Below are 72,089 nucleotides of genomic sequence, written 5' to 3' on the forward strand. Positions count from 1 at the left end.
AGTGGTGATGGACAGGGGCATCCTAACAACTTGCCCAATGGTCAGAACTGTATTCTGGTTTCTTAATGGTGCAGAAGAAAAAAGACTAGTGAGAATAAGGCAAACATCCATCCTAAGTGGGTTTGACTTTAGGATTGTGGTTCCTGGCTGGAACTAGATGCTAGCACAAACTCAGCCTCTCTGAAGGTATGAATTGGTACTATATTCCCAGGTATTTGGCCAGAATTCCTACAATGAAGGTGATATAAGAAAGAAAGTGAATCTATATTCAACTCTAAGTCTTTCAGTTACTAGCTCTGTGACCCAGAAAGTTATATAACCTTGACCTATTTGTGAAAAATCAACATACTATACAAAGTCGTAGGAATACTGTGAAGATCACAGAAGTGAATGTATCTAAAATGCTAAAATGCTTTCATTGCACTTAGAACATCATAGAACCAGACCAGCAACCAAGTTCCTGCACTTCACATGCTGTTCCTTAGCAAACCAACAAAATACCCTGTGTCTATAGGTAATGAACAGATTTAAAAAAAAAAAGGAGAGAGAGAGAATCTTTTTTGTAGATGGACACAACACAACGCCTTTAATTTTTTTTTAATGTGGTGCTGAAAATCGAACCTGCATCCCGCCCGTGCTAGGCGAGCGCTCTACCGCTGAGCCACAATCCCAGCCCAAATGAACAGTTTTAATAATTCATCCTCATCTTGCTCTCAGAAACTCTGGATTCTAGATTCCTCTGTTGAAAAGTCAGCTGCTGGCTTCTAGAATCTGGACTTCCATGGTTTTCTTTCTAGTTCTCTGTTCACAAACGCAACTTCAGATTCTTCTGTTTTCGTTTAGGCTTTATATTTTGTTGTAGAGTTCAATGCTTTTTTTTATTTTCCTCCTTTTCCCACTCTGCATATTCTTCCTAAGCAATCTCATATACTCCTTCTCATTTATCACATTTAGCTTCATTTATCACAGATATCTCCAGTCCCTGTATTTCTTGTCTGTTCTAGAAGCTGCTCAGGTCTGCTATTCCCAAACCAACCACAACACCACCACTTCTCCTGTATTCTCCTTACATCAGGGAATGTGCGGCACCTCTGTTCAAGCAGTTCCTCCATCTATGAATCTAGAAGTCTTCTCCGATCCCTCCTCCCCTTTAATCATCACATTAGTGATATTAAATTATTACAATACTGATTTCTAAATAGCTCATTTATCTTTACTTATACACTATATAAGTTTAAGTATAATTTATATAATTTATAATTTCTTAAATAATTTAAGAAAGCTACACTACAGTGCTTTCTTAAAAACTCTTCTCAATTAGATTATTGCCAATCTCCACCAATATTTCTGCCATCTTTTCCCATTTTCTTCTTATTATATTGATTATTTTAAAATTTTACCTCTACTCACAACATTAAAATGGTCTCATTGCTCTTAGGAAAGGTTCAAACTCCTTAACACCTAATTGCAAGCCCCTGATTCTATTTATAGCTTCATCCCTGGACCTGCAGCCCTTTCATCTGGTCTAAGCAAACAAAGTTTTCTTTTAAGAATTAGGACCTTGGGCAGGGGATGTGGCTCAAGCGGTAGCGCACTCGCCTGGCATACGTGTGGCCCAGGTTCGATCCTCAGCACCACATACAAACAAAGATGTTGTGTCCGCCGAAAACTAAAAAATAAATATTAAAAAAAATTCTCTCTCTCTTGAAAAAAAAAAAAAGAATTAGGACCTTGGGCTGGGGCTATAGCTCAGTGGTAGAGTGCCTGCCTCACATGTGCAAGGCACTGGGTTCGATCCTCAACAGCACATTAAAAAAAAAAAAAGATATTGTGTCGGTTTATAAATTTTTTAAAAAAGGAATTAGGATCGTTCAGTCCTTCCATCTTTCCCAGAGACCACTGTTATGCTGCCTGCATGGAACACTTTACTTCATTCTTCCCTGCCTCCAAAATTTCATAACTCCTTTTCATGAGCCTTTGCTGAAGAGATCCCCTTTCCTGGGTACTCACCATTGTCACTGTGAAGGCTGAGTAAAACATTCACACCTCCTGCTGCACTGAATCACAATTGCTGCTCCCTCATCTACTTCTCAACTCCATGCATTCCTACTCTCCAGGGACAGACATGGTCTGCCTCATTCACTTCTAATGCCATGGCCCAATACACTGCCTAGCACTTAGATAAATGAATAAAATGGTGTCAATTAAACCAAAGAGAGAAAAAAAAACTAGTTAATAAACCTCATCAACAAGAAGGCAAGAGTGTTATTAGTTTATTGCATTATGTGATGCATTTATTGATTATATGATGCCTATAAGCATCAGAAAGTCCTAGGTTGGTTTCAGTTAAAAATCTTTTTTCTCTGCTTCCATTCCTGCCTAACAGTGGGACCTTTAGTCTAAAGCATATGCCCAGGGAATTCTCTAGGAAGCAGGGCTACTGTTATTCATCTGCCTTTCAGATTAATAATTCTAAACATTTCCAAGAGTTGGAAAGATGGATCCTCAACACTCATCCTGATTAGAAAGAAAAACACATGTTCCTAAGTTTTTGGATCTACAATATTGCACTCCTGAATGTCTTGAATGTTTGACCCAGTACCAGGCACAGGACAGTAAACATTTGTTTAAATAGTGATTTTAAGCTCAGATTCAAACTCCTTTTTATCATAAAATTTTAAAAAAGCCATTTCTTATTTTCCTTTTTTCACAAAACTACAAATACAATTTCTCATCAAACTTCATATCTTATTACTAAAGTTCTCAGGCACTTTGATGGCAAATTTTTGGGAAACATTTTAAGGATGTCAATGTGTATGTAAATTTAAGATATTGAAGTTTTAAACTTACTACGTTAGATTTGTGGGGAAATGATGAAAGATTACTATCCATTGTTAGATCTACTTTTTTTCTTCTGAAGTCAGTAAACATATACCCAAATTTGCCACCAGTGAACAGTATTAATCAACATATACATAGAGGACATTCCTGAACCTTTATAATATTGGGAGAATGTGTGTCCCTGTAAAAAAGAAAAGTTATAATGGGGTAATTATGCATAAAAGTTAGTTCTACATTTAAAGCAGCAATTTGATTGCCAATAATTACACTCGTCTATACAAATAGAAAGTAAAATATTAGAGGGGAGGGGAGGGGAGGTCGTGGGCCAGCGGGACAGTCCCCCTCCACGTTGTCGCGTGTGGGGCCTGGGCGCTCACTTGTAGCCCTTGGGCACCTTGGGGACACTGGGCTTGGCTGCCTTCTTCAACTTTTTGCTCCCAGCCGCTGCCTTCTTGGCCTTGCTGCTGCTGCTGCTGCTGCTACCCTTGTCCTCAGCAGCAGCGGCCTTAGGGGGCGAGTACTTGTTGGCTGCTGCACCTTTGGTCAGTCAGGGGTCCTAGTGGCGCTGCGCTGCCGTCTTCTTGGGTTTGTACATGGCAGGCGCTGGCAAGGGGCACACCATTAGCTGGCTGCCAGCTTTTGGCGATGGAGCTTGAAGGAGCCAGTGGCACCGGTGCCCTTGACCTGCAGCAGGAAGTCCTTCTGCACCTTCGTGCACCAAGTACTTGAGGAGGACTTCAGCTTTGATTATCCAACTGTGGTCCTACGTACTGGAGCTTGTTTGAAATGCAGACTGGTGGTGTACCTGAACCTGTGGGAAGAACCAGACAAGATATGTGGCTCTCAGACTTGAGGATATTACCAGGATTGCTGGACTAGTACAAAGTTTCTGATTCAGTAGTCTGGGTGGGAGCCTGAGAATTTTAATTTTAACAAGTTATCTCATGTTGCTGATGCTGCTGGTACAGGGACCATACTTGGAGAACCATTATACTAGAGTGTCCTCACTGTACATTTTTCTCCCCTTTCTAAATTTCTTACTTATTCAAATAGCTTTTTAAAAACAGATTATCATATTCTTTATCTTGATTAAAGGGGGAAAAAGCATTTTTTTTGCAATGACCACACAAAGATTGCTTTTCAGCATCTAATTTCAGAGCAAAAAAATCTCTTTAAACCTTAGTTTTAAGTCTTATCTATGGGTGTCTCTTTCTCTTCTTTCTGTAAGTATTCTTTTTAATGTTTAAAAATTCTTTTAATGTAGATAACATGTTCTTATGGTTCAAAAGTTAAAATGACACAGACATGCTTGGGAAAATCTGATTTCCAACTGCTTTGCCCCTCCCCCCTTCACCCCTCTGTCTTAGATAACCACCTTTAATTTATTTCCCATAGATGTCAATTGTTTCCTTTTATAGTAGTAGAAATGCCACTGTACTCTATTCTTTTTATATAAAATGTGGTATACTATGTAAAAAAAAAGAAAGTAAAATATTAAAAATTTTTGACCTTCAAGAAAGATTTTTAAAAACACTATCATAAGTTATTCATATAGCTTTGTTTTACAAAAGCTCTCACATTCATTACCTCATTTAAAATGGACATAGTTCCTTGTTAACCAAAATTGAACCACTATATTATTTTAAAGTTTTTGTTTTTAAGGAAAAGTCTGTAAGTAGTGTGAGGGGAAAATTAGCTGTGTGAAATATGGAGCTCAAATTTTCAAAGAAATATGTAATTAAAACGGGTAAGATTAAAAACACTTTCCATCACAGTGTTCATATGCCATATGTTAAGAAGTTCCCTCTATGGAAACACTTAGGTTTTAAAATATTTGTGTATCTTTTTAAACCCGTCTTAAAGTTTTATTTAACAAACAAACCAAAAGCTATCTGATGCTTGAATTAAAGGTCAATGAAACAGTGCAGGCCCAAGGGTCAAGCACAAAGAAGTCATAGTGAAGTCGAACGTCACAGGTCTCTGAGTCTAGTTTGCCTGTACATAACCATAGTTAGCATGCTCTTTCTACACAGTTGGTAGCAATCAGATACATATTTAATGCGGTTTCATTATATCCTATAAATGCTGGCAATAGAATAATCTCCCCAGGGTATTTGGTGAATAATAGAAAAGAGAAAATGATGAGCACATTTAGCACATGCACCCACAACCTCATGATAAAAGGCAGCATTTCCCCATACAGCACCTGTTGTCATAGCTGGTTTAATTACTTTTCATTGTAGTCAGCAGCCTGAAATATTTATCATGGAGCCTATAATTTTCCAAATCCAAAACTGACATCTACTCAAGTGACTGCAGGAACCAAAATCTTCCTAACCCCTCCTACTTCTGTGCTTTATTCACAACATCAAAGTGCTAAACAAAATGTCTTTCAGGGAACCTTCATTTGGCTAAGTGACTCGGTGCGTTAGAAGATTATAGGCCGTTCACACACCAGTCAAAGGCACTGCATCCCATTGAATTTCGACTGAAAGAGGGATAGAAATAATTTCACTCTTAAAATATTATAACATTCAATGGGCTAAAATAAAAAACACAAGTGAATTAAAAAGTTTGTAGACAATTGAAAATTAAGAATTTTTCAATCAACATTTCTAGAAATTATTCTCTCGACTTAATATAAAATTCAGTTTGATTTTCACACCTCTTTCTACATGAAGTATTGGTGATAAATCCCACACTTTGGCTGTGATTCCCTTCTTCTTCTTTTAAATATTCTAAATTTATTTATTAACAGATTAATTTGTTATAATTAACAAATAATTTAGATAAGTTCTTCTGATAGTGAATGAAATATGTTGTGCTGTTGGATAAAACTTTGTTGTTTCTTTGAATAAAGTTCCAAGACAACTCTTTTAAATTTATTTACTTAATAAAATATATTTACATATCATTATATTATACTGTTGTAATGCTGTATCAACATTAACTCATTTAATCCTCGAAACAATCCCATGACATTATAACTATAATTTTATCTATCATACAGTTGGAGAAATTGAGATACAGAAAGACTGAGTAATTTGCTCCTGGCCACTAAAGCTAGTTAGTAACAGATCTAGGACCCAAACCCAGGTGTTTCAGTTCCACAATCTGTGTTCTTAAACTATATACACTAAAAGCCAATCTAATATCATAGGAAGGTCCTTTTTAATGGAAAAAATAATTTCATATAAACCTTATTAATTCAGATTATGAGTAGATCATTTTATATTATTATAGAATATTTGATATTACAACCCAGTGAATACTTATACCCACATGCTGACACAAACATAACAATACAAAAAGTTTTGTAAGTTAACACTACCCTTACTACATTATGTACATCCAAGCGTATTCTATTTTGGGCTTTTTTTTTTTTTTCCAAGTTTGTCATTACTTTTTTTTCATGTTTTATTTATTTATTTATTTAAATTAATATATGAGAGCGGAATGCATTACAATTCTTATTTCACATGTAGAGCACAATATTTCATATCTCTGGTTGTATACACAGTATATTCATACCAATTTGTGTCTTCATACATGTACTTTAGATAATAATGACCATTACATTCCACCATCATTCTAACCCCATCACCCCCTCTCTTCCCCTCCCACTCCTCTGTCCTATCTAGAGTTTGTCTATTCTTCCCATGCTCCCCTTCCCTACCCCACTATGAATCAGCCTCCTTATATCAGAGAAAACATTTGGCATTTGTTGTTTTGAGATTGGCTAACTTCACTTGGCATTATCTTCTCTAACTCCATCCATTTACCTGCAAATGCCATGATATTATTCTCTTTTATTGCTGAATAATATTCCATTGCCACTTTTTTAATCCATTCACATATTGAAGGGCATCTAGGTTGGTTCTACAGTTTAGCTATTGTGAATTGTGCTGCTTAAACATTGATGTGACTATGTCCCTATAGTATGCTCTTTTTAAGTCCTTTGGGTATAGACCAAGGAGAGGGATAGCTGGGTCAAATGGTGGTTCCATTCCCAATTTTCCAAGAAATCTCCATACTGCTTTCCATAATTGGGTGCATCAATTTGCAGTCCCATCAGCAATGTATGAATGTACCTTTTCCCCACGTCCTCTCCAACACTTATTGTTGTTTGTCTTCATATTTTGGGCTTTTTTATAACAATTTTTTTAAAGAATTTAACTTTTATTTGTTTTTATGCGGTGCTGAGGATCAAACCCAGGGCTTCAACCATGCTAGGCAAGCACTTTACCTCTGAACTACAACCCTAGACCCTGTATTTTGGGTTGTAAATGCTGTTTATGACCAAGTAATTAGCTTTCTCTAGCACAGTGGTTCTTACACCAGCCAGCCATCAAAATCACCTGAAGATGTTCAAACTAAGAACTATTTAGAGCCTCACTCCAAATAATTAAACTAGAATCTCTGAAGAGCAGCATGTTTCAGTCTCTCCAGGTGACACCAATGTTTCACAGTTGAGAATTTCTGCCCATTTGAGTCAACACACAGTGTGTGTAACACATTCAGTTAGATAAAACAAGAAGATTCACTGTCTTTAGGTGACTTTTGAGGGATTATTTGACATTAGAATATCACTTTTGTATGCTATAAATGCCTTTTAAATTCTGGAAGAGGTGTTAAAACATTTTTTATGAAAGTAGCTCACTCTTTCATATTATTTATACTGTTAATGGGCTTAACATATTCTTTCTCAAACAAAAACTTATTATTACAAACTTATCAAAAATTTGGAGTTTCAGCAATCAACAGCCTTGCAGCTGCCAAATTTCACCTGTAACAAATTGGTTAGAAAATAAGATAAGTGTGATGCGAGGCTTCAAAAAGTAATGTCGCTGAAATGGGTCATTTCACAGGCTTATGTAGAAAGAAATTAAAGACTAAAAAATATGAGTCAGATATTTGACAGAGATGCCAATGAGATTTTTTTTTGAAATTTCCTATCATTGATGCTTTTTATCCCTGTGGCTTTAGGACAATAATTTCCATGGTGAAAATTCATGACACACTTCCGAAAGGCCATCTCACATATATATTCCCCAGATGTGTGTGTGTGTGTGTGTGTGTGTGTGTGTGTGTGTGTGTGTCTGAATTGTCAGTTACAAGGAACACTGCCCCAAACGTGAATATACTTGAAGAAGAAAAAGAAAATGCATGCACACACCACACGCACTCACATACACACGCACACTACGTATGAGGTTTGTGAGAACAGGATGAGGTTCACTAAAGCCACCAGAGTCTGTACTGAGGCAACAAGACAGCACCAGTTGCCCTTTTCTTTCACTGTGCATTTTCATCTCCCACAATTCCATTCTGTCTTCCCAAAGTAGCTATCAGGAAAATTACAGATGTGTGAGACTCCTACGTATCATTTGACACCTCAAAACAGCTGGGAATACTCGACTTCGAGACCTCAAGAGACGTTGGCTTTCTCCCTTCCACAGCCATGTGACTGTGACTGTTCCTGAACTCTGCCCTTCAGATTCTGCTAATGACGGTGTAATTTTTTTTTTCCTTTACTCGAAGCAGGTTTCTACATTCACCTGGCTTTTTTGTTTGTTTAATGTTTTAAAGACATGAAAGCAAGAAACTTCTTTTATTTTCTGTGTCCACAGCATCCATTTGTTTGAAGTTTTGTTTTTGTTTTGTTCTGTTTGCTTGTTTTTTTTTTGGGGGGGGGTGTTTGTTGTTGTTGTTGTTGTTGTCGTTTTGGTTTTTAGAGCTTTATAGTTATACATAGTAGTTGGGTTCATCCCAACAAATTCACAGGTGCAAAGAAATCTATTTCAGCTCATGATTTCATTTTTCCTTTCCCCTTTCCCTGTGGTCCTCCTTTCCCTCTCCCATTCTCCTTTCTCTATTTTACTGGACTTCCTTTCACTCCTCTATTAATGTATATTTGATTGGCTTTTGATCCATCTTTAATCCATTCATGTGGGTTGATTCTATAATTCAGCTATTGTGAATTCTGCTACTATAAACATTGAGGTGGCTGTGTCTGGAGTATGCTAATTTTTGATCTTTTGGAAAAAATACCAGGATTCCATCTCTTGGGTCCCCTTCTTCCTCCGGGAGTAGTCTTTTCTGCTGTTCTTTAATAAAGCCTCTACTTTCCACTCTGAAAAAAAAAGAAAAAATACCAAGGACTATAGCTGAGTCATATGGTGGTTCCATCCCTAGTTTTTTGAGGACTCTCCATACTGCTTCCCAGAGTGGTTGTACTAGTCTGCAGTCCCACCAACAATGTACAAGTGTACCTTTTCCCCCACATACTCACCAGTGTTTATTGTTGTTGGTATCATTGCCATTCTGACTGGAGTCAGAGATATAAAATCTTAGTGTAGTTTTGATTTGCATTTCCCTGATAGCTACAGATATTAAACATTCTTTCATATTTTTGTTGGCCATTTGTGCTTCCTCTTTTGTGAAGTTTCTGGTTAGTTCTTTTGCCCATTTATTGATTGGGTTACTTGGGGATTTTGTTTGTTTGTTTGTTTTGGTGTTTTTTCATTTCTTTGTATATTCTGGATATTAATCCCCTATTGGAGGAGTATCCAGCCAAAATTTTCTTCCATTCTATAGGCTCTCTCTTCACCCCCTTAATTATTTCCTTTGCTGTGCAGAAGCTTTTTAGTTTGATAGCATCCCATTTAATTATTTTGGTTTTATTTCTTTGCTTTGGAGGTCTTGTTAAGGAAGTTGGTGCCAGCATCTATATGATAGAGTGTTGACCCTATGTTTTCTTCTAGTAGTTGTAGAGTTTCTGTATAATTCTTAAATTTTTGATCCATTTTTTGAGAGAGAGAGAGAGAGAGAGAGAGAGAGAGAGAGAGAGAGAGAATTTTTTAATATTTATTTTTCAATTTTCGGTGGACACAACATCTTTATTTTTATGTGGTGCTGAGGATCAAACCCAGTGCCCCATGCATGCCAGGCGAGCACGTTACCACTTGAGCCACATCCCCAGCTCAATCCATTTGGATTTGTTTTATGCAGGGTGAGGTAGGGGTTTGCTTTTCTACATATAGCTATCCCGTTTTTCCAGCTCCATTTGTTAAAAAGTCTATCTTTTCTCCAAGATATATATTTGGCACTTTTATCAAAGATGGTTATAGGTATGTGGATTTGTCTCTGTGTCTTCTATTCTGTTTTATTAGTTATCTTGTCTATTTTGATGCCCATATCATGCTGTTTTTGTTACTACAGTTCTGAGGTATAATTTCAGATCAGACCTTGTGATGCCTCTGGCTTTGCTTTTCTTGTTTAGTATTGCTTTGGCTATTCTGGGTCTCTTATTCTTCCAAATGAATTTAAGAATTCTTTTCTAATTTTGTACAGAACATCATTGGTATTCTGATGGGGATTGCAACAAATCTGTATATTACTTTTGGTTGTATGGCCATTTTGACAATTCACCTGGCTTTTGATGATGGTGTTTATAAGGACATGAAAACCTAGGATACATAGTAACTGATACGCCACTCTGAACAGCAGGACTAGGAACTTACAGAATTACTGAATAACTGCAAAAATGGGGTTGACTTTACTGTTTTGATAGATAGCTAAGAGATAGATATATCTCTTTGGTGGCATTTTGCTACAATAATATCATAATTGTAAAATGTTCATATGTTCAACTTCCCCCTGGTAGCAGTTTCAGTTGTTTTATTTGGGTTTGATTTGGGTTTTAACTACAAAGTAAGCTTGAAACATGGTTCCTCAACACTATTGGTATTTTTGACTGAATAATTCTTTGTGACAGGGCATTTAGCAGTATCTACCCACTAAATGTCAGTCGCATCCTCCAGAGTCTTGATAATCAAAAATGTCTTCAACTGTTGCCCCCTGTCCTCTAGGGACAAAGATGCATCTGTTGAAAACTGCCGACTTAAGAAACAACCCAATCAACAAATGGGCCAAGGACCTGAACAGAAATTTCTCAGAGGAGGACATACAATCAATCAATAAGTATATGAAAAAATGCTCACCATCTCTATCAGTCAGAGAAATGCAAATCAAAACCACCCTAAGATACCATCTCACTCCAGTAAGATTGGCAGCCATTAGGAAGTCAAACAACAACAAGTGCTGGCGAGGATGTGGGGAAAAGGGTACTCTTGTACATTGTTGGTGGGACTGCAAATTGGTGTGGCCAATTTGGAAAGCAGTATGGAGATTTCTTGGAAATCTCGGAATGGAACCACCATTTGATCCAGCTATTCCCCTACTCGGTCTATTCCCTAAAGACCTAAAAAGAGCACACTATAGGGACACTGCTACATCCATGTTCATAGCAGCACAATTCACAATAGCAAGACTGTGGAACCAACCTAGATGCCCTTCAATAGACGAATGGATAAAAAAAATGTGGCATTTATACACAATGGAGTATTACTCTGCATTAAGAAATGACAAAATCATAGAATTTGGAGGGAAATGGATGGCATTAGAGCAGATTATGCTAAGTGAAGCTAGCCAATCCCTTAAAAACAAATGCCAAATGTCTTCTTTGATATAAGGAGAGTAACTAAGAACAGAGTAGAAACGAAGAGCATGAGAAGAAGATTAACATTAAACAGGGATGAGAGGTGGGAGGGAAAGATAGAGAGAAGGGAAATTGCATGTAAATGGAAGGAGACCCTCAGGGGTATACAAAATTACATACAAGAGGAAGTGAGGGGAAAGGAGGAAAAATATAAGGGGGAGAAATAAATTACAGTAGAGAAGGTAGAGAGAGAAGAGGGGAGGGGAGGGGGGAGGGGGGATAGTAGAGGATAGGAAAAGCAGCAGAATACAACAGACACCAGAATGGCAATATGTAAATCAATGGTTGTGCAACTGATGTGATTCTGCAATCTGTATATGGGGTAAAAATGGGAGCTCATATCCTACTTGAATCAAAGTGTGAAATATGATATATCAAGAACTATGTAATGTTTTGAACAACCTACAATAAAAATTAATTAAAAAAAATAAAAAAAAAGAAAACTGCCGACTTAAGGCATAGAAAATCAATAGTATTGGATAATTACAGGAACCTTTTTCCATTTTCCTTCAAGATCAAAGTTGATATTGAAAACTTACTAGGAAAATAAGTTAGTCTGTGCAGTTTATCATTTCTCTTATTTTGCTTTACAAATGAAATTGAATTTTTTCCCTATGTCAATATAGTCTGCATGGATAATATCACACCCAAAGATAGGAAGCATTTCTGACTTCACTGTGCACAGGTCTCAACAAAGTAGTCTAAGATGGGACATGTGAATATGACTGCCATTGTTGATAATGGTAATAATAACCTTGACAATTTCAGAATAGAGTAGTCAAGATGATTAAAACTATTAATACTATTATGCCATTACCAGGTCTACTTTTCTACATTTTTGACATTAGGAATTTGAAATCAGTTGTGAATAATCTGAAACAAAGTATCAACTAAGGTGCACTGTGGCTTAGTTCAAGTAATTATTACTTTCAATTTCTGTACAGATAGGAGTTTAATTTAGAGCCTCAAGAAAGCATTGTGGGGCTGGGGATATGGCTCAAGTGGTAGCGTGCTGGCCTGGCATGCGTGTGGCCCGGGTTCGATCCTCAGCACCACATACAAACAAAGATGTTGTGTCCGCCAAGAACTAAAAAATAAATATTAAAAAAATTCTCTCTCTCACTCTCTCTTAAAAAAATAAAAAGAAAAAAAGAGAAAACATTGTGTTACTAGAGTTACACTAGACAATATAAAAAAATCATACCCAAAATTATAGTGACTAAAATGTATAATGACTATTTTTTCTCAGATAAAATTTGAAATGAATATTTCTAATTGGTGAGTAATGTTCATGTGGTATTTCAGTTACTTTCCTCAGTTTCTAAGGTTGCTATGCCAGATTGTATTAAGGAAGCAGAAGGGCAAGGACTAAACTACGGTGCCAGCTTAAGGAACATACCTTGTGGGGTTTAGACTCTATCCTCCAGCAAATCTTCTTGGTTCTTTATGGCAATCATGTTAATCTAGTCTCTACCTGATGGTTCTCCTATCATGAAGAATCTAAAAAGACCACGGAAAGTAATTTCTTACTTTTTAAATTTTTCATAGCTATCTTCATCCAATGATTTTCTTTTTTACTCAATTGTTTATTTAGATAAATTTTAGAACCCTATCATTAAAGCCCATGAATAAAATATCATTAAATTTTTATTTGAGATTATGTTACTGTTTTCTATTTGTTTAATTTTCTCTATAACTTTATTTTAACTTTATTTTTTTTTCTAAGTTATTGGCTGTGGGTTTCTTTTGTTCTTTTTGTGACTTCTTTGAACAAAAGTACATTAACATTCTTTCATATACATACTATCTTTTTATATTAACTAATTAATTCAACCACATTGATTAAGCTGCAAAAATTTGTTGGGCTCCATTGGAGATGTGGGAAATAGTGAGCCAATAAAATATATCCTGGCTTCATGAAGCTTCTATGCAAGTGAAATGAAATAAAAAGTGAATTTAAAAAGTATCATATTATACAAAGTAATGACACATTGTGTCATTGTATGTCATTTATTTACATATATTCACTCTTTCATTAAATGCTGCAATTAAGATCCTTTAGCAAATTTTCTTGTAGTCTCATGATTATTATGTCAATATAAATTTCTAGAAGTGGAATGGAAATTTAAATAAAATGCATAATCTATGCTTTGACACAATTGCCTAATTTCCTACTATTGATTATTATAATTTATGCATCCAGTAAGAGACTCAGTTCCTTTTCTTGAAAAACCTATGTTTTGTATAATAGCTTAATCTTTCCTGGTCTGTTAGGAAAAAAAATAATGGTATTGCTTCTATTGCACTTTCCTCTCTATTGCCCATGTAAATTTTCTTAGTTATAAAAGAGATATTCATATTGTTTATCCGTATTACTATTAGAATTCTTAGACCAAATGGTTTTAGCTGCTAGCAACAAAATCCACCTCCCTCCCCATCCTAGCTTAAGCACACTAAAGAATTCACAGGAATGATTCTGGTTGGCTCAAGGGAAGGAAGTACTTACCAATCAACTGGACCAAGGAAAAGTGTCTCAATTATATTTGATAGCTTCCTTCTTTTCCCTGAAAAAAAGATGGAAATTTTATGGCAATGCCTGTCATGTCTTTCCTCTACTTTTTCTCAAAGACCATTGGTCATAGTTGTAATCTAAGAAGAAATTTATCCAGTCCTGGATAGTTCACATAGGCACATTTGGAGCATATTGTTGCTTAGTATAATCTTAGCATAACATGACTTTATTCCTCCTGTCCTTTCTTTCTTACTGAAATGCAAATATAAAAGAGGAGGCAAAAAGAATTATAAAATTTGATGGAATGGTAAATATCATGTAGCCCATTTTCCAAATTTCCACAGTGTAGTAATAGCTTAAATGGTGGTTCAATGTTTAATCCCAAGTAAGTCAGCAGACAGACCCACATCCTCAACTCATCTGTATTCTAAGTCCTATGCTCTTTTCCAAACTCATTAATTCAAATTATGTGTCTACAATCCACTCACATTTCTCATTGAACGGATCGTAGTCAATAAAACTGGCATAATTAAACTAGACATGGTAGTACATGTCTATAATTTCAGTGACTTAGGAAGAAGGATCACAAGTTCAAGGCCAGCCTCAGCAACTTAGTGAGACCCTCAGCAACTTATCAAGACCCTGTCTCAAAATAAAAAGAATCAGGGATGCAGCTCAGTAGTAATACAGCAATGAGTTCAATCCCCAAAACCAAAAAATAAAAATAAAATAACTCAGTATAATTATTCAAATACATATAATTCCTTATTACATAGAACTGTATACTTAACATAATTTTCTATTTATATTAATAAGTATCTACCCACTTAACTATAAAAATTAGAGCCTATTCACCAGCCTAAGATCTAACAAACTATTATCTCTGGAAGACCATGGATTTTTATGTTTCTCAAATCTGATTTCAAAATTATAATCATTCAATGAATTTTATAGATGGAATTAAAATTCACCATACAATTATTTAACTGAGATAATGTCATGGAATTCCTTATTTGAGTAGCACACATAAATCAATTGTATGAATTATTCAGTTTCACTTCATCTCACAATTTTTTTGCATGTACTTGTTAACAGTTCTGTTAGACATATGGAATGCCTAAAAAGTTGCTTCAGGGTGTCACAAGGAGAGAGCATCTGTGAGTGGTGGGATAAAACACGCCTAGTGATTTGGGTTCTTAAATTTCCATAGTTAAATATCACATTAGTGAAGATAATTTTTTTCTGGATAATTTTCATACTCTGGTCATACTGAATTTTGTGGCAAGGCAGTTACATAAAATAGCAAGTTAACTTTACACTTGCCATTTTTGTATCTTCAATCTGGGGAAAATTCAACTTCTCTCATTAGTCTAAAATGATATTATTTTGATTAAAAATAATATTAAAATAAAGGCACACATTTTTAGATTAAAATATTTATGTGGATGAAAGTTGAGCATTTAGACTTCCACAGGTCATTCTTTTCCCCAGCAAATCTGCGATTGAAAAACCAACAAAATTGTTCCATTTATCTTAAAATTGAGAGATCCAGAACGAATTCTTACTATAGAGTGTAAATTGCTTTTGAATAATACATTCTAGCATGCAATTGTCCATTGAGGTTTCTAAGTACCTTAATTACATTTTGTGTTAACTACATATTCTATCACCAAAATAAAAGGTTGTATCTAAATAAAACTTCATTTGATGAAAATTTTTGAGATTTTATTGAAAATTCTCTACACTTTGAGCATTTGAATACAGGTTTAAGCCTCTTAAATGCAAACTGCATATACATTTAGGCATAAAAAAAGAATAACTACTTGGAAATTAAACTCCTCCCAAGCTTCTTTCATAGAAATGTTCATGCTTCTTTGAGTGTGTTGATTTTCCAGGTATCCAAAAGTGTAATCATTTATGAAAATTTACTGGGCTTTTATGTAGTGAAGATAGTTTTGGAATACCTGGCATTGGATTAGTTCCCCATGGACTAGGGTCACAGAGCACCCTTGTTTCACAGCACTGGTTATTTAGTTTAAGTCTGCCATTATAAATTTCTCTGATCCACTTCTTGGCAGTAGAGTAATCATTTGTGTAGTCTTTTTTTATGTGTATGTTTTAACAGATGTATCATCCAAGCTTCTGATCCCTGAGGGATAAACTGAGGCACACAGAGGCAAGAAACTGTTCACTTTTTTTAAAATTTATTTTTTTTAGGTATAGATGGACACAACACAATGCCTTTATTTTTATGTGGTGCTGAGTATCAAACCCGGGTCCTGCCCGTGCCAGGCAAGCACTCTACCGCTGAGCCACAATCCCAGCCCCAGTAACTGTTCACTTTTAAAGTGTGATTTATTTATTGGACTGATAAAGAGACTTTGCCCTCCAATTTATGGGATCTAAATTAATTGATGAGGATGTTTGTTTATCATATATATCTCCTGTCTTTCAAAGCACTGCAAACAAATTTAAGATATAAACTAAATTATATTATTTGCCTTTGTCTTTATTGAGCATAAATTTGCAAGCTGATAACTGAAAAGAATCTTGTTACAATAGTGCTAAAAATTTTAATTAAAGAAAAAGATTCATGTATCTGTTTTAAAAGTGAAAAATCAATAGCCAATCACATTTCCTTAGCATTTCTAGTATTTTAAGGACTGGTCATGCAGAAAATGAAGTAGAAGAGATAAAACAGGCTTGGCCAAGAAAGCATTTGAAATTTAGATTTTCAAGATATAATTTTCATGAATCAAAATATATATTTGCTCTTGACTTCAGAAATTTTCTTCCAACTTTGCTTAGCTGCCGTGCATTTTTTAGAGGAAGATTTAAATTTAACCATACTTTTCTTGTTTTCTACACAAATAGATATTTTGGAACAAAGAATATGCAATGCCATGATCAGAAGAGGAAAACAAGTAACCTACATCACTCTTGCAGCTTTTGATGATGATAAGGTATTTTTAAATTTTAATTTGTTATATATGATGATGGAATGCATTACCATTCATATTATTCACATACAGCACAATTTTTCTTATCTCTTGTTGTACACAAAGTAGACTCACATCTTTCGTGTCTTCATACATGTACTTAGGGTAATAATGATCATAGCATTATTTACGGTTCCCAGTTCCCCTTACTTTCTCTCTGTGCAAAATCATGGGGTACCTTGACCACTCCATAACCCAGAATGCTATAAGTTTTTCCCAGCAGGTTTGAGCCCATGCTGGGAACTTCAACCTTTCCAGACACTGGTAAAGGTGTTTAGGTGGTTGCCAAAACACTGAAAACTGAATCTGTGCCTACCCCTGAACTCAAATTCCTTAAACCCTTAAATAAACGCTATATCCTTACTCCTTTACTGTGGACACACCCAGGTAGAACATTCTTTTCCTCTTGCTGTCTTTCTCAAGGATAAGCTATAATACTCTAAAAGTTCCCCTAATGAGTACTTTGGACTGACAGCACTGGCTTTTGGTGCTTCTTACTTTGAATCCCATCCAGTTCCATCTCTAGATGATTCAGGGGACTCTTATAGGAATTCCCTTGCCCCTGCTTTTGGGTCAAATTCAGCCATCTGTTTGGTAGGACAAAACAGGTATTTTAATCATAAAATACTTTTCTAGAGATTTATTGGTTAGGAAACATACTTCAAATTGTTGCAAAAATGTCCAAAAGACAGAGAATGTTATTTAAATATACATGTGAATATTTGGGGCCTGGCCACATCTAAGAAAAGGGAAAGCTTGCCCAGGTTGATAGTAGTTACTGATACACATAATGTCTCATTCATTAGCCAATTGTTAATAATTTATTTATCAAAATTTACCGTCAAAAAAATCTCATGGAATTTTCCACAAGTTTCCCAAAAGTAAGTAAGTGTTATTTCCATATGTTTTTACAAAGTAAAATTGGTGACCTCTAGTGAGAAGAATATTCATCTCTCACAATAACCATCCCAAGGTTCCAAAATTAACTGTTGTGATCTCTTTCCCAGTGTCTAATAACTGGTTTAAAATGACAAAGAAAAGAAGTGTATGAAATATAGGAGCCTTGATATGTCTGTATAAGTTTGTACATTAAAAGGATTCATTCTGGGGATGTAGCTCAGTGTTAGAGTGCTTTGTTAGTAGAATTGGGTAAATATCATTCTAAACTTTTAAACCTAACAGCTGATTTTGTAAAGTATCCAATAACTTAAAATTTCATATAAATAGTTATGTGAACTGAAGTTGTTGTGGGGTTTCCTCTAATGAGAATGACATTATTCACATCCTTCTTACTTGTATTCATGGTTTAAACAAGAGTGAGAAACTTCTGTGTTGCAGTTCATATTTCTCCCAAATTCTCTGCTTTTCAGTATTCTTTTTAAAAAAGAGAGTTTAAAATTAGAAAGTTGGATAACAGTTTTGACAAATTTAATTAGATACCTCAAATATTTATTAATCACTTATTAGGTGTATGTTACACTATATGCTACAGGGGATACAAAGAAGATAGACTGCTTCATAAGATTTAAATTTTAATGAGAGATAAAATTAAAGCAAATGCTTAATAATAATAAAATATAAGTGTATATTAAAATATCACTAGACCAGACTAAGATTTCAACTGCAGGTCATTAACATTTGAGAATCACTTTTCTAAGAAACTGAGATATTGTAATACTTTCAGACTACATCCATTTATTGATTCAGTTGTCTGACAATTAAACATCTTTCTTAGATTGTATTTGCCATTATTATGGTATCTTTTAAAAATTGTAGAATTTCTACTAAACTTGATGATAACATAGGCTGGAGTAGAATTCAATATTATCCACAAATAATCTCTATGTCAAAGATGCATAATGTATATTATGTGTACGTATATATTCTCAAAGACCTTTGAAGAGAAAATATATGTGACAACTATGTTGAGTGCTGCATAAACCATATTTTCCCAACCCTAGACATGATTTTGTCAGTGAAAATTTGATTTAATGAGTGCTGCCTTCTAATGGCATTCTCAACTGGATGCCATGGAGATATGCAAATGAAGATAAAGACATTGTCCTCATTCTCAGGGAATTTACAATATAATAGAGGAACAAAATGCAGATGAAAAGATGTAACAACACATGTAAAGATGACATGAAAACAGGAACAAATTAATGTAACACAAAATGTCAGCGTTAAGAGAAATGGAATAATGAAATGATCAGTGTGAAGCTAGGATAGAGCTATTTCAGTGGACTTGATGAAGAAAATTTATTTTAAATGGATGTTTGAGAGAGCCACAAATACAAATCAAAAGAAAAATAGTAGAAGAATATTCTATTTGCAGAACATGGCAAGTCTTTGGAGAACAAAGGATTCAAAGAAAGAGCAATGTTTTAACATAACTGTTAAAAGATATAAAACTTGTGCCCAAACAATAAAAATGTTATACATAACTCCCTTTCATTCTGTTTAGAGTGGACCGTTATTCACCAAAACATCTTTTTCTATTTCTTGCTGGATAAGATGATCTGTTACCAAAAACTCTATGAAACTTAAGTTGTTTCAACATTTACTAAAAACCAGTGGCTAAAGTATACTGAAATGTTTATAAAAAAGTTTTAGGGGAGGAAAGAGGTGGAATTTGACCTAAAATGAATACTTTAAAGTCTACCTAAGACATGTTGAAAATATAGCTCCATTGTTCTTGCTCTTACATTTGGATAAGCATGTACAACAATCAGTTTTGAAAGCATAGACAACAATTTAAGTTAAAAAGATTATTTAAAAAAAGTTTTGGAAGCTAAATGCAAAGTATGGATACCTGTATACTGGTAAATTTTTGTTCCATTTCAGAAAACCACATTCACTAAATAAAAATAAATAATATTGGGGTTATCAAGTACTAAACCTCCTTCTCTATAAAACAATTCAGTAAAAATTCTTCTACTATTAGACAAAGTTTAAACCCTGTTAAGGTCTGTAAACAAGTCAGATGGGCACCTGTTATTTTGCCAGAGAAATGTTAGAGTCTGTAAACAAGTCTGCATGGCGCCTGGCCAAATGCCAGAGGGAGTGGTTTGTGAAGTAACAAAAGCGAGCCATTAAGTGTGGAGATTCCTTATTTATTGACTGCTGTATCTATTTTATGCTAATTAGATAAGCTGTGTAAAATGTATAAATATCACTCAGATCCTACAATAAACGGCTCCTATTCCTGCTGCATCAACGTACACAAGTCATTCGTCACCCCCCAGATATTCTGCTGCAGCCGGACTGCGGCAAAACCCCTAAATTTAATTCCCAGGGAATGAAAGATTTGATCGCTGTGTTCAGTGGGGGATATCCAAAAAATTAGTATGTGTCTTGCAATTCCTGAAAAAAATTCTTCCTTGTGAGAAATCAGAATTTAATCAAAAGGCTCTTGCAACACAAGAAAACACAAAACCTGAGTCATCAAAACTGACAATAAGCCAGGAAATGTGGTACATGCCTATAATCCCAGTGACTTGGAGGCTGAGGCATGGGAATCACAAGTTTGAAGCCAACATCAATAACTTAGTAAGATCCTAAGCAACTTAGTGAGACCCTGACTCAAAATAAAATATAAAAAGGGCTAGGGATGTGAATCTGTAGTTAAGAACTCCTAAGTTTAATCCCAGATACCAAAAATAAATATAAAAAACTGATAGATTCAAGATACCTTCTTGCAGAGACATTGTACACAGTGTAGCACCTTAAAGTAGCACCTTTTACTAAAAACCAGTAGCTAAAGGATGTTCTTGGTCTTACATTTGAATCAGCATTTACAATAATCAGTTTTGAAGCACAGACAACAATTTAAGTTAAAAAGATTATTTAAAAGAATTTTTGAAATATCTGTCAGCTTCCTGGTTTACTCAGGGGACCTGAGAAATTAGTTTACATACCTAGCACCACAACTTTTCTGGGAGGGATCTCTGGAAGATTAACCTCTGTTAATGCTCAAGTCTTGGAGCATAGTCTCTCTGCCCAGAAGAAAATAGAAACTGTGGCTTAGGTTCATAGATATAATTGATCTTTATCCTTGCTCAGTTCAGAGTGAGAACTTTGATCATTCTTGAAGGACAAAGTTATATCTTGGAGGCAATGCTTCATTTACAGATTTGCCTCTTGATGAAATCCCAAAACATTTCCCTTGAAAGAGGATGTCAGTGTTGTCATTCTTAATGAAATTTGGTAATTGTGCTTATGCTACCTAAACCAGTTGGTTTACAGACCATAGTGCTTTGACATTCTCTTGGCAATAGTTGTACACATTTTAGGAAAAATGCATATTTCATTCATACTATAATCTGTGCATGTCTGCTCCACCTCCCTCTCAAAAATTATATGCTGTTCTTCCACAATTCATTCTAAGTAATGTAACACTGGCTGATGAATAATGTAACTTCTCATATCAAGTGATATGTGACACTGGTAACCTTCTTAAGGCACAATCAACACAGTAGTGGGACTTTTACAAGTGTCTATGGCTCTACGTCAATCTTCCATGTGTCATTCTTACATATCCATGTCCCTTTGCCTCCACTGGAGCTGATCATTTGTTTTATTTGACTCAGGAAATTGCTTGACTTAGAAATTGGAAAAATACATCTGTAGTATTGACAAAAGCCTATTCATAAACATGGAGATTTTGCCATACATTGCAGAGGAAAGTCAATGTGGTAAAGTGAAGTGCAAAATTATTTCTGTCTTGGTGTTATTTTTGAGTCATATATCTCTGCCTTTTTATGAACAGCAGGCATATTTGGAAGAATTATGTCTGAGTCATAAATCCCAATTTGCCAGGAACATGACTAATAGGTGTTTTTAACGTAGTAAGATGATATCACTGTCTTATTTTGCAAAAAAATTTTAAACCCTCCTTCATAAATAGGGCAGGTTAGATTTAAATGACAAACATTAATGCTTGCCTCATCAGGAAATAAACTGTAACTTCTTTTCCTAAATAGGTTTGCACAAATACACACACACACACACACACACACACAGAGAGAGAGAGAGAGAGAGAGAGAGAGAGAGAGAGAGAGAGAGAGAGAGCGAGCTTAATTTTATTATTTATTATGTATTAAGCCAAGTTGCCCTGCTTTATCTTTAAATAGAAGTGTTGTCAGGAACAGATGCAAGGAATACACTTAACAGTTGAGTCAAAAAAACAAGACAATGACTAATCTTTATTACAAACATGAAGAAATATAAATCTTATATTTTTATACCTTTATTTTATTCATTAATTTTTATGTGGTGCTGAAGACTGAACACAGGGCCTTGAACATGCTTGGCAAGCAATCTACCACTGACCCATAACCCCATACCATGAATATTGTTTTTTATTTGAAATTGACACTCAGTCATTATGCATATTTATGGATACAATGCAATAATCTAACATGTATGAAATTTTTAATGGCCAGACCAATACAGTTGGTTTCATCTCACCATACATTACTTTATGTTTAGATTTATATATTTATTTATTCATTTACTCATTTATTCATTGATTTATTTTATTTCATTTTATTTTTTGTGTTGGGGAACAAATTGAGGACCTGGCACATGCTACACAAGTGTTTTACTGCTGAGGTCTATCTTCAGATCCACCATATACATAGTTGCAGAGAGATATACACAATGCCTTTATTTTATTTATTTATTCTTAGGTGATGCTGAGTATGGAACCTAGTGCCTCATGTGCACTAGGCAAGTGCTCTATCATTGAGCTACACCCCCAAACCCCACTGTATATCTTTAATAAAATTTAAAAAAATGAAACCTTCCTTTCTATAATTGATTTTACTCAATAGATTATAAGTGATAATTCAGAATTTTTACATGACATAGAGGAAAATCAGAAAATATTGAAATGCTATGAGATTTTAAGAGAGGGCCTATGGCATGGGTGAAACTGGCAACTGTATTTTAGCTTTGGTTTGCTGTGTTTATGACCAACTCACTTAGTCTTGGACTTGGGATTGCAATCTAGGAATAAGTGAGACTTAACATTTCAACCACTGTTCAGAGAAATGCTTGGTTTCAGGACATGAAGTGACAAATTATTGTGATTGGAATATATGTGACTAGATAACAGTAAGGAAGAAGAATCTGGGAAAGATATAAAAAAGCAATGCAAAGATTTGCTGGCAGAGTGAAATGAACTGAAACAGGACATAGAGAGAAATTCTTTGAGATTCATTTTAGGATCTCATACATGAGGAATAAGCAAATTGTTTTACTATGAAATAAAGACATTTAGTAAGGATCAGTTTTAACATAATTCAACCAACATTTTCTTTATGGTCTTCTCCATCAGTCATATTTCTCTGTCAATCATCCCTCTTATTTCTCTTTGAATTATCTTTAGGGTCATTTTAATTTTTTTTTCTTTTTCCAGTTCAAACACAGAGTCTTGTAAAACCTAACCACACCTTCTTTCATTGGAAAGTAATTTTCAAATAGCACTTGTTCTGCATTTCCTGTAGAATTTATCCTTATGCCTCATGCAATTGCTGTAACTCTTACTGACTTGTCACACATTTAGCTTGCATTACCAATATGGACCGTATGGCCATTTTTTTTCTGCACATTTGCCCTGAAAATAGCTATAAATGTATTGTCTTTGTTTCCAACTGGACATATGCAAATGAGGAATAAGCAAGATGTGGGTCTAAATTACATTGAATTGATTTTTAATCTATATATCAGGAAGAGTTCTGCTAAGAATTTTTTTTATCTTAAAAAACCAATCAAAGGAGAATCTATTTGGAATAAAAATATAATTAGTTTTGAACTGTCATAATCTAAAGGGAAGAAAGACAAAATGGTAATCAAAGCAAAAGCACACCTCCAACTTTATTAATAAAAAGCAAGATGGGCCATATTAATATACTAAGCTTTTGATTTAAGTAGCAAAGATTAAAAATGAATTTAAAAGCAGTAGAAGTGAAGAATGAATTAATGTTAAAAAGAGAAATTGGTGCAGTAAAAATAAGCAAGCAATGTACAATCAATTGGAATTCTTTGAAAATATTAATGAACAACAAAAAATTTGGCAAGCATGATCAAGAAGAAATAAAACTGATAAAGGGAAAAATTAGCACATCAAAAATATCAGCAATGATAATAATAGCACAGAGTGATACATAATAAAGATGCTTAAGGTATTTTCAAAAAAACAAAATTTAGTGTGATTTACACTTGATTTTAGAAAGCATTTATTCTAGACTGAACAAGAAGAATATCTGAAAATTGCAAAATTGAATTGGGGTGAATATTTTAGCTGTCCTAAATGTAGCAATCATCAGTAGTCTGGGAAATTTTTTTATACATAATTTGATGAACAAGTATCTTTTGTATTAGTTTGGTTGGGTTGACATTACCTACTACCTATTACTCAGTTTCAAAGCATTTTCTGCATTTTGGGGTATTTTTTAAGAGCAGCATTCCATTTTTCAGCAGTACAATCTGTATTAGTGAACATGTACTACTTTCCTACAATATCAGAGATTGTGGTTTATACAACACATATTCTTTTCTTCAAAGTTCTTATAAATGGAAGTCTGAGCTCTGAGTGTCAGTATAGGCAGTTTCTGATGAGAGATATTTTTCCAGCTTCTATATGGTTGCCTAATACAGGCTAACACACGGTTTCTACATGACCTTCCTCGTTGCCTGAAGAGAGAGAATGAGGGTGGGAAAGAGAGAAACACACTCTTTTCCAATACAAACCTCAAAACTCCTACAGTCTCTATCCATTTCTAAATTTCTGAAGATTATTCCACATTCTTCAGCTCTCTGTTACGTAAATTCTGTACCCCATTTCTGAGTACTAAAATCTATTGTTAGGCAGAGATCTCAATAAAAGCCAAATCTTTAAAAGAAATATCAGGGGGTTGGGTTTGTGGCTCAGTGATAGAGTGCTTGCCTAGCATGTGTGGCATACTGGGTTTGATTCTCAGCACCACATACAAATAAATCAAAAAATTTATCATCAACTAATAAGAATATTTAAAAAAGAAAAATAAAGCAATATCAGTACTGCACTTTGACAATGAAATACTAAAATTCCAAGTATGATATAAACCTTCAGTGAATATAAAGAAAACTGACATCCAAGCACCCAAAAGCCATGCTCAATTCATCCTCCTAAAAAATGCAAAGAATGCAACCTTATTAAATAAGTCACTATGATTTATTCCTTTCTTCTATCTTATGTGAATTTTTCTTTCTCAGGACACAAAAAGACATACTCTGTTTCCACACAATTTAACTCTATTATTCACTAATGTATATAGAACATTTGTTTTCCTCTAAAGCCACTTTAATCCTGTAGGGTCAGATGACATGTCTTGCACACACTCAGTGTATACAACTTCCTTCGATTCCAAATACCTAATATTGTGGTGTCTCAAAAGAGCCTCATTTCATATGTACTGAAACACAAAACTTTCTCAAAGATGTAAGACAAATATTTTTCCTTTATATGGTATGTTAAAAGCTTTTCAAAATATATTACTCAAAAAGGTTATGCATCTATATCTTAATGTAACAGGTAATAGCTATTTCTTATAATATCATCTTATAATGAAATCCCCAATTTAATTTTCCTTTAATTCCATTTTGCCAGTGGGATATTCTTATCCTTACTGTCCTCATCATTATATAAATGTTTGTATTAGGAAGAGACTACTGTAGAATAAACTCCCTAAAACTCTACAGCACATAAAACATTTTGTTTTCAATTTCAGACTGGATTTCTCTGACTTGGCTGGGATGGTTCTGTTATGGGTTACCTCTGATTAGTGGGCTACTATATGTTGAGGGCCACAGCCGAGTCGGGGTGACGCATGGCATTTTTGCCAGAAGTAGTGGTTGAGGGGTGACGCCAGCAAGTTCTCGTGGAGTTCCAGTTGAGTTCCAGTTGAGCTCTCCTGGGGATTCCCAGAGAGTTCCCATTGGTTGGGGAAGTGCTGGAGTAGGGATATTTCTGGCTGCTGGTTCGTGGATGAGCAGCATGGCTTTCGGAGGAGTTCCCGGGAGCGTGTGTGGAGCATGCTGGTGGAGTTCAGAAATAAAGTTTGTTCCTGCTTCAGGGGCTCGTGATTTGTGCCCAGCCAGACTGCGGCAACTATAAAAGAAAAATTGCATCAGACCAATTTGAGAGGCAAGGAACATGTTCTTCAAGACTACTGCAATAGTGAAATTCAACTTCTAATACAGAGGGGACACTGGAAATCAGGAGCCAAAAGTTAGGTAAGTCAGTATTTGAGGGAAATGACTAGTGAAATTTTGTTAGGTGCCAAAGTAAGGGAGCAGACAAACTTGAATATCATGGATTGAAAATGAGTTTGAGTGGATATCAAAGGTGAGGGCATCCTTAATCACCTGACTATACATGATTCTTTGTTAAACTGGGTTATCAGTTCAAGGTTGGACTACAGAGGAGGGCTAAGCAAAAACAGGGCTTCATGGAGCCCAATCAAAGTCTCATTAAGGAAGGAATCCCTGCCTGGGATCAATAGGAGCACTGATCACTCCTCAGAGCGTATGTATCACAGCCTGGCAGTAGAAACACAAAAGAGCAAACTCCACTGTGCAAGCACATTACATTAATCCACTAATTCAGTTGTAGTTCTTAGATTATAAGAACTACAACTGAATTAGTGGATTAATCCATTTTATAAGTTAATAATTTGAATTGATTAGTAAGTGGTAATTGTAGGCAGGTAGGATGTATCTGAAGGAGCTGGTCAATTTAGGTATGCCTTGAACATTATTATACGTTATGTCCATGGCCCCTTCTGCTCTCTCTTTCTTCTCTTTGGCTATCATGAGAACAGTTTTCCTCTACCATACCCTTTGGTCATAAAGCTTCACCTCACTTTGAACTCAGATCAAAGAAGTTGACTGAGCATGGAATAGAACTCTGAAATTGTGAACCCAACCCCCTCACCCCACCATAAAAGTTTTTATCCTCCAATTCATTCTTGCATTGTGTTTTAGTTACAGGAATGGAAATCTGTATTAACACAGAAATAGCTACCTTGAAGTGCGGTCATTTTCACTAATATGACTTTGTGGTTCAGAAGCCTTTGGAACTGGTTTGTAGAAAGAGTTTGGAAAGTTTTGGAAATGCAGGCTAGGCAATCCCTAGAATGTTATGAGCTGAGCATAATGGGCAATTCTGTGGAACTTAGAAGACCAAGATGCTCATAGGAATACAAACTGTAAAGATTGTGCTAATAATGTTTCAAGAGACCTTGACTCTGTTGGAATTTAAATAGAATTCATTTATATTTCATCTGAAAAAAAAGTCTGTATTTTACCCATTTCCTGAGTTTTTCTATGAGGATAAATTTAAAGGTGATGAGCTAATTCATCTGGCTGAGGAAAATTCATGGTAGTATAGCATTAAAATGATAGCGTGGGCATTTATGACAGGTTTTGGCCAGGTTTACTATGAAAATTTGGAGCAAAGGCAGAGAAGAAAAACTTGAAAAACTTGTAGTTTGTCCAGAGAAGAAGCAATGTAAAATAAGGGCCCAGAAAATTATTGCTGTTGAAGAGATTACTGTCAATAAACAGAAATTAAATACTTAGCACAGAGATAGTTTAAAGATGTTTTCTCAGGAATCAACAAAACCACAACTATCACAGACTCAAGGGGGCAAATTGAAGACTCATTCCAGGATTAAGTGAGAAACTTGCTTGAACAAGGGTGCCTAGAAAGCTATTTTCCAGGATACCTTTCACCATGTTCAGCCCTCCAGGCACTAAGAAGCTACTGCAGTTCTGGCCCAAAGTTGTCCACTGACTGCTCAAGTTGATGGTAGACCTCGGCACCATCCATATTGGTATTGCAGCAGTGCAGGGTGGTAGAGTTAGGAAATCCCAAACATTTCCTGTAAGATTTCAAAGGAAAGTAGTGGGGGAGGAGGGGAAGCAAAACAAACCTGCAGATAGACTAGAAAAGGGATATGTGTGAAGCTGTGAAGGTGAAGCTGAAGCTGTATTGAAGACCCTGGGATTTCATAAATGTCAATATCATGGAGGATCTTCCCAGAAAACCAACTGAATGTGAGGAGGGCCAGTCTAAGTGAAAGGACACATAGGCTACAGCCAGGAAGACCATAGGGCCGGGGCTGCACAAGTCCTTTAGATATTTTCCCACAGTATGCCCCTGATGTCAGAAGTGGAACTACAGAGCTTCTTTGCCCAGCTGGATTTTGATCTTTGGTTCTATTTTTTTCTTTCTCTTCCCACACTTCTGTCTTTATAAATGGAAGCATTTATTATTTGCATATATTTTATACACACACACAATAAGTGTGTGTGTGTGTGTACAATTGTTGTGTGTGTATATATGTGATATATATATAAAGTTGATTTTGATCTTAACAGCGGCTCACAGCCAAAATTTGCTTTGAGTCTCACACATGACTTTGGACTGGAACATTTGGGCAGTAGTGATGGGATTGTTGAGATTATAGTCCTCTTCAAGATAGATTAAATACTGTTTGCATTATGAGATAAACATGAGCTTTTACGGGCCAAGGACAGAATGTTATGGTTTGGATATGAAGATTTCCCCAAAATCTCCTGTTAGTGCATAAATATTCATATGTAAAATGATCAGATTATGAGAGCTAACCATTTAATCTAATCATAAATAATAAATTGAGTGGATTACTAAGTGATAATTATATAGGTACGGTAAGCATGACAGGAGGAGGTAGGTCACTCCAGGAAAGCCTTGGGAATTTTATACTTTGTTCCTGGCTCCTCATGTTGTCTGTTTCTTTGCTAACAAGAGGTGAGCAGCTTTCCTTCATCATTCCCTTCTGCCATGATGCTTCACCTCACCTAAAGCTCAGATTAATGGAGTCAGCAAACCATGGACTGAGTTTTTGAAACTCTGAGCTCAAGGTTATTATTTTGCTCACAGCGATAAAAAGCTAACACAGTAGCATGCCTTTAATAAGTTGATCACAAGGACAAGGCACAAATTGAGTGTGGAAGTAAGCACTATATCTGTAGGAGATGAAAGAAAAAAATATATTTATTTTTAATTATAGACCACATCAACACTGGATACACTTCTGGACTCTGTATCCAAAGGATATCCAACTATAGAAAAGGTGAACACTCACATTCAAAACCAACTAATAATAATCTTTTCTCCTTTATTCCTCTTCTGTCTCATAGAAGCAATTTCCTTGATAATTTGTTTTCCAGTTTGGGAGTTTTTTCCTTGCATTTTAGGTTTGACTGAGTTTGAAGAACTGAATTTCAATGTTGCTTCTTAACCAAATCACAAAGTTTTTTCTTTGTTTATGTTTAAATGTCTTCCATAGAAAAATCATCTCAGAGACTTATTTTTAAAAATAAAAGTAGAAAACAATATACCCAGATATAATACCGATGCAAATATTATAATTTGGGTGACCTACATAAGAAAAATATTGCAAAACTCTTAATATAAACAGAACAAGTAAATGTTCATATAGAATAAGAAGAAAAACAATGAATATGTTTTTTTTTCTTTTAGCACCAGAGATGGAACCCAGGGGTGCTTACACACTGAACCATATCTGCAGCCTATTTTTGTATTCTAGTTAGAGAGAGTGTTTCACTGAGTTGCTTCAAGCCTCACTATGTTGCTGAGGCTGGCTTTAAATTCATGATCCTCCTTCCTCAATCTCCTGAGCCAATGGGATTATAGGCATATGCTGCTGACCACTAAAAATAAATAACTATTTTAAAGTTGGAAAAATAAAGAAAAATTATGAAATAGTGTATTATCTGCCTATCACATTCCTCTATAATATTTTCTCTTAAAAAGTTTGCATAATTTTCAATCACTTCTTCACACAATCTTGTCATATAATTATGTATAAAATAATATAAATATTATAATTCCCTCCTGTTGGATATCTATGGCTTAGAAAATTACCTTGACCTTCACAATTTATTAGTATTGCCTTTATGTAAGATTTGGTAATTTTTGTCAAAATTAGAAAAATTCAAGACATATGTTTTATATATGAGCCATGAAATGTGGGCTTTATTGAATTATATTTGACAGGAAAGAGTATTGGCCTTAATTACAACTCTCCCCCTATTCTCATTTATATGCCTAAAGACTGGACAGATGTTCTGTAGTCTAGTTTTGGTTTTATGGATTTGACTTCTAGCTCTGCTATTTCTGTCATGATCTTGGATGAATCAACATAGCATTTTTTTAGAATATTTATTTGGTTTTTTTTTATTATGGGTGCTTAGCAATAACTTTAATATTCAAGCACCAATGAAGAAAACAGGCTTCTGATAAAAAAAAAAAAACTCTACCCATAAAACCTAGAAATGGACTATTTTACCCAAATTTATAAATCATGGATTGGTAAGCTGATATACTTTCAATGTTTTGCTCCAAGCTGAATAGCCAGTGTGATGATATTGGAAGGTGGAAAGTTTAAGAGGTGATTAGACTTTTAAAGCTCCACATTCATAGGGGGTTCAAAAACTTAATAAAATGGGTTTAGGGATGGGGTTCACTTTGCATTCTGTCATGTGATGACACATAAAGAAGTTTTTCTCCAGATGCCAGTTCCATGGTCTTGTGCTTCCCAGCTTCCATAACTATGAGCCAATTAATTATTTTCTTTATCAATTACTAACTCTCATGTATTTCATTATAGCAGCACCAACAGACTAAGACAAATTCATAACAGTGACTCTGAGGAAGAAGATATTATGGATAAGATCATAATTGAGAAGCAGCTCACTAAATTAACAGAAATGTAATTGCCCTTGATCCCAATTGGTTATGCATGTAATCTTCTTAAACAAATGAACCAGGTGAAAAGGGAGATGTGGGAGTCACTGACCTTTCAGAAACACATGGGCATTATCACACAAAGAAATAGCTACAGCCTTAAGTGTGAGAGTTACCAATGTAAGACTGGGAAACACAAAGATTCTCTCTGGTGGGCATTGGAAACACACTTACCCCAGGAAGGCAAAAGGGAAGTTGTTGTTTAATAGGTGTCAGAGTGTTTAAGTTTGGCACAATGACAAATTCTGGAGATGGGTTGTACAACAATATGAATGTACTACTTAACACTGCAGGACTGTAAACTTAAGAATGTTTAAGATCATAAATTGTATGCTTTTCCAGAAAGAATTTATATTTATATATATATATATATATATTTAACCTATATATGTGTGTATGTGTGTGTGTGTGTGTATATATATATATATATATATATATATATATATATATACACACATATATATATTTGTTTGAAATACTGAATGTGTTTTTAGTCTTACTACAAAGAGAAGTGTGTTTCCCCACTTCATAGGAAATCTACTGTAGCCCTCAGTGGCAGGTCAAAGAATGTGCCTGTTTAGTAGAGAAATTTAATAAATTAAAAAGAAAAGAGTTCCAAGCTATCATGAACACTTTTGTGCTCTCTACTCAATAGGAGCAATAATTCTTGTAAATTATATAAAATTGTGTACTTGATTTAGTGGTAAATTTAAAGAGAAGGAATAAATAATGCCTCAAGATCCTAGTCTATTCATAAAGAACAACCTGAAAGTTAAGTGCTCATTTTGCCAGAAAACAAAGTTTTAAATATGCAATCACATAGTATTTGCACATTTGAAAACAAAACTAAATATGCATTCATTATTATCATTTGACTCTGCTCTAATTTGACATTTTCTTTGGTTTTATGCTTCAAAATGTTTCTAGATTAGTGAACGACTTGGTGTTATCAGGTTAGTCTCTTTAGAAAGTCTTTGTCAATGGAGACCTGTTCACTCCATCCTCCTGGACACAGCCCAGGGTTTAATTGCAACTAGAGATGCCCAGATAACCACATTTTATCCAAAGGCATTAGTATACATATGTAGTCCATCTACATGCCTGCATGAATGACAAACTCTAGGCATTTTCTAACATACTCTTATCCATCTTCTTGATAGATTCCGTGATGCCTATTGGGAGCCACATGCTGAAAATAGCAAAGAAATATATAATCTGTTAGTGTGCTTGAAACTTTATATCTTTGAGATCCGGTTCAAAGCATCTTAACTTATTTAAATAATTCCAGGTTGAAATAAACAAGGAAAATGAAGAAATGTCATAAAGAACCAAGGATTCAAGTATAATACCCCAATTTCAAAATGTTATTTCTCTTCAATGGGAACAGGTCTATAAAATATGTTATAGGTGTTTGGTAGATTATCAGGTCTAAAGGCTACAGAGTCATAATGACATATTGGGATCAGGAATGATATCCTATATTAATCAGGAAGGAGATAGTAGTTCAAAAATCTGCATACTAGTTGGACATGGTGGTGTACACTCGTGATCCCAAGGAATCAGGAATCTGAGGTAGGAGGATCATAAATTCAAACTGAGATGAGCCTCAGCAGCTTAGCAAGATTGTAAGCAATTTATCAAGATTCTGCCTCAAAATAAAAAAATAAAAAGGGCTGGGGTTGACCTCAAAATGGCAATAGCACAGCCACCTGGCCTAAAAAATAAACATCCTTGCCTGAATATTGGTCTGTGTGTGTGTGTGTGTGTGTGTGTATGTGTGTGTGTGTGTGTGTGTGTGAGAGAGAGAGAGAGAGAGAGAGAGAGAGAGAGAGAGAGAGTGAGAGAGAGAGAGAGAGAGAGAGAGAGAGGTGGGTGGGGGAAGGGGGGTGCAGGGAGAATGAGAGAGAGTCTCAGGTCCTCAAAAAGAAAGCAGTGAGACAGGGATTTGCCTGCTATGCTCAAACTTAACACCTATTGGAAAGCAAATAAGTTATAATTGTGCAGAGACAACAGTTTAATTGCAATGCAGTTTCACCAGTGTCTCAGCTCAGCACATGAAGAGTTTGGGAGCTGATTTTTTTTTTAAGGAATAAACCAATGGAGGCAAGTAAGTCAGACATTTGTATTTCTGTCTCAGCCAGTTACTCAACGTAAACTTCCTATTGTGCATGCAGATCAACTCTGCTGAGAGTATTTCTCAGAGGAAGGACCTAACTGAAAACTATCACCTGACAACATTCCTATCAATAAAGGAATAAGTGCTTTAATCTGAGGAAGGAGTGAGAGTATCCGGTTGAGGCTGTACTGTGTTCACTGCATAGACAATCACTGACATTTTTGACAAATAAATGTCTGAGATGTCCTAAATGACACTAAACCACTTATTTATGTTCATCCCTGCCAATTAGATGCCATCATCATTATGCAAAACTGTACTACTTAATTGTAACTTCAGCATTTATTTCAGGAAAGGCTTCAGCCAGAGAAAATAGAAACTCATCCACAAGCAGCATGAATGGGTTTTTTAAACAATTTCCTAAGAGGAAAAACAAATGGTGAATAAACCAAAATGAGAATGGCTATAAGATTGGATCTATTCCTTAAGACAATCCCCCTGATCAGTCAAATAATATTTCAGAGCATATATTCAAGATATGCAATGAATATTTTTAATAATGTTATTATAATTTTATAACTTTAATTAATATTTTGTATGTGGTGCTGAGAATAGAACCCTGTGCTTCATACATGCTAGGCAAACACTCTACCACCAAGCTACAACCTCAGTCTCTCAAGGAGAAATTATTGACTAAAAACAGTTTAATCTATGTGAAGAAACTATATTCACCTCAGCATCCTTAGGATTTATCACTATTTCCTACTTAGAGTGGACCTTTAAAATATGTATTGCATACAAGATTGACATGATAATAATCAGATATTCATAACTGTGTTTTTATTTTGTGCAGTGAATTTGACTGATATGAGAACACACTTGTCTTTACTGAAGTAAGTAGATTTTCTGGTAGAGACAAAATAGGGCAATGGATATGATTTAATCTTGCACATATTATGCATGTCTATTTCAACAGAGAATTTACATTCAGCCAATAATAATTTCCCTTCTTCCGAAGTTTCCATGTCCTCTCCTCTCTAGACTTGGTCTATCCATTGTCAACCAATTCTCACTCACTTCCATATGTTGTCACAAAAGTTCTTTTGTTTGTGTTATCTGCATTATTAGTGTGTTGGTCTTGATGGAAATGTGAGACCATTTGAGTTTGTGATGCTTTCCTTGACTTCTACAGGTAGGAGCCTCAGCCTAGGAACCTTCTTTTTCTCCAATTCAGCTGAAGTCCTCTGTTAATTTCTCCATTGCTGCCCTGCTCCTCACTGTCTATTCTACAGGAGAATGGAATAAACTCCATAACACCTGCCTAGATATCACAACCATCTTAGCTGATCGCTCACTGAGTGCTTGTTTGAGGTACAACAAAATGATAGGGTCCTGACTTTTCTGGTACCTGTCCATTATTTCAATCTCCAAATAATCTGAATATTCATTAGCCATCTTACTTGTCCCTCACACCCACGTGCCTGGTGTACTGTTATGTAAATATATCACCAGGATAGTTGAACAAATGACAACTCTGCCTATACAGAGACAGGCACAGAATATTAAATTCCTTCATATAGTCAGCATTTATGCCTTTTATGTATTTCTTTCAAATTTGATAGGAAACTAAGATCATTAAGGTATATTGGCTTTAATGAACCCATATTTACCCTGGAAATAATTATCATGTTAATTGTCATAGGTTATATTTAATTTGCAACTTTTAAGTTTTCCTAGCTGAAAATGTATAACATTAGGTTCATACTGGAATGTATACCCATGTAAAATTTAAGTATAAGCCATGATGTACAAAACAAAATATGTTTCAAATCAAGCTTATGTTTCACTGTTACTTCCAATATTCTCATTTCTATCTCAAAATTATACTAATTATTTTTCAGTGTATTCATGTGTATATATTCTAATCATTTTTTCTGTTAAGGAAATTAACGATATGTATACTTTCAAGATTGCTTTTGTTGATGTCTGTTTCTATTTCAAGGATTTTTAAAAATTTATTATAGATCCATTAATTGTTGGCAATCTCTAACATACACACACAAACATACAAATATATTTTTCTATGTGAGGCTGGTTAAGTAAAATGAAATAAAATAGATTCAATATTTTTCATTCAGCTGTAGGAAAGCACTCTACCACTGTTACATTTACTTTATTGATCCATAAAGTCAATATCACTTAAAATATTTAAAAGCAATTTTTTAGAAATCACATTATTAGGTATATTCCATCAGTAAACTCTTGCTATATCGAGTCATTCCAATGGGAAGTAGTGGCATTTCAGTGGCTTACATTTCCCTGTTTTTCTTGGCTCTAAGTTTGATACAACTGTGTTAGTATTTAAAAACAAATACAAATTGGATAGAATAAACAAAGTTTATATATGTCTTAGAATATTCATAGGAATGGGAATGATTAAAGGGAAGTATATATGACAGTCCTGAAAACTTTAACTTGAAAACAGGCCAAATAATTTACATTCATGTTCCATTGGTCAAAGAAGGTCAAGTGACCAAGCCTGATGTCATTCATACGTGCACGTACCCTCAACCAATAGGAAGCATTGCCTATTATCTGGCCATAAGCAGGGATGGGGAACCATTCAAGAGCTGGGTAACAAATGTCTTGGAATCATTTTCTTAATTTTTTTAAAAAGTAGAATTCCATGAATCCCTCTATGAGTCAAAAAAAAAAAAAAAGAAAGAAAGAAAGAAAAAAGAAAGAAAAGAAAAGCCTCAAAGTTAAATATAATCTATTAAATGTTTTGTTTTCAATGTTTTTCTTCAAAACTATTCAAGGTTAGTTCTACAAAAGCCAAAGAAATGATTCAAAATAATTTAAGATCATTGTAGGAAAACAAATAGATCTTGTAATTGCCTTCATGAGAAAGCACATTTTTTTTTCAACTCTCAGTTCTTGAAGACAAAAATTAAATGACCAGAAAGTGATAGATTATTTGTAGGGCTCTGAAACATTCACTATATGGATTTTCTAAACATTGAGGATGTCAGAGCAGCTCATTTTTTCTTTTCTCTATTAGATAGAAAATGTAGAACTCCTGTGATTTTTGTTTCATCAAATCCTCCTGGGGAAAAAAAATGTATGTTTGGCTTCTTGGCACAGAAAACCATCCTCTGGACACAAAAAGTAGAAAGCCTGAAAAAAGGAGAACCCAAATATCTCTACAAAATAATATTAAAGAGTGACAATGTTTGCTTTTTGGGAGAGAAACCTGTACATCAAAAGACTTAATTGGAGAAAAATATCCTTTCCATGCAGGCAGTTTGTGCATTTTCAATTAAGAATCCTAAAAATTGCATTAGGCATTCAAAATTTACATGCCAACAAACAAACAAAAGTCAATTTGTATATTCAGTTACACACTTAGAAGGACTGTCCTTTTTCATATTCTCTATTTTCTGTTCCTTTTGCTTATTGTTGTTGTTGTTGTTGTTTTAAAAGAGAAATAAAATATTTAATTAGTCACTAGGTATATTTCTTATTAAAATACTACCTTAAAACTAAATGTATTTATATTCAGTCTCTGTTATTTCTTTTCTCTTTTCTTATTTATTTTTGTTGTATTTTATAGCATTATTCTATTCCATCATATTTTCCCTTATCTAATAGATAATTAGTATACCTTATCCTGAAATTCAAAAGGTTGGAAATGATTTTCAAGGAGGCACTTCAGAGTAAATATAGATAGTGTGGGTACAGAAAAGAAAAAGTTACATTCTAAGGAAAGTGATTTATTGTTGATATTCAAATCTAAACTGAACGTGATCGGACTTGAGAAAAATATAGCTGCTATTTTATAATACACAAGGAGATGATTTGTTTTGATAGCATTCTAAGCTTCTAGAATAACTGGCATGCCTAACCCACACTGTTATTATTTACTCCTCCCTCTTCTTTGTAAATACAGTTTCCCCAATCCATGTAATTCTTCTAAATGGCTGAAAATTTTCAAGTAATAATTCACTCTTCCATGATAAGCATAAATATGTGAATAAATAAAATTCTTATTTCAAACATCTGTGCCTATGAAATTACTTAGAAATTGCTTTAGATCAATTAAATTACTTTAAGTAAAGCAAGAGTTATACTATTATAATGGTGATAGAATTACTTGGTACCATTATGAATATGGTAAAAATATTCATGTGTTTCATATCAAATACTGGAAACATTCACCATATAAGAGGTAATAAAGTAGTATGGTATAAGGATCATAAACTCTGAATACCCAGATCTAAGTTTGAAACTGTTATATGAATTCATAACCAACTGTGGTGTACCCTTGGCCGGGTTACATATCCTCTCAGCTTTTATCTCCTAATCTGGAAAATGGAGATAAATAACATTATAATTTGGAATTGATGATTCTATCAACATACACATAAAGTTTATAACTCAGTTATCTGGAATTTTAAACCACTTCAAGTATGTTATAGATTGCTTTTTTCTGTTCTTTTTTTTATTAAAAAACCATATAGTGGAGCTTCATGAAGTTTTAATAGTCATTTTTCTTTAAAATGTGAAATTGTGTTATTCCAAATGAGGTTGTCCTATAAAATACTTTCTGATCTTATAACAGAAATAAATTTTCATAAACTGAATGAAAATGGGAAAGAGATATGGTGGTAGCTGAGGGTACTATAGTAACTTTGAAAAATAGAAGGGGGAAAGGTCTAACTAAATTACATAACTACTAATTTTCAATTGCACTCAATACTTTCTTCATTTCTTATCAGTGTGGATGACGCAAATTAAGACAAAATATACAGAAATGACAAAACTCCTTTAAAAACTTTAGATAGATGCTTTGGAATAAGAATTATAATTACTTTCATGTTTAACACAGTTTGTGGTAAGAACTGCAGTGCATGTGGTTATAGGAGAACAGGTCATATTAGAGAGTGCTTTTTAAAATATTTTTGCTAAGAGCTGCTACTTATGGTTGCCAGGTGAGAGATAGTACCCAACTTAAGATATTCATCAGGGAATGGAAGGTGATCTTTAATATTACAGGCGAGAAAGCTGACTCTGAACTACTTTAGAAGAGTTATATTGCAAAAGAGCTTGCAATGTTGAGTGTCCACAATGCACAGGTGTGCCCATTAAGACTCTATGACTATGTGTTAGTCCTGCATATTTGACCAGGACTCACCACATGTGTGACCAGGCCTAGACAGCATTTGAAGAAAGGCTAGTAGCTACCATGTGACTTCATAGGAAAACCATGATGATAATAGAGTCTCCATATGAGGTAACAAGTATCTTACTTGGTGAATTTTTATACAAAATACCATATGAATTGCTAGTAGTTAGTGGACAACAAAATTTGAGGTGTGTGAAAATGGTAGTCCTCTGATTTACAAATAATCTTCAATCATGAGATGGATAGGAGCAATGGAAATTGCTTTAGATCAATTCAAATAGACACGTTTTTCTGACCAATCATAATCATTAAGTGCAAGGATGTTGCTCCCTTGTGAAGGGGCACTGAGACTGTATGGTTCTGAGTGGCATTCCTAGTGCACCAAGCATGCAGTGGTGAGCCTTTTTACCATTTTCCACCTTGTGATTCCATTTCCATTAATCAAGTTGAATTGAACACATTTGTTTTCTTTAAAAGTAAAAAGATTGTGATTGACTAAACATCTTACATATTCATATTTCTGATAGTAACTGGAAGTACATGTTCTGCATTCTTCCCTCTGGGTTCAGATCCAGCTTGGGATACTTGTTTGCTCTTTGCTCTTGGACAGATGAGTTAAGGTGTCTTTATGCTCTTCATCTTCTTCAATAGGGAGTGGGCTATATTAACTTTTCCACAGAATGACTGTGAGAAATAATAATAAAAAAACATAATTAGTCTAACATAATTTCTCAAAAGTTCAGGAAATAATAGTTACTTTTATTAACAGGAAACCTTGTTATTTATCCCTTATTTATCATATATATAAAACTAAGGACATATTCTCTCTTAAGTAATAATGAACAATTGGATCTTGCTAGAGGTCCTAGATCAGCTTCTTAATATTGTGCTTATCTCTGTAACTTCAAATTTTAGAAACATGCCTTTTTTCTTCCAACAGAGGGTTTAAACTAGTGAGTGCATGTAAGTTAGGGATAAGTTTACAGAAACCTTCCCATTTTTGACAGAGGACTAATGGAGCACTTTGATTCTGTCTTAAGAATGTTGGCAGGAAGAGAAAAAAATTAAAAGGCAAGTCCTTTTTGACTACCTACTGTTAGTCCTCACCTAACTAGATTATAATTGCATAAAAAGAATGGCCCGTGACTTATTATTGTAAATGGAGCTTCACTAGAACACAGACATGGCTATTCACATCTGTATTGTCGATTGCCTCACACATGCTGCAAGGCCAGAGTTGAACAGTTGAGCACAAATAGATTATGCAGTCTGCAAAGCTAAAAACATTTCCTATTTTGCCTTTTAAAAAAAGAAGTTTACTGACTCTTTGTTTATGAGAAAATATTAATCTTTCGTGGTGTTTTATTATATGTGCAATGAATATTTGACAAAAGATAATTAAATATATTGAAAATGTCCATGTACTTATAGATTCATAGTTATTATTTCCTCTTATCCACAAACTCATCATATTTTATTATGGGATTTAAATCTTTTTAATTTTAAATTTTGACGAAGTTATCATTTATCATATCCTTTCTGTCTATGCAAAGATTTTCCAGTCCATACTTTGTATATTGATTCATGTAATTAGCATAATAGGTCCTATAATAGAACTTATTGTTTTGTAGAGTCCCAGATAAGTGTTCTTATAGTTTAGTACATACAGGAATTAATTGCTACGCACTTTATACTACCAGAGTCTCATTACTGAAGTACTGATTTAGTAGGTTTAGAAAAAGACTGAGGAAAAACAGTTTTGAGACCTTTGTAGGTAATTCCAATTAAATCAGAATGTGTAAAAATGTGACTCAATCATCAGGGGTTTAAAAATGTCTCAGGTAACTCTACTATGAAGCCAAAGTTGAGGATGCTAAAGTACATTAGTGACTTCAAAATCTGAGTAAATCATCTTGGAATATTGCTTAGTAATTCTGAAGTGTGGCCTGAGTTCTGCATTTCTATAAAAACCTCCCAGAAATGTTCATGCTGAGGTCGCTGGGCCATGTTGCTATTATCTTACCCCACATTCTTTCTCTGCTCCATGGTCACTGCGAGTGTGCAAACATTTATTTGAAGACCTAGTAGGGCTGTGACTTACTACCAGAATGTATCAGTCTTCTCAAGAAGTTCTTCTCATCTCTGGAAGGCGATGGGAAAATCTGAGTCAGGACAAAACTGACAAGCGTGTGCATGCGCACACACACACACACACACACACACACACACACCAAATATATATACATATGTGTGACTATATAGTAAAATATTTATTAAACTGTTTTATACATACACAAGTATCTTTGATTTCCAGTTACTCATTTTGGACACAGAATAATTAGAAGCTTCACAAAGTCAAATGTTTAAATAAGCATCACTAACATGTCTAACTCTTTGTGGTGAAGAGGAAAACAGGGTTTTTATTATTACCCCAAACTTTTCAAGCAAGCAAAAAGCTTTTTCTTTAATTCCATCCATAGAAACTCCATACCAGGGCTCAAAAATTTTCAGAAAGTGTTAACTTCTTGGATCTCTTTATTCTGGGAATGGAGTTCTAAGGCTGTGTTATTTGTCAGTTCCCCTTTCTTCTTTTTCCCCCCAAGTGAATTGTAAGGACATTAGCAATCTATTTAATCTTTTCTCACTTTCAATTCCCAACTGTAATATTTATTTGTTATTTTCTCTTTCAACTCCCAACTGTAATATTTCACAAAGTTGAAATAATTTTTATTATTCTATTTTTTTTTAATTGCAAACCTGCTCACAACATTTCCTACTATGCTTCTCCAATACTTTTTCTCGAATGTTTGACATCTTGGTAAACATAAAATTTTAAGTTGATTTTATTACTATTTGTTGTTCCACTTGCTGTCAGACCTTGGACTGTGAGCTTCATGAAGGCAGAGATTTTTGTTATACTTTTCAAAGCTGCAAACAAATATATATATATATATATATATATATATATATATATATATATATATATATATAGAGAGAGAGAGAGAGAGAGAGAGAGAGAGAGAGAGAGAGAGAGCACGCTGGTGCTCAGAAAATATCTGGTGAACAAAGAATGAATGGATGGATGTTCCAATGTAATCAAATAGATGTATGGTCTGTATTTTAGGACAGAGGCAAGTACTAAATAATATTTGTATTCCCTTAGGACTGTATAAGACTTTAACAGATTTTTATTGAATCTATCCATTTGGTTACTTCAGTAATCATTGTAAACCTCCCAAGTTTCAGCTACTTTGTGCTAGATGCTAGGGATACATGTGGACAAAACCTAGTTCCTAAGCATAATATGCTAAGCCGGATGATGGCAGCAGGGATAAGAGAAAGAGTAGTTATAATACACTGATGTGTACACTGATGGAAAATATGTATCAGGTATTATTAATACACAGAGAATAGTTCCTAATTTAACTCAGAGTGCCTAAAGAACTTCTTGCTTCCAAGAAGTTACCTAAGCTAAAAATTGAAGGGTAACTTGCAATTAAACACAAGGATCATTGACTGTTAAAAGAAGTCATAGTATGCATGAAAGAGCAGAGACAGAATTTGAGAATTCCTGACACCCTTCAGCACCACATTAACATTATAATATTTGAAAAACTTGTATATATGAAAAAAATGTCAACTTTATATATGCCTATACAAGAAGGCTTAACTTTAACCTAGGAACAATGAAAACCCTGGAAGAATTTTGAAAATGGAAAACAAAAATTTTTCAGTGATTTGTTCTGAATCTTGCATTTTATTTTTCATTACTTCAAAGTAAAAAAATGCATAGTATCATGTGCATATAATGATATTTCCATCAACGATGAGCTCCATATATGATAGTGGTACCATAAGATTTTATCATATGATAAAATGTGAGATTCTTGTAAGATATAGCCTTCTCAGCTAGTGTATGTGAACTCTATGATGTTCACACAATGACAAAATATTTGTCTATCTACTAATTTCTCCCATATCCCCATCATTAAATGACACCAGACTGTAGAATACATAACAATGATGACATCAGCAGTTTTAAAAAGACACATGAAAATTCAAAACAACCCAAAAATATCAAAAGATAAAGTAATTTTATAACCGGGATTGAAGAAATAAAGAGAAACACACTTAAAATTCTATGCAAAGGATGCGTGGAAGTTCACATGTATAACTTTGAACCACATGTAAGCTTCAATGATCATTGAACTTGGCCAAGTATAATCCATAAGGAACTTTTAAGGTTTATATATTGAAAGCTTAGTTGATTAATTTATTTCAATTTCAAAATTTAGCAAAAGTAACAGAGTATGAATGGATATACACATATTGAATGGAGAAGTGTTCACATTCTCCTGTTTTCTGTCTGTGATCATAGAGCCAGGCCTCTACTTTTCTTGGATAGCCAAACTCTACATGAACTATCCAGAATTATCAGCATTAACATTCTTTGGAGAAAAACATTTTGAGCCTTTCATTTCAGAGGTAGAATATTAGATATTAACTCTACTTGGCAAAACTCTGCTTCTTTTATGTGGTACTTTTTTTGTTGGTATGATTAATTTTAGCTGAAATTAAATAGGTTATTTCACCTCTTCAACAAAGATTTCTCTTGCTATTCCACCTAAGGTAGGATTTCTCTTACTGTTCATCTCACATTTACTATTTACTGTCTGATGATAGTTCTTCCTATGGGAACATAAGGTCTGTGAACCTTGCTTTGTTTTTGCTACTGCCTTAACACATAGATCAGTGTTTATCATGTAGCTAGCACCTTTGCCTTAAATGGAGGAAAGAAAGAAAGGAGCAAGGAAAAGAGAAAAAAATGGAGAAGGCAAGCTGGAGGGATGAATGCATCTTTCAGTCTTGGTGCATAAATCTTCTACATCTGCTGTCCACACTACTGTCCATACTACCTTGCTAAATGACAGTGGGCATTTGTTTAACCAGTGTGTCTAGTTAGAAATACATCTACATAGGAACCCCATTACTTATTTTTTTTAAAAAATGCCTGTATTTGTTTATTTTTATGTGTTTCTGAGGATAGAACCCAGTGCCTCACACATGCTAGGCAAACACTTCCACTGAGCTACAGCCCAGCACCCCATGACTTCTTATATGCAGACATCCAATAGACACCTGGTCCTGTCAATCTTGTCTTCTAAATATCTCTCACATGGGTTTTCCTTTTCTCTTCCCATGTTTCATGTCACCTTAGTGTGTTACTTGCCCTCTGGTTACTTTTATGTACTTCTCTTTTCCAAGATAAATGCTCCATAGTGCTAGAAAACTGATCACTCTAAACGCAAACTTGTCAAATTTCTCCTACTTTAAAGGCTCCACCTAGAGTTTCCCACCTCTTTAAGGAATGAAGACATTCTTTTAACATGCATTTCTTCACATGGCCTGGATGCTGTATCCTCTTCTCTTGCCTGACTTCCATCAGTGTTTGACTTGGCCTCAGTCAATATCATTTTTTTAAAAATTTCTGAGGCTTTATTTTTGCTGTCATATTAGGTTGAATTTTGCATTTTTGGATCTCTTGATTCTCAGAACCAGTTGAGGGCCCCTCCCAGAAGTTTCTGAAACATACTCTATGACAATTCAACTCTAATCACAGAATCCACTGGGCTGTTTATTTAATGCTAAACTCCAAATTCTTTGCTGGCAAGCTCTAAACCTTTATTATTCACTACTACATTCTCTGTGGCAGAGGCTTACATACAAAACTCTTGGTAAAAATATTAGTTAATTTTCCTCTCTGAATTAAAAATAGTCATTTATTCATAGGCAAGTGTTTGCTCTTTTCACCTGAGAATTTAAATTCCTACCATTCAGAAAAGAGTTATCATCTTCCAAATCATCTTCAAGAAATTTAAAAAAAAACATAAAAATATAGGAACATTTAGATTGATGATTCTAGCTACTAAAACCTGTTTAATGCTTTCAAACACCATATCCACCTTATGAACTATGTAGATATCTTGTCTTTAATGAACAGTAGAAATTATTCCCACACATTGACTAAAGGTCACCTGTTTTAACCAGCTCCTTTCTGTGTAATAACAGGATGACATTTCTTATCCCATTGTGAACAATGAACATGCAGATTTAAATTCACAAGTTCATTCTCTACAAAAGTTAGATTCTTATGCCTCCTTATTTTGTAAGTAGGTGATATTTAGTGCAGGGAATATACACTAATTCTTATTTTTTAAGCTTTTGATCTTAAAAAAGTATAATTGGTAGAGTAAACAACAGAATTTTTTTAACTTATAAATCAGTTATCAAAAAGCACATCCTGAATAGATATGTTATAACCTCTCATGTTTAAAGAATGGCTGCATTGTTTTATTTAATATTACCATAATTAAACTGTATTTTATTACTTGTCCTTTATATGGGGTGAGGTGAACTGCTCTAAAAATCAATACAGAGTGAACGGCAGCATTAATTTTGGAAGGTATTTTTCTCACAGATATTTAGCAGCAATCTTCCCTGGAACCATAATCCTCAAATGGAAATTGCAGTCCTTGCAGAAACACAGTTTGGGTCATCTGGGTCTAGGTCTCTGGATTTTTCTAAAAGACTTCACAAGGCACAAATAACATTTTAAATAGCTTGTCAGGAGGAGAAGTGATTTTTAATGCAGATCCACCAATTATAATGTTTTCTTTCAGTGCCCCTGAAGGCAAACATCTAAAAGGCAGAGAGAAACATAATGCAAAGATAAATGTTGTGACTGGTGTCTAAGGAGGAACATAATATAAGAATAATAGAGAAATATCTCTTGTCAGAATAAAATAGTAAATTGATTTAATATTTTACAATTCTATATGTACTCAGAGGTATAATTAGACATCAGGATATTTTTCTCTCTGCTGAGTGATAAGCCATTTTTATTTTTGAAACATTTGAGGGAGAGACAGAAAAAAAAGAGGTTCAATTATGCTCTTTAAGAATGCAGGCATGGGAAAAAGTACCAGCCCAGACTTAAACAGTAGTGAGTGAGAATGGCTAACACAGAAACCTTTACATGAAGTAATGGAAGTGTCACCCTGATTCCATTTAGCAAGCAAATCTTGTGTGATGGTGGCTCATGTTGCCCTGGGTTTTGAACAGCATAGTAACTTGGAAAGCAGCCAGCACTACCCTCACTACCTTCTATATTCTCACTCCAGTTTCTATAGACTTGAGTCATCTAACTCTCATGACCAAATAAACAGAGACCTAGAGACTCTGTATTTTGTATTTTTGTGTGTCTATGGTGGTAGCATCCTACTCAAAAATTTGTTGGTTTTTGCTTGACTAGAAGCAGTAAGTTAAAATGTTTTTTTTTTCTCAAAAAGGCTCATTCCAATGTGAAATCAGACTGAAAATGCTTTCCCTCATTTGAGCAGAATTGAGTGCTTACAGATACCATCCTCTTTAGAACCATAGAAATGAAATTATATTTTTTCAACTACCTTTGGCTGGTTCTGAATAGTGTGGTTGTAAAATAATTAACAAGTCAATAAGCAAAATGAAATTATTCTTCCATATGAAAACCATTTTTCTAATATAATTAATATTATCCAGGCTTAAAATTCTCAGTACTCTAATGCTTTCTCTGTGACTGACTCCAGGTACATGCATAAATCCATGATCCACTCTGGAGTGTAGGATAGCTTGAGGTTCTTGAAAGACCACATACTGTCTTACCTTTGACCTATTCCAAAAAAAATAAGCCTTGCCAGGTGTGTTGGTTTATTTTTTGTTGCTAGTACAACAGGATAGATGAAAGAAAAAGAACCTTTTTTTTGGCTCACAGTTCTGGAGGTCTAACGTTGAGAAGCCACATATAGTGATGACCTTCTTTCTGGCAGTGTCCTGAGGTGCTACAGGACATCACATGGCCAGAGAAAGGGAACATATGTGTATTTGTATCTCATCTGATTTTTTCCCTCTTCTTACAAAGCCACCACGATTCAATCATGGCAGCTACACCATAATGATCTTGTCTAATCCTAGTCTCCCCCAAGAGACCCCATCTCTAAACCAAATAGTCAGGTGGGTTAAGTTTCCATTCTTCTAATACTTTACAAAGCAGATTAAATTTCCACACATGAATTCCTGATGGACACATTCTAACCATATCCAAACCATATCATCTGGGTTGTTAAACATTTCAGAATCTTTGAGATTGGTAAGAAAGGTGACTGCTAGTCTTACACTCATTGAAATGTGTCATTGGTTTTCATTTCAAGGAGGAAATTCTAGAGTTATTGTAATGTTTCTGTGCATGAAACCATTATTAACAACATAAGTAACAGATATTTTCAAATATCAACCTTGAGTTTAGTTTATAAAGTACTTACTGTATACAGTAGAGCTATTGAAGTGATACAGGAATACAAAGAATGAAGCTGTTCATTCAAATCTGATGGGACCTTAAGAGTACGTGCAAAGGGAGCTGGTTAACCATTTGTGTTGCTAAACACAATTTAAACAGCAGAAACAATTTAATGTGAATTAAGGTTTGGGGCCTTGTTTATGATTCCTAAATAAAATAAAACTGTTGATGGATATCAAAACGTTGGCTTTTTCTGTTTCCACATAGCATAATTATCATCTATGTATCATGTTTTTATAGCGTATGGTTTATATATGAGGTGTTCCCTGAAAGTTCATGTGTGAGATAATGCAGGAATGTTCAGAAGTGAAATAATTAGATGTGAGTGCTGTAACCTCATCAGTGTATTAATCCTTTTGTGAATTAATAATTTGAAAGAACTATTTTACTGAATATTAACTGAAGACAAGTAGGGTATGGGTGGGGAAGTAGGTCATGGGGGACAGGTCCTTGGTATTCATACTTTTTTCCTAGCACCTCTGTCCCTCTCTCTCTGTTTTCTGGTCACCTTGAGCTGACTAGCTTATGATGCTCCTCTATGACATTCAGCTTCACCTGGACCTAGAACAATAGAGTCCACTAACCACAGACTTGAGACCTCTGCTTTCATGAGCTCAAAATAAGATTTTCCTCCTCTTAAGTTCTTGTCAGCTTTTGATCACAGCAGTTGAAAAGTGAACTAATACACACAGCATGCTCATTTGGGGTGGACATTGTATTTGAAACAATTTTCAAACTTGTTCGTTATTATATAATGGAAGCATAAAATGAGAAGAAAATGTTTTAATATTAGTCAACATTATAAGTGATTTGCTATTGGGGGTATTGACTGAGAAAGGATACAAAAAAAGGAGTCTTCTGGGGCTGGGGTTGCTGCTCAGTGATAGAGTGCTTGCCTAGCTTTTGTGTGGCACTGGGTTCAATCCTCAGCACCACATAAAAACAAATAAATAAAATAAAGATATTGTGTCCATCTACATATATATATATATATATATATATATATATATATATATATATATATAGTCTTCTGAATGACTAGAAATGGATACTTTGATAGGAAATGTGCTTATATGAATTTATATCCACCAATATATTTCTCTACCTACTTATCTATATGCACACAGACACATATAAAGCATGACTTTTTAATAATAAAATATTATTCCGAATAGTTTGAAATAAACATTTTTGCAATTATAAATATATTATTTGATTATTTAAAAAATAAGATTGACTGATATTATTGTGAAGGAAAAAATACTCACTATATTCAGTTATGCCATAATTAATATTTTTTCACCAGTTTTCAAGTAAGGAACTGTAAGCCAAATATTTTATAGCTTTCAAACTGATAGCACACAGCTTCAGAGGAAAAGAAATTGAGAAGCATTCAAGAATTTTCTGTAAGAAGCATTCAAATTTATAAATCAGAGAAATCCATACTTGTAGAGAGACATTTTTTAAAGATAATGATTTTGTGTTTGAAGAGCTTATCTGATGGAAGTTTGGGACTGAAATAAAATAATTGTTTCAAAGTTTTAAATGTGCAGTTGTATTTTAGAAATCAGTGATAATAGCATCATAGTTTTAGATGAACAAATGCGATATAGACACTTTCCCACAACATAATCTTTAAAAGAGCAATGGAAGCTAATTTAAGAGAAAACAGTGGAGTTGCCTGAGCAAAACAGAAGTGACAATGCTGGCAGTTTCTTCTTATCCAAAGCATTCCCCAAACCTTTTTGATTAAACCTACTTTGCCAAGGTTAGTAGTTCCCCCAACCCTCTTTGCTTTGAGAATATTGAAGTCCCTGGTGCTGAAAATGCAAACAGCACTTTTTTTTCTAACCAATATATTATCATGATGTATTTTTATCTTATTGGGGACTGAGAAGTTGTGACTGAGCCACTCTGCACCTTAAGTGTTGGAGTGAAGAAGAAAAGACTGTCCTATGAGATAATTAAAAGGAAAGATGATCCTGCCAGGAGCCACAGTGGTATCCCAAATTCACAGTGACTTGATGATGAGGGAGAAATGGGAACAGCAAAGGGAGAAGATAAGAGAGGCCTATATTAGCCTATGGTACCTCCCAAGTCATGTTAAACCTGATTTGCATGTTGGAGTAAGTTCCCCTATTCCCTATCTTCTTTGCAGATAATCTTTTCTGAGGAAAAAAGTAAGGGCATTTTAAATGCTGTATAAATTCTTCCACCTAATTGAGGTCAATTCAGTAGAGGCAGGATCTGACTTTATATTTGACTTGCATATGTGATATTATGTGAAATGAAGTACACCAGACAGCAGTAGGGAAATTATATTTATCTCTCATAAGTGAATGGAAAGTGCACACACAAGTTTGAAAATACACAAACATTTACACAATTTCTCCCAGGACTTATGTAATATAAAATGAAAATGTTTATGTCCTTACTTAAAATTCCTATAGTTTATACAGGATTAAATCTTGTGATTAATATAGAGATGCTTCTTTTTCTTTAAGCTTTAAAATTTGATTGTATATGGGTGTGTGTGTTTGTGTGTGTGTGTACATACATGTATATTAAAAAGATACTGTGCAGGGAAAAAAAAAAGTGAGCACTTCATCCCCAAGCTTTTATTCCCTCATGTTGAGCTAAATCCAGGAACAAGAAAGTAAAGGAGAAATACACGACAGAACATGCTCTATTTTTCAGAAGATTATAGAAGATAAATCTTCCTAAGAAACAATCCTGGTGTAATAGAGTAAAAGTCAGAGGTCTCCTTGCTTGTATGTTTTTAAAAGGTCTAAAGTATACATTGTTATGTTTCCTCATTGGGGGGGGGGAATCAATGAAATAAAGCATGAAAAAGGTGCCCATCATAGTGCCTGATGAATGACAATATCTAAAGAAAAAAAAATAATAATTGTTTTTTTCTCTGGTAGCACACCTGGACTGTAGAGGAAAAACCCAAAAGAGGGTAATGATTTAATAATTAAAGGGATGGCATTTGCCATTCGACACTGACTCTAGCACTTATTTCCTTTGAGCTTTAGGCAGGTTTCTTCACTCTTTTAAAGCCCTGGTTTCCTGCTCTAGTGTAACACAGATTATATCATGAATCTTATTGGTCATTACATAGTAGACTACCATAATAAATGTGCTTAGCAAAATGTTTGACTTATAATACTCACACTGCTCTTGTGGATTTTATCATTATCACATTAACTACATGGCCCAGGTCCACATATTTCCTCACCCATCCCCTTGTAATCTTTCAGCCTCTTTCCATTTCAGAGTTGCTAGCTTCATTCTTTCTGACCCCAGTTTTAACCTTGACCCCAAATATTTCTACTAATTTCAAGCCTTGAAAGCTTTTGTGTACCAGGAGGTTGGAAAACTAACTTTTTGAGGGGCTATGACAACCCAGATGTCTAGTCCTGGGGTAATAAAATTGGATTCTATTTTCATCAAAGGCTACTTTTATGATTCAGGACCTCTGCCTTGATTGCTGTACCTGGGGCACTCAGTGTCTCCCGGGCTGCATGTGAGGGCTCCCAAGATGCAAGCTCATGTTTTTGAAAACGAGATTCTTGTGTTTTTTTTTCTGACGTCTTGCCATATGTCAGGTAAGACCCATGCTGCTGATGTCTCTTGGGAGATCACAACTCCTCTTGGCAAAACCATCCCCTGTACATGGTTCTCACTGTTCAAAACTGCAGTCACAGGGTTAGAATACTGTCCTTTTCCTTATGCTTTTTATATATAGCATGAGCCTGGCCTTTTCATCAAGGCCACACATCACATTCAAGACTAAGTATCAAATTTTGTTTTCCTTTCACAAAGTCAAGAAATGGTGATAGGGAGGTAGAATACAAAAGACACAGTTGACAGCTAGGCATTATATCACCTCTCAAAGTCTCTGGCCAGGTACCCAAATGCTTGATGAAAACTTCACTCACTATGAGAAAAGATTCAGCTTTCTTTGCTTATCAAAACTACATTCAAACAGATCTTCTGAATAGAGGTCAGGACTCAGATCCCATGAGGCACACAAGGTAAAACCCCAGACTCCATTCTGCACTTTGATTAGGGAACTTTTCATTTTCATTTCCTGATGCTAATTCTCTTAAGTACTGGGTATGGGAATGCTCACTGATCTTAGTAAAAAAAAAAATCATTCTTCACTTCTATCCACCAAGTTCTTCATGACAGAAAAATTAAAAGAAAATAATCCTACCCAAATTGTTTCTATTTTTCTTAAATAACATATGTAAGGGCAGTTTAGAAAACCATTCTTAGCCATACAACATTCATATTACCTGTTTCTCTGCAACAAAAATATGTAGTAGAGACCCCTAATTCACCAGCAATTTTCATTGTTCTTTGCATATGTAAATAATGACAAGAATGATTATGTAAGCATGGATCTTCCCAAATACATGTCTGTCAGAGTTGGTTGCTTCCACAAGCCCATACACACCTGAAGATAAAACGATTTAAAAGGAGTATAGCCTAACAGAATATTTATCTTTCTAAACTAAATTGTGCATATTCAAATACAAAGTTGACAGCACAAGGTGAAAACCTACTCCAAAGGTAAAGTATGAATCCATTTATAATCCTCAATGCCTGGAAAAGTGGCCAACAAAACAGAAGAATAAAAAAATACTCCATGGAAAGCATAAAGGAAATGACAGTCTTCCCATCATCTACCATTTACAGCTTCAAAAATATAACCTCAGAAAATAGTTTCATTCACATTACTCCATCAATTTTCTTTATATTCCTAGTTTAATTTCGGCTTTGTGTTCTACCAGAAACATTAGCCTGAAAATTTGGGACTTTATAATAACTTTAGTTCATGTTAGACTTTGAGTTCATGTAAACTGTAAAAACAGCATTCAAAAATAAGCAAACAAAAAGCCTTATAAGTAAGAACTGAATTCATCAGTCAGAGATAACAAGTGTATTTGTTTAAGCTATAATTTCCCCCAACATGCATGTTTGATTCTGAATGCCTTACTAAACTATATATATATATATATTTTTCATGTTCCATCCCTATACTGAAGTTCTTGTTTTGGCTTCCGAATTGTTGAATTCTGTAACCTCATCTTCACACTGGCTGTTTATCCCTGAAAGGCCGCACCTTATTCTTGCTACACTGCTATACAGGCAAGAATAGCAACATTTTCCTGGGCTCAGCCACCATTTTCATATTCTGGCCTCAGAATCTTCTCCTTTACATGCAGTCTCCTAGTCATGATCTCTCTAAAATACAGGTTTGACTTTACCACTTTCTTATGTAAAACCTCTAATGGCTATTACCTACATGGAGAACTTGTCTCTAACAAGGAAGTCAAGGCCAAAATGATCTCATGTGAGACTCCAACTTTTCCCATCCCATTTACGTTTCACCATTCCTTTGTCTTTAGACACTGCCATAATCTGTAGTCACATGTAAATTTGTATACACACACACACACACACACACACACGCACACACACACACACACACACACACACACACACACACTTATCCCTGAGGGTATTTGTACCCTCTATGCATCTCATCCACATCCTCCATGGGGCCTTACATTTACCTGTGTTCCCATTTTACCCCTCATCTTTACACTCCTCTTAACTTTTCTAGGTGATTCCTACTTTCTCTTTGAAACTCAAAACAGAAATCTTATGCAACAGGCACCTCCTTCTGATCTCCAGCCCACAGCCTCACTGACTTTATTACATTTGCCCTATCATGTCTCAATTTTGCCATTTGGATCTGTATCACCTGTGAGATTTCAGTTTCCTTGAAGGCCCAACCTCTCTCTCTTTTTTTTTTTTAAAGTGAGAGTGAGTGAGGGAGAGAGAGAGAGAGAATTTTAATATCCATTTTCTAGTTATTGGCAGACACAACATCTTTGTTTTTTGTATGTGGTGCTGAGGATTGAACCCGGGCCACACGCATGCCAGGCCAGCACGCCATCGCTTGAGCCACATCCCCAGCCCCCCAACCTCTCTCTTAAATCTATTCATATTTTTAATGATATATACTGTTGTGTCACTGTTTATACTTCACTACTAATTCTGTTAAATATGAGTATATATGAAGGAATTTGTTCATTACAGAGTATTGATATTATGACCAACTTATAAATCATACTAAGTAATGACTTTTGAGATCTCCCTCATTCTTGGTTACTTATCAATCATATAATTGGTAGTTTTTATTCTAATGCTATCTTATTATTTATTACTTTATTTTTTTAAGAGAGAGAGGGAGAGAGAGAGAGAAAGAGAGAGAGAGAGAATTTTAATATTTATTTATTTTTTTTAGTTTTCATCAGACACAACATTCTTGTTTGTATGTGGTGCTGAGGATCAAACCCAGGCCGCATGCATGCCAGTCGAGCATGCTACCGCTTGAGCCACACCCCCAGCACTATTTATTAATTTAATAGAAAAAAAAGTCTCATATTTCAGAAACTGGGCCAGATTCAGAGTTACCATAGCCAAAAGTATTAACAAAAACAACAACAAAAAAGGATATAATCATAAAATGAGTATAGTACTCCAAAATAAATATTAATAATGCTATGAAAAAAAATATAAAGAAAGAAGTAGAGAGCTTGAGAAGGCTCCTTTAAAGAACCAATGTAGAAGACCATGAGCCTGGGCAGTTTTAGGTGAAGAGGGAAGAAAGACCATGACAGGCTGATGGGGCAGTTTCCTGCAGAAGCAAGATGTTGCTATATTCAGAGGATTGAAAGATGGCAAAGTAGTAAAAGACAGACATGGGAGAACATAGCTGTAGAACAGGAGTGGGGACAGGAATAGGAAAGAGAATGGAATGATTCTGACATATAAAGTTCTTATTTAAAGTTCTTATTTAAAGTTCTGACATATAAAGTTCTCATATGAGGATAGCACAGTGAATCTCTTTATCATGTACAACCACAAGACTGGGATCCTAATTAGAATAAGATGTACTCCATGCTTGTATAAATAAGTCAAATTATATTCTATTGTCATGTACAACTAAAAAGAACAACAATTTAAAAAAAGAAAAGAAAAGGAAGTTGTGAAAATTTTGAAATGGGACAGGGATGGGAAAGGAAATGTAATACATTACTTCAGGGAAGATATCAGTAGTTCCTGCATTATAGTGATGGGGAAAAATGGGTGGACTTGAGAAATATTTCAAAAGAAAAGTCATCATTGTTTGATGGTGGGTTGGAATGTTATGATCATGGGAATGAGCAATGGGGGGAATGTGGCTGACAACTCTGATTTATGGAGCAGGTAGATTCTTTCACTGAAATGAGAATGAATCCAAGTGGATTCAAAGGGGATCCCAGTGCATGATGAGAAGAAAAACGAAATCTGACAAATCTACTCTGGAATTTGGTTTTTAGTGTGTTTCAGCATTAGAGTTCTTCTTGGTATTACTTTGCAGGACAAGATGTGGAGAGAAGGGATAAGAGAAGGGACTCATGGCCAATCCAAAAGAAATGCTAGTATCTATGGCTTTGTGCAGGCAAGAGAGAGAAGAAGGGTCACCTTCAGTTTTATTTTTATGGATATATTTTTATTGTAACATAAACTTCATGAAAAAGGACAAAAAAGCATTCTTTTTAATGTGGTATCCAGCATGAAACTGTGTAGCAGCCAAACTCATTAGAATGAACTGAATTAAAATGAGTGCTCTTCATCTAGCAGATTCCAATGAAAATCTACTTGGAAATGAAATTATATATCTATACATAGTGTCATATTAAAAATACTTTCATTCTTGGGGAGAAATTAGACAATATTTTTTGGCAATGCTTTGCTTTTAATACTCGTTGTTGCTTCCATTTGAATTAATTATGGACAAGTGGTCTTCACCCAGGGCAGATCATGATGACTCAATATGACGATTAATTACAAAAGTAATCATGTCTGTTATCTAATTATTCAAATCTTAATTGCAACTCTGCTGGCCCAATTAGTCCAGAACACAAGGCTAATGTTTGGGATGGAGGGAGGGGTACTGAGCATCTGTGCCTAAGTGAGAGGCATCTGTTGCCAAGAGGTGAAGGAATGAAAGTATCAGCTCTCCAGCTGTGAATCCAGCAAGACTTACACAAGCATGGAGGGACTGCAGGGAGTTGTGGCACACAGGGCCGAGGGACTGGGGGAGGGTGCACCTGTGCTCTTATCCCCGGGTCACAGGAATCCCCAAGGCATTGATTGTAGAACTACTGGGTACTACCACTAAAATTAAAAAGAAAATAAAAGGTATTTATGTTTCTTGTCTTTTAAAGTGGATAATGCTTAAAAAAATGAGCAGGTTACAAATTTTAGACAAATTAATCTCTTCTAAATTCATTAGAATCATGTATATTTAAAACACTTGCTTAATCCATGGTATACCTAATAAACAGTGATATATAAAAGGACTATGTACTTATTGTAAGTAATAAAAGATCCACTGATTGTTAATATTGATTTTTACTTTAGTAGCATATAATATGAAATATCTAAGAATCTGATATATTTATATGTGATTATTGATTTTAACTATATTATGTTGCAAGGATTCTATTAATAATGTAATTAGTTTTCAACATATTTATTACTGATATTTATTAAGCTTTCACATTGGTATATGTACTTACTGTATTATACCAATTGCTAGTGAAAGGGAGGAACTGTGTAACTATGAATCTTATAGAATGTGGTAACCCATTGTTGTAGATTGTGGCCGCCATTAGAAGATGGCGCCGGCTTCCACTGTGGCCTGTGATAAACAAATTCTTTTGTGGAGAGTTGGCACGCTATCCCTTGCCACCCTATAAGAAAGATCCACGCGGCGGCTTAAGATTGGTACGTGGGAGACTTTATTAGGCTGTGCTTGGGCGCTCGCCAGTAGAGAAGGGGGTCACAAAAAGATACTTTAATCAAGGCCTGAATTAACTGCTGAAAGAAGATTCCTGAGTTGCGTCTTCCTTGCGGGCAAGGGGTCGCGACAAGTGGTGCTGAAAACCCGGGAACCAGAACTTTCAGCAGTCAGGGGTGGTGCACCAATTAGTCCCAGGTAAGTAGGACCCACGGTCAAAGCGGAGATCAGTCCTAGATAAGTGGGACCCGCTATCAAAGCAGAGATCAGTCCCAGATAATTGGGACCCGCTATCAAAGTGGAGATTAGTCCTAGATAATTGGGACCCGCTATCAAAGCGGAGATTAGTCCTAGGTAATTGGGACCCGCTATCAAAGCGGCAGCTCCTCTGTAAAGCCAGAGAGAGCATTACATCTTATTGCAGCTGCATTGTGTACTTTCGCTCTTACTTTCACTTTTGTTTTTTGTGTGTCTTTTGTTGTGTCATGGGTGCCGTATCTTCAAGTCCGCTTCTCCTGGCCCTTAATAACCTGTTACGTTCCAAGGGCCTAGAAGTGAAACGTAGTACTTTACAGAGATTTTTACAGAAGACAGATATTGCTGCACCGAAGACAGATATCGCGTTCTCGGGCAGCTTTACTCTGCCTAGCTGTGATAAGTTAGGCACAGATCTTGACTTTGCTTCTGAGCAGGGCATATTAGAGGGTGGGGAGATACCCCTTTGGAAGATGATCCGTAGTTGCCTCGCAGATGGCAGATGTCAGGAAGCACTTACTAAAGGACAAGAAGTTTTAGAGCAATTACATGAAGAAAGATCAGAAATGGCAGGCAGTGAGGTATTTCAGGAGGGTGGGAGTGTGCGGAGCGAGAAACAGGGGAGGAAACAATTATCTCTGGCAGGCAGTGACGTATTTCAGGAGGATGGCAGTGTGCAGAGCGAGAAACAGGGGAGGAGGCGATTGTCTCTGGCACGGAGTGAAATATTTCAGGAGGAAGGGAATGTGCAGAGCGAGAAACGGGGGAGGAAACGCTTGTGTCCAGATCTCAGTACACTGCGCACACTCCCATGCAAAAGTGGGTCAGAAGAGGAGGAGGATGAGCAGGAGGAGCTCGGGAGACTGTCTCGGCAGCTAGGGAGTCTAACTATGAAAAAAGGGAACAAAAATAAACAGGAGCTCAAAAGAAAGAAGAAAAAAAAAAAATCCTCCGAACCCGCCGCCGTACGGTGGGGGTGTTTCGAGGAGAGCTTTCCATGCCCAAACAAGGGGGCTGTTAACATTTTTACTGATGGTTCCAAGTCTGGAATGGGAGCTTACGTAATTAATGACTCTCCCCCTATCCAGCATCAATTTGCTCCTGGAAATCCACAATGGGTAGAACTACAAATTGTTATTGAAGTTTTTAAACAGTGTTCTTTTCCTTTTAATCTTATTTCGGACTCCAGCTATGTGGTACAAGCACTAAAAGTCCTGGAGGCCGTGGGAACTATTAGTGATGCCCACAATGTGTCTGTTTACTTTACTCAGCTTCAACAGCTTATCTCTAACCGCACTGCTTCTTTTTATCCAATGCACATCAGGGCTCACACCTCTCTTCCTGGTCCGTTATCCCAAGGTAATGCCTGTGCGGACTTAGCCACTAGAGGTCAATTGATATGCTTGGCTTCCTCCTTAGAGGGGGCTAAGTTGTTTCACCAAAACTTCCATGTTAATGCATTAACGCTGCGCAGGCGTTTTTCCATTTCAAGAGTGGATGCTCGGCAGATAGTATTGCAATGTCCCCATTGTGTCACATTTCTTCATCCCCCTAATTATGGAGTAAACCCACGGGGATTAAAGCCATTGATTGTTTGGCAAATGGATGTGACACATATACCTGACTTTGGTAACTTTAAGTATGTGCATGTTTCCGTTGATACGTGCTCTGGAATTATCCATGCTTCTGCTTTATTGGGAGAAAAGGCACGTAATGTCATTACTCACTGTTTAGAGGCATGGGCAGCATGGGGTGCACCTGCATCCCTTAAGACTGATAATGGACCTGCTTATACTGGCAGACAATTTACAGCTTTTTGTTCTACTATGGGAGTGCAACTTACTCATGGTTTGCCTTATAATCCTCAAGGACAAGGCATTGTTGAGCGTGCTCATCACACCTTAAAGGAAACTTTACAAAAACAAAAAGGGGGAATAGGAGCTGAACACACTCCTAAAGAACGTCTGTCCTTAGCTCTCTTTACCATTAATTTTTTGAATTTGGATATTCATGGTCGCTCTGCAGCCGATAGACATGTGTCCCCTCAGCCCTCTGTGATTGGCTATGTTAAGTGGAAGGATGTTCTTACGGGCCAATGGAACAGCCCTGACCCCGTGCTGACATGGGCACGAGGATCTGTATATGTTTTTCCCCAGGATCGTACGGAACCGTTGTGGGTCCCTGAACGCTTGACAAGAAGAGTCTCGACATCAACTGACCAGCAACAAGAGATACCACAACAATCCTGTGATGAAGATCTTCATTCTGCTAAGTGCTCTGGCTCTGGTGCTGGTGCCGATGGCACAGGCGACACCAATGCGGTGGTGGGCAGTGGCACGGGCCTGGCCAATGCCGATGCCGGTTCATGGTAATTCTAGGGTCCTCCCCACTCTTTTTTCAACCTCATGTGAGATGTCTGCTCCCTGTGCCTCTCCTAGAGGGGACATGGAGAGAATTTTTAATCAATCTCAAGTTAATCTCACAGGAGTTTTTTGTTTCAGCCTTAGAAACGCTAATTGCATTAGCCTTAAGACCAAAAATTTGACTAACTGTGGTCCAATCAGGTCTCAGGAAGCATTATCAGTGATGTATTGAGCAAGATAGCTTCGGGGAAGCAATCAGGCTCAGGGACCCCCGCAAACAGCAGCTCTGCTCTTAACATAACTACCTTGGCTATTATCTCCGAGGCACTAATCCCAGTGCCTCCTTCTTCTAGTAGTATTTATAATGCCACTCATTATGCTGGATTGTTCTCATACTACCTGTCTCTTATCTGAGTGTTGTAATGGTTCCTGGACTGTAGCAGTGGTTATGAAAATTCCAACTTTTGTCCCAATCCCGGTCACTGCGGATCCTGATAAATTTCCTATTGTTGAGCTACTTAGAGTTCGCAAAAATTTTGGAATCACAGTGGCTATAATGACAGCCGTGGCGGTATCTGCTGCTGCAGCGGTTACGGCTGGAGTGGCTATGGCCAATCAAGTACAAACTGCTGCCACCATTAATCAAGTTGTCCAACAAACTTCCACCATACTTGAATCCCAAAATACAATTAATCAACATATTTTGTCAGGGATTTTAGCTGCCAACCAAAGAATAGACTTACTCCAAGCTCAGGTAGAAGAATTGGCTGACTTAGTACTTTTGGGTTGTGTTGACCAACGTGCACATTTATGCATAACCTCTGTCAGATTTAATGATTCCAGGAATGCTTCCCGCATCATTGGCGAATATTTGGCTGGAAATTGGTCCATGGAAGCGGAAGACATGATCCAGTCTCAACTAACCCAGATAGCTGTCTTGAATAGCACTCGTGTTGATCCCGTGACTTTGGGTCTATTCACCAATTGGATATCTTCTGATTTTTCCTTTTTTAAAGAGTGGGTGGGGGTAGGCATTTTTGGTGCAATGTGTTGCTTCGGTATGTTTCTCTGTTTGTGGCTTCTCTGTCGCCTCAAGGCCTGCAATGCTCACGATAAGGCTATGATCATCCAAGCTCTTGCAGCTTTAGAAAATGGCAATTCACCTCAAGTCTGGCTTGCGCAGCTTAAACAGTAAATCTTTGACATGGTCGTCGCACCCCAAGTTATTATAACATTGCACTGGGATCGGCATGTCTTTCCTCGTTATTCTCTCAGTGTTGGAAAGCCCTTGCACTCTGCCGGTCTTGCTGCCATTGCACGCAGGTGGGTTTCCACACTAATGCTTCTCTATCGCCTTAAAGTTCGTGCCTTTCTTTCAGGGTGCTGTCAACTCATTTGTCGTTGTGTACAGCCACAGTTCAGCCTCAGCTGTCCCCCTTCGTCCACCTTCATCATGATGCAGGATGCGAGGCAAAGCACTGCACTTGAGTGATCCCTCAACGGACCTCAAGGAAAGCATGTCCTATTGCATGCGGGTTTGACGTCCACGCCCCCGCCCTACGAAAAAAGGCGTCGGCTGATATGGGGTCAGGTCTGGGGAAGGCGCCTCCTTAGGACTGAACCATACATTGCAGCCGCTTCTGCACAGTAGGATAGGACCTCTACTTTCGCCTGCATTGTTTTATAAATTAGAAGGGGGAACTGTGGTAAGCCATTGTTGTAGATTGTGGCCGCCATTAGAAGATGGCGCCAGCTTCCACTGTGGCCTGTGATAAACAAATTCTTTTGTGGAGAGTTGGCACGCTATCCCTTGCCACCCTATAAGAAAGATCCACGCGGCGGCTTAAGATTGGTACGTGGGAGACTTTATTAGGCTGTGCTTGGGCGCTCGCCAGTAGAGAAGGGGGTCACAAAAAGATACTTTAATCAAGGCCTGAATTAACTGCTGAAAGAAGATTCCTGAGTTGCGTCTTCCTTGCGGGCAAGGGGTCGCGACAATAGAACTGTAAGGAAACCCACTCTTGACCCAGCTGTGAATTTATTTACACTGTTTGACAGCAGTGTCACAGGCTCAAGTTTTTATCAGTTCACATTTTGGAATGTACAAATGATAGTGTTGAAATTCACTGAACTTGGTAAATACTAATTTACAGAAAATGTACATACGTCTTGCTTCTGAGCGTAAGAGAAATGATTTCAACTCTTCACATTGGTTTCATGGAGGAAAATCACATTTCAACAAAATTAAAAGAGTTTCAGTAGTCTTTTCAGCATTACATCTCTGTGCTCCCTTGTTACTGAATCACAATAAGAAACCCTGTTAGTTCTCTGCTACTGAGCAAATTGCTTTTCACAATTATGGTTTATGTTTTAATGGGGATAGCTTCACATTAGGAGAATTATTCCAAATCAGCATTGCCTTTTGCTGCAGCACAGAGCAGCACCCTGCCTACTTTACAAAATCCATGCCTCCCATGCTGACTCTAAGAAAAATATATAAATAAATGCTTGCCAATTTTTCTTTCTAGAGAGTTTTAATCGAAGATAATGAAACTTTTCTATCTCCAAAATGAAAGTGTGGTGCTCATAAAGCCCTTTAAAAACGTTAATAGAAGACATTTGTGGAATTTTTGTGTGATTATATAGTATTCCAATGTTTTAGGTAGATAACAGTTACAGCTGATATAGCTGCCATGATCAGACCTATGTTTTTCATTTTCATTCCTGAAGCCATCTTTAATGAAGAATGTAGGATAATGCTAAATCAGAACCATCATCACTAAGTATCTTTTCCCCACCCGCAATAGGGCATCTGCATTCCAGTCATTGAAAGAGTTCCGGAGGACCTGTTTGAATCAGAGCTGTTAATTACACATAGTTTGACATTTCTTGTTCCTACTTAGTGCATTTCCATAGCATTTTACCTGCACAATACTTCTTTCACTCTAAATCACAGTGACAATGTGAACAGCATATGTAGACTTAACTAAGCAACTCAGCAATTCAAGTGGGTTGCCTCAGCTATAAGACAAGGACCCAGGAGTGATAAAGCACGGAGCTGCTTCAGTAAAATGGAATAAGAAATCACTTTGACAGAGCCTAGATTCTAGTCGGGGTTACTAAATGTGCTTTTCCCCCCTTCTTCTCTCTGGTTTCAAGGTCGATGTTTTTTATTTTATGTGGAGTATATCTTACATGAGAGCACAGGAAGAGATGTGGGCAACCCAGGTTAATGCATTTGGGGTCAAAATGGACTTGAATGTGAAGGAAATCAGCCCTCTTTGAGATATTCTGCTAGTGCTCACCAGCTTAAAAGGAATCTTGATTAAATGGCCACTGTTATGGTGAATATGAGCAGCTTAGGAGAGGGGAGAAAAGGTAACTTTTAGTTGTTTATTAAATGAACAGAGCCTCTGTGTTTCCTTTTGAGAGGGTGACAGAACAAAGGAATGGTTTAGAATGATTTCAGTAGGCGATTCTTCCACTTCTGGGATTGGTAAGTGGACCAATACTTTTACCCAGGGACCAATACTTTCTGGGATGAAAGTATTGGTCCCTGGAATTTGAGATAACTCAGTCTTCTCAGTTAATCACCTGCACCGTAATGTAAGTCCCATCTGCTGGGGTACCAGCACTGGTCTCTTACTCCTCAGGACTGTGCTGTGTGTTTTTTCGGGTGTTTGCACAAGAGCCCTCAGCTGTGAACAACATGCACCTATGAGCAACACTGGTAATTTATAAAACAAAAACCCCACAAAAAAATGCAGAGGTCTCGACTTGGTAACTCAAAAGCAAAATCATATCCTAATGTTGAACTCATTTATGATTACTCCTCCTTTAATATAACATCCCTAATCTGAATACTGACTTTTTTTCAGAAGTTTTATTTTAAATAGATTTAAATATACTGAAATATTTAAGCATGAGGTTTAGATTTAATTCCTAAAATTGTCATTAAAAATGTTTTCTTCAAGAAGGTTACTCAGTCTGGGTGCAGTGACATATGCCTATAATCCCAGTAGCCCAGGAGCCTGAAGTAGGAAGATTTCAAGTTCATGGCCAGCCTCAGCAACCTAGTGAAGACCTAGGCAAGTTAGCAATAGCCTATTTCAGGAAAAAAATAATAATAATAATGAATGAAATGTGGTGGGAATATGGCTTTATGATTAAGCACCTCTGGGTTCAATCCCTGATACCATATAAGTAAAAAATAAAAGTAAAATATAAATAAGAAGTTTACTATCTGATATTTTCATTAAAACCTCTTATGTTATTAAGTAATTTTCCTAATATACTCTTATGTAAGTGGGAATCATTATGTTCAATTACATGATTAAAATATATAATTTCAAACTGTCTTATGTGGGTACATAAAATGCTATAGATAATGCTCATAGAAAAGTTGCTATATCTGACAATGAAATATAAAATATGTGAAGAGATTTTCACTAATTCTTTTGTCTTCAGAAAAGCAAAGTTCTGTGTTCAAAGACTGACTTCAAACTTATCTCTAAGAAATAAAATGAAGTCAGAATAAAATAGGCAAAAGGCTTAGAATTAATAAATTTCAGTTAAGATTTACTGAATAAAATAGTTACTTTTTAAAAGTTCCCCACATAAGTGTGTTTTAAATTGACTTTGAAGAGGCAGTGTTACTTTTCCTAAATTTTAAGGGGCCTGTATAAGAACGCAAGTATAAAATTAAGATTCCTAATACCGGGTACTTAGCCAGAGAGGTTCAACTCAAGGGTGCTTAAGGAGAGAAAATTCCCCTGAGGGAATGCCCAGATGAATTTCTATCAGGTGTATTCAGAATCAAATGAATGACTCAAGTATCCCCTCAAAATGTTTTGGGAATTACAAATGTGTTTAATGTGACTTGTATTCCCAATTTCTTTCTATAAAGTACCTCAACATTAGCTTTTTTTAATTTTTAGTGCAAATCACACAGCATTTTTTAAAATGAGTTTTATAATATACAAGCAGGGGATTTGGGTGCAGCTCAGTGGCAGAGCACATGCTTAGCATATGTGAAGTCTTGGATTCAATCCCCAATAATGACAATAATAACAACAGCAAAATTAATATATGCTCAGGTATAGATAAGAAACAGAAATCTCTTGCAGAAAAAATGTGAATTGAACTGATTTCTCAACATCTACTTCAGTGATAAATTACTAGTAAAAAACTCCTGTTACATTATAAAATAGAAATAAAAATAAAATCTTGCTGCATGGTCTGATTAATTTTGACCATGAACCTCTTCACTTATATTATGAAAGATAAGCACAGGATTCTCTCACTTATACCTAAATGTAGTTAAGACAAGAAATGGTTTGACAAGGGCAATACTGTAAATGGTAAGGTAAACATCTTAGATTTTCTACATAGCTCTTTCTTCCAAGCAATTGAGGTTGTGTGCCAATAGCTCAGGTGTACCATTTCTGAAAAAGGAGATTAGTGATATGCCCTGATATTTGCCTTGGAGAAAGAGAGAAATCTGTTTAGTTTTTAAGATGAGCAAATCAAATATTTTATTTGTGAGAAGTGAAAGGGAGGAGAAAGTTTATAAGCACACATCTAGAGATAAACAAGACTTGATGAGATAAAACAATAAAAATGCCTTGAATACTAACTATGTAGTAGGTACTGTGTTAATGAAACTAGACTTTAAGCAAATGCATGAATGCTCTTGTTTCAAAATAGAGATGTGAAGAATGAGAGAACAGTTTGGTGATGGAGTTCATAGAAGCGTAATGATGTGACCCTTACAAATCGACTTTGATCCAAGTATTCATGGGTGAAGTCAGTACATGAACCCTAAGTGAGAAGAATTAGGGGGCTCAGAAGGATTCTATTTCCTGCTTTCAAGTTTGGTCTTTCTTTCTTGGGTTGGTGACTCCAATGTTCATTTGTTCTGAATGCACATATATTAAAAGCTTGGTACTCTTTATTTGCTTTGGGTCACTATTTGCACAGTTAGTAGGAATGGAAATGTTATACCCAGAGAAAAGATTTGATATGGTTGTTGAGGAATGGATAAAGAAGCTTCCCCCAACAAGGGCTATTTATGGCTCTGAAGTTAAATGCTGCCTTGAACTTCAGCTTAGTGAAAAAGCAGCATTGAAAATTTTATTAGTGACAATTAATATACATACATACATGGCCATAAATCCATTTACCTATTTCACTATTTTCTTGCAAGTTAGGGCTCTGTCAAGAAGAAAAATGGTGTTCTGTCTCTGTTTCTCTCTCTCTCTCTCTCTCTCTCTCTGGTACTGGAGATTGAACTCAGGGGTGCTTAATCACTAAGCCACATTCCCAGCAATTGTTAAATATTTTATTTAAAAGCAGGGTCTCACTGAATTGCTAAGTGCCTTGATAACTAGCTAAAGCTGGCTTTAAACTCAAGATTCTCCTGTCTCAAATTCCAGAGCTGCTGGAATTACAGGTATGAGCCATCCTGCAGGGCATTTTAATCTCTTTTTCAGGTGTTACATGCCAAGTATTTTGAATAGTTGTCTTAATCTGTTCTTCAGATTAAGTAATTGTTGCCCACTCAATAAACAAAGAAACATAGTTAATAGGTATTCTGTGCCTTGTCTAAAATCACACCCTGACTGTGATTTCTAGTAATGTGACCTCTATAGGAAAGATCACTAGCTATAAACAGTATGTTGTTATGGATGCTGTGAGGAACTGTAGTTTTTTTCCTTAAAAGCATTCTGATTCAGAAAATGAAATACTTCCACTGACTACAGAAAACTTTGGTAAAAGAATTGTACTGCATAGGAAAATAGATTATTTATCTGCCATAAAAGGATTTTTTAAACAGTTGTTCATTGTTAACTTAGATTAATTTATCTGTTACAGGAAGAAGAGTAAGACATTTATCATGTATATGTCATGTGATTTTGAAGCTTATGTTTTGAAGTGTAGAGAAAAGAGAATGACTGCAGAACAGCCAAAGTAGAAGAAAATTGCAAGATTAGGCAAGAAAATTATTGACAGTTTAAGTTATTAATTGTGCCATTCATGTCATCCCAAGATTGCAGTATATGTTAATGGAGCAAAATCTCTGAGAATTTCAAATTTAATTGATAAGTGAAGAAAGTAAATAAGGTAGACTCTCCTAAAAGTTTATTTTAAAAAAATAACTTATTAAATTTAATGTGAATTAGTGTATTTACCAACTCTAAGATAATTCCATAACTTTACAACATGCAAAACAGTCCATTCTTTACCATGACTATGATGGAACTCAAGAGCTTCAGGGCAAGCTTCTCCCACACCAAACAGATTGGGGGACTGTGTCTTGGCCTAACCCTTCTGTTTGCATATGTTAGCTGCTTCTTGTGCTCTATTACCTGACCATTCTCTTTGCTTAGTACATTAATGCTTCTCAGTTTTTGGGACAGATCACAAAACTTACCCCCTCAATACAACCCTGAATCACTAGTGTCTTAAACTTCATGCATGCTAAATTAATATTGGGAAAGAAAAATTTGTTCTGTCAATTAATTTACATGTGAATTTATTTTTAGTTTGTTTCTGATAGTTTTCTTTAATTGTATATACTGGTGAATTTTATTCAGTGGGAGTACTAGGGTGATAAAATTAAGAATTAAAAAAATACTGTAGACAACCACAGCTAAGTACTTTAAACTATCAAGGTCCCCCCTTAAACTTATAACTGAGCAAAAATTTTAGAGCTAATGTATTGTATTTAAAAAAATAGTAATTTGACTCCAGGTTCACATTAAAATAGTTAATTTCTGAAACCTTTAATTTGTTTTGCACTTGAATATAATGAGAAAATATCATAGTTTATATTTAACTTCAATTACTTTTAAGACAAATTCCAAAAAAATTAAGTGTTTTCTATTTATAGCCCTAAATCTGTTTTTTATTGGACAAGTGCAATTAATCTGCACCAAAACAATATTCTGTCATAAACCTATATTTGATAACAAAACAAATGATCACATGGAAATTAATTTTGCTTCCTTTTATCCATTATCTTTGAGAAAGAAAGAAAGGGGAAAAAACATGATGAAGACTAGATGTTCAAGTACACAGAGAGATGAGTGCTATTCTGTTTTGAGAACTCACTAGTCTGAGTTGCAGTATTCAACATGAGTTTCTCCAATGCTATCATGTTTTAACTGCTATGTGCTGATGCTTGTGTGAGTCCTCAGTATTTGCTCCCTAAGTGTGCAAGTTTTATCACACTCTCTGTCCAGACAAAGACACTAAGTTTCAACTGCATGTGCTTGAATTTGAACTTGGGTCCAATTGACTTCTGACCTCACAATCTTAAACAATGTGCAAGACTGTCTTTTTAAAGTCACACTATTAAAGAGACTTATCAATTGAAAATAATTTTAGTACATATGTTATGATTAAAGTGTAGTATATTCATTAAAAAAAACTTGAAAGTAGATATGTATAACTAGAAAGGGAAATTCTCTTCAATATCAATTTGTAATGGCATTAAGACTTTTTTTGTCTGCTTTCATGTCTTCTTGTGGTACAATAGAACACAGAACAATACAGTTCATTTCTATCTCAGTTTTTCAATGTTAGAAAAGTTGATGATACCCAGAATTTATGTAGGGAAAAAGACATACCCATTAACATTTTTTTTAAATCTGGTACAACTATTCAGATTGGCACTATGACATTGTATCATTTATCCAGTAATTTCATCTTCCAACAATTTAATTAATAGAAAAAACCAGAAAAAAGTGCAAGAACTAATGAGTAAATTTTCCACTTCATAAATTAATGTTCATTACTTATAACAAAATGCTTTTTAAAAAAAGTAGAACTATGTATGTGTGTGTATATATATATATATATATATATATATATATATATATATATATATATATATATATATAAATGATATACCCACAAAAATGTTACTGTTCTTTTCATAGCTACTTGTCAGTGTGAGGATAATTAATAACCTCCTTAACAATAATGTAGCACAATAACACAAGGAGGGCTTTAATGAGCATGTGAATGATTAAGTCAATAATATCTCTGAATACCCATAGTGTTTCAGTTGAGTCCAGCTTGAACAATGCCTCATTTGGATCCCTGGTGAGTATGAGGCCATCTGGAGGAGAGTAACTCTGGACCCTCACCTAAAATTTGAATAAAAGTGACCAAGAAGAAAGAGAGAAAGTCATTTACTTCTAGGCAGAGGCACGGCCAGTTGAGCCCTGAGGGTGCTATTCAGGACATGGCAAACATGTTGGCTCTCCTGAAGTGTCCTGCAACAGTACAGCAGTGCAGAGTAATGTATCTGGAGACACATGCAAGAGCTCCTCACTTCCTTTATCTCACCATCAGTACTGAAATTTTCTATTCCCTATTTCTCATGATATGAAGATAGTAAAATAATATTCTATTATGGGAATTAAGAGTTGACAGGCCTATGTTTATTAAACGAGATTGTATTAATCTGTCAAAATCATTTGTCATTTTTAAAAACTCACCAAGATTTGCTAAAGCTAAGAGAGAAATTTCCAACTAATGATTTTAGAGAGCAGAACATATGAGGCAATACCTCTGTAGGTTGTATGAACGCAGGAGTGCGTGGTGGTGTGGTGGGGGCCATTCTCCTAATATTTTCATAGTATGTCAGAGCAAGTTTGCTCTAATACTGCATCCTCAATGGCCATGATCCAGCTGTGCCATTAATTCCTTAATGCAGAAATCAAAGCTAGTTTTGTTTTGCAGGCTATGTACAGATCCAACAGAAAAGTAACTCTAAAGTATAGTTTGTGTTTTGTGTGGATTTCTTTGAGTCATTGTAATTTCAATCAACTTCTGGAAATGTCTAGGTTGATATAATATCTTCTTGTGCTATGCAATTTACATCTGGAATTCAAAATATCCTCCAATCTGAAGCAAAATCTTAAGGCACCAGGTATTACAGGGTGAGTCTCACACTCAAATTTGGAGAAGTTTTATTTTATTTCTCAATACATGTTCATTGCATTCAATAGATAAATGTAATTGACAAGAGAAAAAGCAAAATAATTTCTCTATTAAAAAGAAAAAAATTCTTTGGCTGGGCTATGGCTCAGTGGCAGAGCACTTGCCTAGCATGTGTGAGGTACTGGGTTCAATACTTAGCACCACATAAAAATAAACAAATAAAATGATGGCATTCTGTCAATCCACAAATACAAAAAAATATATATTCTAAAATAAGTACATACAATGAAGAATTTATTGTTTCTGCCATATGACTGCATAATTTATATAAACAGTTACATTAGTAAATGTGTTGAGTACTAAGTGTTCAATAATAATCTAGAAAGCCAGATTCCCTATTTTACAGCATTTACATTCAGTGAAGCAATAAATAAGTAAATATGTATGAAAATTATTAGGTATGACATAAAGTTGTCATCAATATTATAGAATAAAAACAAAAGTGAGAGTGATTGAAGTTGTATATATGAACATGGGCCTGTTTGTGAGTGAGGTGGTAGAGTAGACTTCTCTGATCAGATGGCATTTTCATTGAAATGTAAATGGACGAAACATGAGAACATCTAGGGGAAGAAATTCCAAGAAAAAATATGGAAAATGGTAGATGGTAAAGTAATAGTGGAAAATGGGCAGATCAGCGAGAATTCTGAATTAGAACATTGCTCTTAGTGGGAAAGAAATGGCATGGTCTAATGAAATGATAGTTTCATTTCCCTGTGAAGGAGAGTTGGTTTGAAAGGACGGTGAGAGGAAGGAGAGAAAGCTAGGTTTCAGTAGGCAGACACTGATGTTGTCCTGGAGTAGGGTATTTGCAATGGAGATTTGTGAAGTCCAAGATTCGAGGAGATATTTGAGGTAAAACCAACTGGAGTGACTGTTAATAAAAGACGAAATCAAAGAAAGCAATAAAAGAAGGAACCTGGTGAAAATTATTAGACGCTAAATTGCTAGCTTATTCAGGTGAGGAATGCAGGAAGAAAGCAAAATTAGAGGATAATAGAGCACAGAGTGTCATAGAACTCACGTGGATGTCTGCAAATAGCTATTACAAGTGCAAGGGCTGCTTTCTAAACACATGGCTTAGGAGAGAATAGGTTGAGTTAAGTCATAGGAAAAAAACTTACATTAAAGGAGATATTCAAAATAAAAATAGCAAAAACCCCAAACAGTGAAAGACATTTTCATGTTTACATGACTTTGAATCTTCTGTTTAATATGTTCTAAGTATTTTTTGTGTTGCTCAGGATCAAACCCATGGCTTCCTACATGGCAGACAAGTATTTTACCACCAAGCTAGAATTCCAAAGTCCTTTGTTTAATATAAAATCTAGATTTTGCAGATGTGTTTAGATATAAGGTTCTTGGCTTACATTATAGGGGTGATAGACACTCATCAATAGCACTCTAAATTGTATATGTAATATTGAGGAGGTTTTTTTGTTTGTTTTTGAGAAACAGGATGACACAAATGATCTACAATTTCTTCCATTAAAAGCAGGTGCACCTGTAGTTCACCACAGCAAGAACTACAGTAGAGAGCCTCCAGACCTTGTAAGGGTCTACACACTTTAAGAGTTGCATTTAGGGAGGGAAAAAGAGGGAGAAGAGGAGTTGCACGGAAGATGGAAGGAGAACCTCATTGTTATACAGAATACACATATGATGTTGTGATGAGAATAAGAAAAATAAAAAAAATGTGTCACATTCGATTTGATAGAGAGAAAGGATGGGAGAGGAAGGGAGGACTAGGCGGGATAGGAAGGGCAGCAGAATAGAATAGACAATATGATTGATGTATGTACATTCCATGTATCTATTATATGTCAAAATACATTCTGCTGTCATGTATGACTAAAAAATAAAAATAAAAATAAATCGTACGGTAATTATTTAAAAAAAAAAGGAGTTGCATTTAGCCACTCTGTGATGTTTACTGGTCCCTGCCTAAGGAAGTGGCCATGCTGAAAGGAGAGTGCTCAGAGGTTATCTTGCAGTTTCATCCAGTCCCTCCTAGGCCATTCAGAGGAAAGGAGCCATCTCTTTGGAAATCACTTGAAGGATGAAGGCAAGGCGCCAACAGGTCTTCTCTCCTCAACCCAGTTAAACTTCATTCTTCCACTGTCATCTTCACTTTTCTCTGCAATTTGTCCCAAGTAGATGGCCCCCATGCAGATTCGTTTTTTTCAGAAGTGTTTCATTTATCCTATTAATACCATATTCTCCCATTTAACCTCATGGAAATATACTTTTCTTCTGATAATTGAAAAAAAAAAACTCAAACAGAATAGGCAAAAAAATTGTATTTGTTTTTTTCTATTCTCAGACTTTTCAAATAGTTTTGCATCAACTTATCCTTTGAGTCCATGAGCCTCCAACATTTAATGAAATAACCCCACAGAGGATAAGCTGTCATATTTCATTTTGTATTATTAAAATGTATTTTTTCTACATCTGATAGTGGATACACTGCTCTTTATGAATAAAGAAATTTGGGCTGTAAATTAAATTTTCCAAGTTAGTGTTATCACATGAGTTTTTAGCTAATATTGGCAATTGTTAAACCAGGTATGATCAGAGCCAAAAGGAAGACCAGAGAGATTATATTATAGATAATTCATGATGCCAAAACATTTTTCCTTTTGTCTGTAATATCTCTTTGATTAAAAAGTAGGTACTTTTGTTTATGTTTAGTGATTGGACAGCTAATACATATTTTAATTGATTTTTAGGTAAAATTTTTAATTTAACTCTCAGTGGACATAGAACATTTATAATAATAACATTCATGGTGAAAGGGAAAGATAAACAAACTTCACAGAGTCATTCTTAGAGTCTTTAAATGGGAAAATTTATTTCAAAAGTAAAATAGTTAAAATATATGAGATTAAATATTATGCCTTTGCACAGGGATTGACATCAGTTCCATATATATGCAGATATGTATGTATAATATTTTTGTTATTCATGACCAGATTGTGGGGACTCTGGTTAATTACCAATCCACATTGATAGAGCCCTTTTTTGTGTGTACATTGGCTCAATCTTTACTTGTCTTCAAGACAAATGGTATTGACTAGTTCCTGTGGTTGACTTAATAGAAAAGGTAAAACTCCATTTATATTCGTTATGGTCTGGATTAATCATCCCATTTCATACCTAGAGCTATGTCAGAACAGATTTTCCAATTCATGATTTACACCTGATTTTTCACTATAATATGGGCTTGCAAATTGATAGAAAATAAAACAGAATTAATTGCATTTTGACAGGCTTTTAAAAACTCCATAGGACCTAGAACTAATTAAATAAGAACAATTGTATTATATAAATGTGTTCACAAAACATTAGGTATATCTTGTATACTAATTTGTATAATATTAGTTATATATCTTGATTACATGTTTGTTGCTTTAATGGCAATTTCTACTAAAGCAGATGAACTTTAAAGTTCCAGTAGTTTTTTAAAGTATGTAACAAGGCATAAATTACTGTTCCAGGTGCAGAAAAAAATACAAAGAAAATCAATATATAAGCATGTGTTTCTAATTGTGTAATGATGACAGCACAAGTTAGTAGAAATTTGAACCCATTTTATTTTGAATTTACAATATAGTAATGTGGCACATATTAAATATCTGTTTTCTCATCTAATGAATAATTAATATTAACTCTTGATCTACCTACACACAATGCTTTATGAAAATCATATAAAACATATTTTGAAGTGTATTTTGTGCTTTACAAATCATAATATTATTATTAATGTAATTCATCTCACCAAATACTAGTCCTGCTAAGACTTTCAAGAAAAGTGATTCTTGGTCAAAAATTTTTTTTTAAATACATCACATAATATCTATTATCATACTATATCTATTCCACTTAGAGTAGCATGTTACATATAAGCATTTAGAAATTTAATTTTTTTTTTAAATTTGCATTCTCCAAAAATTGTAACTGAAGTCCTTTGTCATACAATACCTATTATCACTGCAGAAAATTATTATACCATGGAAAATCCTGAGGAAATTATACATTATGTAAATGTTAGTTGTGTCTTTAATATCTTAGTATAGTAGGAGTAATGATATAATTATACAAATAGCTGCAACACATAGACTCACA

The sequence above is a fragment of the Callospermophilus lateralis genome, unplaced genomic scaffold, assembly GCF_048772815.1.
Source record: "Callospermophilus lateralis isolate mCalLat2 unplaced genomic scaffold, mCalLat2.hap1 Scaffold_109, whole genome shotgun sequence".
In the NCBI taxonomy this organism is placed as follows: domain Eukaryota; kingdom Metazoa; phylum Chordata; class Mammalia; order Rodentia; family Sciuridae; genus Callospermophilus; species Callospermophilus lateralis.